Raw genomic sequence first — 60,948 nt, forward strand, 5'->3', positions numbered from 1 at the left:
ATCCATTAAATAAACCCTAAATAAAATATTATTTTAATATTTCTCAAGGTCATAAATTCCAAATAAATAGTTATACCCTCAAATATAGTCAATTCACCTAATTCCTCAAATCTCACTCTTGCTTTGGAGTGGGACCTAAAAAATCTCAATTGAAAATTTACCCACGCCAAAATGACGAAGATCACGACTAGGACCTCGTAGTGGTGCCTAATCGTCGATTTAATGGCAGATTTAAAGAGAAATTGAAAAATTAGGGAAAGGTTGTCTTACCCTAGGAATGGTGCCTACGCCACTCCCACGACAAATCCGCTCTAGTAAAAATGTCGGTGACGAAGTTAGGAATCCAACGGCACCTTCTGTTTCTCAATGAGCTGCAAATCCGTCGAGAAATTGAGAGAGAAAGAGAAAAAGAGAGAGAGAGAGAGAGAGAGAGAGAGAGAGAGAGAGAGAGACGGAAAGAGTGACGAAGAGAGAAGACCAAGAGAGTAGCGATCTTCCTGAAGAAGATTTCTTCTTTTGGAAGTTTACTTCCAATATAAATAATATATGTTATTATATTATTAAATCTTATATATATATACTTTAACTTATATAAATATATTATAATAAACTTATATATGTATATATATATATATATATATCTTTATTCCAATTTTGTTTTACTATTCTGTTTTTTTTTTTTAATTAATTAATAATTACTCTTAACTTTTTTTCTCATACTATTTTTTTTATTTGTTTATTTAATACATTAATTTATTAATGTTTAACTAATTAATTGATTAACAATTTTAATTAATTAAAAAAAAATTTCGGGTTATTACATTCTTTCCTCCTTTAAAAAATTTCGTCCTCGAAATTTTTACCAACTATTTAATCATTTCCTCATTTCAGGAATTCATAACTCAACACATCTCACATGTCCCAATATCTATTCAATGAATTCCTACATTATCCACAATGAAATAAAATCATCATATAAACTTCCCAATCATTCATAGCCAAATTAAATCACTATTACCTTAATCATAAACTCATACCTGCCCCCTTTGCAATATCTGCCTCAGTTGGGATCAACGAGTGCACTCATCCTGGTCCACCTTTACCTAAAGGTACTTGCTGGTTTCCCCCGATACCATAACCTCTGAAATCAACTAACCAACCTTATACCACACATTTCCTGTGACGCCCCGATTTCGTATAATTTTTTTTCTTTTATAAACAATAATAAATAAGTATTCACTCGTCATCCACAACATCCACAAATCGGCCACGTCAACCACCTTATTACCATTCATATGACCCGACCCGCATTGGGTACCGGGTTAAAAAATTATTTCATTATACAACCTAACAACGGAAGACAGTATATATATATCAGTCAGTATACAATACCCAGAGTATCAATATACATCTATATACATCACCATAACAGACTCAAAAATAACTCAACTATGGAGGAATTACACCTCCCCTAGTCTAGAAACTCACCCTGGGTGTCAGGGTCCCAGCTCCCTATGATCATGGAGCTCTATCACCTGGCATATCCCTGTTCCTTAAAAAATTTAGATAATTTAGGTGAGAGACATCCCAGTAAGAAGGAATAAATTATTTACAGTGTGTGCCCATATGAGTTCAGTTATAACATGGTTTACTTTTTTTCAAAACAACATTTCATCTGAGAAAATACACTTATATTCACATTTTCATAATCATATAATATACAACACAAGCTTTTATAAGCTTTAAAATCATTTCACAAGTTTATTCATTTCCAACACACATAATTACCTACGAAGTTCTTGAGAATAGGAAAGATTGCCTGCCCATACAGGTAGTTTCCCTCTGTCCTAACACGTTATGATGTCATGAATTGCCACATCTCATGCCTATCAGGGTACTCACCTAACTCAGTAAGCCCTCAAGCGGAGAGTTTCACTTCGCCTCAATTATTTATTTTATAAAAAACACACTCTTTCATTTTTCATAATCATTTCTCATTTTAACTCATTACATATCTATGTATACATAAATTCACACTTATGTACTTTACATAATACATTAGATCACATAATTCCAATTATCAACACATTCACGATTTTCATACTGAGCATAGCTCCCCAACGGCATCAGTAGGAATCTCACAACACAATTTTTATACTGAGCATACCTCCCCAACGGCATTAGTAGGAACTTCACCACACAATTTCCATACTAAGCATACCACCCCAACGGCATCAGTAGGAACTTCACACACACAATCTCCCTACTGAGCATACCTCCCCCATGGCATCAGTAGGAACTTCACACACACACACAAAGTCTCCATACTAAGCATACCACTCCATGGCATCAGTAGGAACTTCACACACACACACACACAGTCTCCATACTGAGCATACCTCCCCAACAGCATTAGTAGGAACTTCACACACACACACAGGCTCCATACTAAGCATACCTCCCCAATGGCATCAGTAGGAACTTCACACACACACACAGTCTCCATATTGAGCATACCTCCCCAACGGCATCAGTAAGAAAGGAATACCACCCACCCGCAATTATTTTGCGGTGTTGGCATATCATCAATCATATTTCAATATATCTCAATTCAATTTAATATAAATATTCTTATCATTTTCTGTGCACATTTCATCATCTCATAATAATATATATCATATTTCACATATTTCCACATTTCCCAAAATACTCATACCAGTAATTTGTACAAACTCATTTTTCATGCAAATAATCTCTACTCACGCATAAATATCACATTTCATTATTTTTCACTAATCACATCAATCATTCTCGTTTCAATATTTTCTCAGAAAATACACATCGTTGTATTCCACATTTTACAATATAAGTCACATACCACACAATTTTCATTTAATATTCACAATTTAATATTACTCACATCCCACGCAATTTATCTAATATTTATATCATAATCATTTTCAGGGAAAATACAGTATGCTCATTTTCACATATTAATTTAAACAGTAATTCTAAAAATGCTATTATAATTTATTCCCTTTACCTGACTTACTGAGAGTCTCGTTAGAGCCCCAAATCTCACACCCTTAGCGCCTAAAATTCAAAATTCTGCAATTTACATTTTCCTCAGATTAATTAACCTATTTCCTCAAAATAATACCCATCTAGCCTTCCCTAGGCCCCATGTACTCCAAATTAACATTTAAACCAATATTTGACTCCCCCACTTAATTTTTCTGAATTTTGCCTGCGGGTCCCAAAATTACACCTAGGGCGCTCACTCGGACCCTAAATTCTGAAAATTATACTTCAACTTCAAATGCTCAACATTTTAGTATTTCTAAATTAATCCTAATTAATTAAAAATAAGCCCCTTAATAACCCTTGTAACCCAAATTTGGGGTTTTGCCCACGACGACCCCATGAAAATTCCGTCCCACTAGACTTGTAGAGAATCATCCCTAGATTCTCATGGTGGTGTCCGTTCGTCAATCAGACTTATAATTTGCAAGAAAATAAAGAAAAAAAAAATAGGAAATGGGCTTACCCCAGGAGATATGTCTACGCCGCTCCTACCACCGATCCGCTCCTGTAGAAATGACGGCAGCGGAGAATGGAGTCCAGCGGTATCTTCCGATTTTCGATCGGGCAAAAATTTGCACTGAAATCGAGGAGAGTGGAAGAGAGAATGAGAGGAGAGAGAGAGAGTTCAGGGTCTGCGTAGGCCCCTGGATCTTCTTCTTCTTTTTTTAACTTTTGAAACCTCTTGAAGCTTCTGCTTCAGGAGGGATAATAATAATAATAATAATAATAATAATAATAAATTTAATTAATATTAATAATAATATATTTTATTAATAAAAATAAAAAATTATTTTAATTATTTTTTTCCTTTTTTTAAATTTGATTAATTAATTAATTATTTAATTATTTTTTATTTATTTTTTTGGAAATCACCCACTAATCTTGTATAACCCTTTTGAGGTTATTACATTTCCATATCCTCATCTTTAAATATCAAACACCCAATTTGACCACAAATCATTTAATCACATCACCTAAATTATTCTCCTTCAAAGATTTTTCTCCCTAAATCAACCAACCTAACATTCGAGTTCAAATTCCAAGTTCTAATTTCTCTCCTCGGAAACATCACCATTGATGGATTTACCATGATTTTCTGAAACTAGTTACTTCAATAGAAAAACATAAAAGACCATCAAGAGATTTCTACCTCCAAGCTTATGACACACAACTCAAAATTCTTAATGGTATCTTAATCTATCCATCTCTATCCTTATCGCAACTCAATCCTATACTCTAGTATAAATCATTCCTAACCTAACACTCTAATATTTTCATATCCAAGCGATGTGAAATTAATCACACTTCCGGCTGGACATTACTCTAATACTATCTGTAACCCCCCGACCCTCTACGTGGGCCCAGAGTGCTACTAATCCATTCATTTACTTGGAAATCTACATTTTAATATCATGTACGCAGTGAAAAACATAAATATAATCTCCACAAATATAATACTAGAGTTTACTATTTCTATCTATAATCCAAAATAACTATTCATCACCTGTATTCTCATATATACATGTATCTCCAAAAACATTCAGTATTCTCAAACACCAGTATTCACGACTAACCATTTCCTTAGAAGACTTAAAACATACGACATAAAACATAAAACATAAATTTTTACATCTCAAAATTAACATAAAAATATACCCTTTTCTCTTTCTATTTCCCAAAAATACTATAAAACCTCGAACTCTTTAAGCTCGATATCAAGGAAATCCTGAAAAGATAAATTCATATTCAGGTGAGACATATCTCAGTAAGGGAATAAACAATATATTAAAATAGTATGTGGCCAACATGAGTCTATATAATAACATTATATTTAACATTTGAAAATCGTTAACATAATTTATGAAATCATTCTCTGATCCTAACCAAACACATGGAAAAGATTTAACCCACGAGATTACCCAAGGATAGGGGTGATTACCCGCCCATACAAGTAGCACCCCTTTGCTCTGATACTTAGGCAACCTGAAGGTCACAGCTGAAGCATACCAGGGCACCCACCTTACTCAGTAAGCCCTCAAGTATTAGATTGATCTCGTGCTCACACAGTTCAAACAAAGGTTTACTAGCGAAGGCCCCAAGGACAAAGAAATTTACCCGCCCATACAAGTAGGTTCCCTCTACCCCAGTACGTTATGCAGCTACTGCCACATCTGAAGTTACTAGCGCACTCGCCTTTCTTAGTAAGCCCTCAGGCGAAGAGTACGCCCCGCCCAATCGTAACATGTTCTACAACCACAGATACTTCTAATATCATAATACATTATTCTTTCTATCATTATTCAACCATTCACCTATGTTCAAATTCATAACTTTAACATTTCATTTTAAGTGACTCCTTCCCATTTTACATTGTTCACATTTCACATTTCATTTTTGTATCATTCATTTCCTTTTTCATTTCATTTCATTACATACCCAGCATCTTTCAGCTGTTTTATCCAACATTTTTTAGCTGTTTTACTCACCATCTTTCAACTGTTTTACCTAACATTTTTCAGCAATTTTATCTAGCATCTTTCAGTTGTTTTACATGGTTGCATTAACATACACAAGAAGCATGGTTCATATCATATTCCATTCTTAATGCTTCACTTACTTACCCTGCATCTCATACATTTAACATATATTTGTACAGAACTTACATTTACTCATGCCACACAATTTAACAATAAAATTCATACATTGCCTGTAAAATAAGCCAACCAACATTTGACGTTTATATACGAAAAATTCATTTCATTTCTTACATAATTATCCTAAAAATATCTTTCACTTTCATCAGTTCATATTTGCATATACATATCTAATAAATAGACCTAAGTTCGGAAAACATAATTTAAATGGTTGGCATTTTAAACCCTTACCGAAACATATACACGTATATATAAAACAATTCATTTTTCATTAAATTCATAAAAATTTCAATTTAATATATATTTTTTCCCTTACCTGGTTTCTTGAACTACGCCAACAGGGACCTCGAAAATATGCATGTGGCGCTCACCCAGTCCCTAAAATAAAAATCCTAATTTCATTAAATCAATCCTAAATAAAATACTATTTTAATATTTCCTATGGTCATAAATTTCAAATAAATAGTTATACCCTCAAATATAGTCAATTCACCTAATTCCTCATATCACACTCTCACTTTGGAGTGGAGCTTAAAAAACCCCAATTGAAAATTTATCCACATCAAAATGACGATGATCACGACTAGGACCTCGTAGTGGTGTCTGATCGTCGATTTAACAGTAGATTTAAAAAAAAATTGAGAAATTGGGGAAAGGTTGCCTTACCCTAAAAATGGTGTCTATGCTACACCCACGACAAATTCGCTCCAGTAGAAATGTCGGTGGCGGAGTTAGGAATCTAACGGTACCTTCTATTTCCCAATCGGCCCCAAATCCATCAAGAAATTGTGAGAGAGAGAGAGAGAGAGAGAGAGAGAGAGAGAGAGAGATGAAGAGACTGACGAAGAGAGAAGACTGAGAGAGCAGCGATCTTCCTTAGGAAGATTTCTTCCTTAGGAAGTTTACTTCCATTATAAATAATATATATTATTATATTATTAAATCTTATATTTATATATATATATATATATATATATATACTTTAACTTTTATAAATATATTATAATAAACTTATATATATATATATATATATATCTTTATTCCAAATTTTTTTACTATTCTTATTTATTTATTTAATAATATTTAATTAATTAATAATTACTCTTAACTTTTTTTTTCATACTATTTCTTTTTATTTGTTTATTTAATACATTAATTTAATAATGTTTAACTAATTAATTGATTAATAATTTTAATTAATTAATTTTTTTTTTCAAGTTATTACAAAAATGACGACAATCGCGACTAGGACCAAATGGTGGTGCTCGATCGTCGATTTAGCGGCAGATTTAAAAATATATTGAGAAATTAGGGGAAAGTTGTCTTACATCAAGAATGGTGCCTGCGCCACTCCCACGACAAATCCACTACAGTAGAAATGTCAGTGGTGGAATTAGGAATCCAACGGCACCTTCTATTTCCCGGTCAGCCGCAAATCCGTTGTGAAATTGAGAGACAGAGACAGAGACAGAGGCAAGAATGGAGAATTCAGGGGTGGGCGGCCTTCTCTCTAAATCTTATCTCCTGAAGGTAATCCTTCTAGAGATTACATTGAGATATATATATATATATATATATATATATATATATATATATATATATTATATTATATTATATTAATATATTATATAATTTAATTAATAATTATTATTAATTATTTATTTATTTATTTTATTATTATTATTATTATTATTATTATTTGGATCATTACATTCTCCCCTCCTAAAAAGAATTTCGTCCTCGAAATTCGTTAACTAATCTTTCATTTCCATAATTTTACGATTTACTATATCTCATACAATTTAATAAATATATCTCCAAATACACTTTTGCATCATTTATAATTAAATAAAATCATTGTTATCTTAAACATGAATTCATACCTACCCCCTTGGCTTTATCTGCTTCATCCAGGACCCTGGTTCAAAAACCTTAGTTCAATTAATCTCGTACTCATTCAGTTCATACAAAAGTTTACCGGCGAAGGCTCCCAAGAATAGGAAAATCTACCCACCCCTACAAGTAGTTTCCCTTTGCCTTAGCACGTTATGCAGCCTACTGCTACACCTGATACAACCACGGCACTCGCCTTTCTCAACAAGCCCTCGGGCGAAGAGTTTGTCTCGCCCAAATGTAACATGTTCTACTAGCATAAATATTGATAATACCATAATCCACTATTTTGTTTGCCATTATTCTGCATTTCTCAACTGTCCATGTTTTCATCTTTTACTTTTCATTTTATTTCACTTTACATGACTCTTTCCTATTTTACATTGTTCACATTTCACATTTTATTTTCATTTCATTCATTTCATTTTCATTTCATTTCATTTCATACCTAGCATCTTTTAGTTGTTTTACCCAGCATCTTTCAGTTATTTTACCAAGCATCTGTTTTACCCAGCATTTTTTAGCTATTTTACCCAACATTTTTCAGCTATTTTATCCAGCATCTTTCAACTATTTTACCCAACATCTTTCAACTATTTTACCCAGAATTTTTCATCCGTTTGACATGGTTGCATTAACACTCACATGCAGCATATTTCATTTAACATTTTCATACTCAGTTCATTTCCTTTATATCTTGCATCTCATACATATAACATATCTCCACACATCATTCCTATTTACTCATGCCACACTATTTAGCATTAAAATTCATATATATTTCCTATAAAATAAGTCAACCCCCATTTAACATTCACATACTAGAAAAATACCTTTAACTTCTTACATAATTATTCTGAAAAATATTTCACTTTCATCAATTCAATTTCACATATAAGTATCTAATAAAATAGCCCTAGGCTCAGAAAGCATAATTTAAAGGGTTGGCATTTTAAACTGAAACCGAAACATATACACGTATATATAACACAATTTATTTTTCATTAAATTCATAAAAATTTTGGTTTAATATATATTTTTTCCCTTATCTGAATCCTTGAACTACACTGACAGGAATCCCACATAGATGCTCGCAGCGCCCACCCAGACACTGGTTCAAAAACCCTAGTTCAATTAAATCAACCTTAAATAAAATACTTTTAATATTTCCTAGGCCCTTAAACACCAAATAAATAATTATACCCTCATATATAACCAATTTACTTAATTCCCCAAAACGCACTCTTGCTTAGGAGTGGGGATTAGAAAACCCAAATTGAAAATTTATTTACACCAAAATGATGACAATCGCAACTACGACCACATGGTGGTGCTCGATTGTCGATTTAGCGGCAGATTTAAAGAGAAATTGAGAAATTAGGGAAAAGTTATCTTACCCCAAGAATGGTGCTTACGCCGCTCCTACGACAAATCTGCTCCAGTAGAAATGTCGGTGGCGGAGTTAGGAATCCAACGGTACCTTTTGTTTCCCCGATCCTTCAAGAGATTAGATTGATATATATATATTATATGATTTAATTAATAATTATTATTAATTAATTATTTATTTTTATTTATTTTATTATTATTATTATTATTATTATTATTATTATTTGGATCACTACACTTATCGTGTCTACGATCTTGAAAACAAAAAAATATTCATCTCCCATGATGTCACTTTTGAAGAAAATGTTTTTCCCTATCATCTCATCTTTCCAACTCCTACATCTTCTCTAGTCCTTCCTCTTCCTATTCCTGATATACATCCTTCCTACACTTTATCTCCTCCACCAACCATACCTAACCCTAGCCCCTCATCTCTCTCTCTTTCTCCCTTGGTCTCCTCCCCAACACCCCTACCCTCACCCCCTTCCCCTCCACCCCCCAACGCCCCCTCCACCCACCTCTTCACGACCCAAACAAGCTGTCACACGTCCCTCTTACTTGGTTGATTATATCTGCCCTGCTTTACCAAAGTCCTCCACGGCTCTACAAGTTTCAAGATGTCCCTCAGGTACAGTTCATTGTCTCCCCTCTTTTTTATCTTATCATCGTTTCTCTAATCAACATTTGGCTTTTCTTTCTATTCTGTCCCAATATCTCGAACCCACCTCATATTCTCAAGTTGTGCTACACTCCCATTGGTGGGATGTCATGGCTTCTGAAATCCAAGCCTTAGAAACCAATAATACATGGGTTCTTCAACACCTTCCACCTGGAAAAAAAGCAATTGGCTGTAAATGGGTGTTCAAAATAAAACTTTGGGCCGATGGATCCATAGAGCGACACAAAGCTCGCTTGGTGGCCAAGGGCTACACTTAGGTAGAAAGTTTGGATTATTATGATACTTTTGCTCATGTTGCTAAACTCGTTATTGTCAGGTGTGTTCTTATAGTGGCTGCAGCTCGAAATTGGTATCTCCTTCAATTGGACGTCAATAACGATTTTCTTCATGGTGACCTCAATGAGGAGGTTTATATGATCCCTCCCCTGGGTTATTACAAACAGGGGGAGACTCGTGTTTGTCGTCTTCAGAAATTCCTTTATGGCCTTAAGCAAGCTTCTCGCAATTGGTTGTCTAAATTATCTTCTGTTTTACTTACTGCGGGCTTCACTCAATCTCAGGCCAATCACTCTCTTTTCACCCGCTCTCAGGGTCAATCTTTTACTCTCATACTTTTTTATGTTGATGACATTCTCATGTCAGGCAATGATCTCTCCGATATTAGCACTTTCAAAGTTATGCTCGCTCAGAAATTCAAATTCAAGGATCTTGGCAAATTGAAATATTTCCTTGGCCTCGAAGTAGCTCACTCTCCCACTGACATCTTTCTTAACCAACGCAAATGTGCTCTTGACATCCTTACTGATAGCATTCATCTGGATGCTCGTCCTGCCCACTTTCCCATGGAACAAAATCTGAAGCTCAATAATACTAATGGTGATCTTCTCTTCGATCCAAGTTCGTTTCGGCGACTTGTTGGATGTTTGATCTATCTCACCATCACTCATCCTAACATTGTATTTTCAGTCAATATTCTCAATCAATTTACACACCATCCCATACAACCGCATTATGATGTTGTTGTATGTGTTCTTCGATACATTAAGGCATCTCTAGGTCAAGGCTTATTTTGTCCTATTGCCAACACTCTTCAAGTCTCAGCTTATTCTAATTTGGATTAAGCTAGTTGTCCACTCACTTTCCATTCCACCACTGGGTTTTTCATTCAATTAGGCACTAGTCCAATTTCCTAGCGCACTAAGAAACAAACTACAGTTTCTCACTCTTCCGCCGAAGCTAAGTACCGGGCACTTGCTTCAACTGCCTGTGAACTTACATAACTCAAAACTCTTTTAAATGATCTTGGCATACCGCATTCATAGCCTATGCTCTTATATTGTGACAACCACGCGGCTCTTCACATTGCCTAGAATCTTGTTTTCCACGAACGTACCAAACATATAGAAATCGATTGTCATATTGTTCGTGAAAAGTTACGGCTTCTTCACTAAGCATATTGCTACCCACAGTCAGCTTGCCGATATCTTCACCAAAACTTTGTGTCGTGAACATTTCCAAAACTTATCCGCAAGTTAGGCATTATGGATCTCCATGCTCCAACTTGAGGGGAAGTATTAGAGATATATACACTTTCCATTTAGCACAATATATACTTTCCATTTTTTCCAATTCTCTCATGTATATATACCCTTGTAATCCTTGTATCATGGGTGAATCAATAGAGAAAAATAAACTTCTCCCAATTTAACAGTTTCAAATGCCTAAGCTATTTTAGTCACCCCTCCCTTATCTTATCTTCTATTGGTGCTATGACTAACGTATTGTTAATATGTTCATTTCTTAATTTATCCGTCAATGTTATACCACTTATGCACGCATTTTGGCAACTTTTACTTTAGGACATGTTATTTCTTAGTTGCCCAACATTTTGATCCATATAGCATGATTGGTCATATAGCCATCTTGTAGAAATTTTCTTTTAATTTTAAAGGTATTTTACAAATCTACGATGACACAGCACGCCTGAAGCACTTCTCCATTTTATCCTACTTGCTTTAAATTATGTATTACATCGCTTTTAATTTCTTCCTTTTCTTACAAAGTAGATCAAAGGTATCAAAATCTTTTAATGCTATTTATTTCTTGATTAAAGTTAATCTTATCTACAATATTCGTCCTTACGTGGTTGTAATTATATTTCATGTCTTATTTCTACTTATCCTAAAAACTTTAGACTCTAAAGTTGTTCTCCATGGTTTTAACTTCAATTCTACTCCACTCCTACTTTCATTAATCAAAACAATATCATTTTCCAAAAACATAGGCCATGGGATCTCAGTTTGGATATTCCTAGTGAGTTCATCAATTATTAAAGCGAAAATATAAGGGCTCAAACTAGAATCTTGATATACACCTATTTGATTGGAAGTTTTCTAGACTCTCCTCCTATATTACTAACAATAGTCATTTCTCTATCATACATTTCCTTAATGGCATCAAATTACCAACTATATACTCTCTTCTTTTCTAAAACCTATCATAGAACTTTCCTAGGTACTCTATTATAGACTTTCTCTAGATCAATAAAATCATATGCAAGTTTCTCTTTTATTTTGAACACATTACATATATTATATATTATTATATAATAATATTTGTACTATGTTGTAAAGTTACAAAATAGTACCCATTACTATTTTTAAGAGTTTGGTTTATGCAAATAAAGTGTGATTGCACATGCTAAATCAAAATCTAAGTGAAATATTTAATTTAATTTTTAATTTTTTAAAAATTATGATGTTATAAGAATTTTTTCAAACTAAATCTAACTTTTGGTTAACTAGACTATTCAAACCGAACCATCGGTTAACCTTAATCAAATTTGGATAATTGTTCGTTCACAAAAACATTGAAGATACCTTCCGTTCTTTTTCAGTTTTTAGAATTTTGGTTTAACCAACCACGAACACCCCCAGTCACCACCAACTAAAACAATTGGGTGCAACTCCTCGACGCGACTTTGTTCTTCTTCAATATCTAAAATAACTTAACAACCAACAAGAGTGTTTTTGAGCTTATTATAGGCGAGAAACTATTGTTATCGCACACAATGGATGATGTAAAAGGATAGAGTGGAAGTGCATGCATCTTCATCGAAGAATGGAGATAGAATACAGAGTTTGCCTTAGATTTTAGGTGGGGAATGGAGACAACATTTATTTTTGGCATGATGTGTTGATCTACCTGATGGATTTCAGTGTCTCTTTTCCATCCATTTACAACATTGCTTGTGATAGATATGCTCGCATTAGCCAACATCTTCAAACATCGCTACAGGGATTTTTCTAGAATATATTTTTTCATAGAAATGTGGAAGATTAGGAACTTTATCAGCTCACTGATTTCTATAGTCATCTTTACAAAATCTAGCCTCAGAACACTCTTGACCTTGGTCCTGGAACAAGGAAGGGGTCTTCACTATTAGACCCTTTTACAAGAAATATTTTATTTGTGAACCAATCAACATTCAATCACCTTGGACTCAATTATGGAAGATAGTTGTCCCAAAAAAAGTTGCTTTTTGTTGGGTTATTTCCTTCCACGTGGAGAAAAGCCCAAGTGGGCTTTATTAAAAGCCCAAAGCCCAAACCTTTAGTGGGAAAAACCTAAAGGAAGTTATAAAAAGAGAGGGGAGAAAGGAGGAGCTGTCACTTCTCAAAAGAAAGAGAGAAAAAAATGATTTTTCTCATGCTGCCCAGTTTTCATCAAGACTCTGATTCCGCTTCGTCTATGGTCCTATCAAGCTAAAATTTGGAGGAGAGGTTCATGACTCAAGGGACTACAATCTGAACGGTGGAGATCGGATTTGGAGCTCGAGAGTTGGGATTTTTGCTCGTGAATAGTAACCGCGAATTTGGTATATTCTCTCCAATTCTCTTTGTATTTGTCAAGATTGTTGATATCTTGATGATATATATTTGTAGCCTCTAATTGAGATTAGATAAGACTTGGTGTACCCATTATTTGATTGATAGTGGAGATTTTTAACTGGACTAGGTCCCGTGGTTTTTCTTCCTCACACTAGGGAAGTTTTCCACGTAAAAAATCGATTGTGTTCTTGTGGCTTGGTGTGATTGATTATTTTTCTTATTATTTTCAACACGTATAAAAGTAGAGATACACTATATTTTCTTGCATATAGGAGAAGAATTATTCTAATGTGATTGTTTATTGATATCTCTCCCAACAAAGTGGTATCAAAGCCCGGTTAACATATTGTCAGGTTGGCAGTTTAAGTTATGGAAGCAAATGCTAGTAGAATGATTAATCTCAATGGTTCAAATTATCATATATGGAAAGGAAAAACTGAAGATCTTCTTTATGTAAAATATTATTACCTACCAGTGTTTAGTGCTGAAAAACCAGAAAAAAGGTCTGATGTGTAATGGACTTTGTTACATCGACAGGTGTGTTGGTATATCAGGCAATGGGTAAATGATAATGTTTTGAACCATATTAGTGGAAAAATAAATGCATGTTCTCTATGGAGTAAGCTTGAAGAGTTATATGCTAGAAAGACTAGAAATAATAAGTTGTTTCTGATTAAACAAATGATGGCTTTGAGGTACCAGGACGGGACTCCTTTATCTGATCACCTGAACACATTCCAGGGAATTATTAATCAGTTGGTTGGAATGGGTATTAAGTTTGATGATGAGATACAAGGGTTATGGTTACTTGGTTCATTACCGAACTCGTGGGAGATGCTCAAAACTTCATTTTCTAACTCCACTCCAGAAGGTGTAATCACGATGGATAGGGCCAAGAGATGTTTGCTAAATGAAGAGATGAGAAGAAAAACATAGGGATCCTCTTCACAGTCAGAGATCTTGGTTATAGAAAATAGGGAGAGAAGTAAGAGTAGAGGTTCGAAGAACAGAGATAATAGCAGAAGCAAGTCCAACAAGTTTGCAAATGTTGAGTGTCATCATTGCGGGAAAAAGGGACACATCAAGAAATATTGCAAGCAATTGAAGAAAGAAAACAAGAATGAGAAAGGGAAGGGAACAAAGAATGGAGATGACAAAGATGGTGATGATAGAGTTGCTACCACCACTCCTGCAGAATTCCTCATTGTTTATGATGATAAGATGATAAATGTTGCATACCATGAGACCAGTTGGGTGATTGACAGTGGTGCCTCCATTCATGCTACATTTCGGAAGGATCTTTTTACATCCTATAGATCTAGTGACTTTGGAACAATAAAGATGGGCAATGATGGCTTGGTTAAAGTCATTGGAATTAGGGATATGTATTTGAATACAAATAATGGCACAACTTTAATTCTTAGAGATATGAAGCATATTCCTGACATTAGTTTGAATTTGATCTCTGCAGATAAACTTGATGACGAAGGGTACTGCAGCACTTTCAGTGATGCCCAGTGGAAGCTCACTAGGGGTGCTTTGGTTATGGCTCGAGGCATGAAGCACTCTACATTGTACATTCTACAAGCAAAGATCTCCAACGACATTGTTAATGCGATGGAGGATAATGGTATAGCAGAGTTGTGGCACAAGAGACTAGCTCACATGAGTGAGAAAGGATTAGCTCTACTGGGGAAGAAAAGTCTACTATGTGGACTAAAAAGTACACTTCTAAAAAGGTGTACTCATTGTTTGTCAGGGAAGTAGAGCATAATTTCCTTCAAGAATTCCCCTCATTCGAGAAATTTAGAGATACTGGATTTGGTACATTCAGATGTGTCTGGCCCTATAAAGATGAGAACTTTTGGTGGGTCCAGATTGTAAGAACCTGAACCGTGAGATGTGGGTTTATTATGTAAAAGAGGGGTAAAAACGGGACTTCTGCAGACTTCATCGACGATGCCATAATTCATCGACGAGGCCATAATTCGTCAACGAAGGTAGAAGGCTTCTAGTCGATGAAATTCAGAGATTCCTCAACGAGGAAAATCCGAGCGGTGGAAGTTGGAAATATCAGGATTCGTCGACGAAATTCCCGTCTCTTCGACGAAATCCCTCGGTTCAAAGGTCTTTAAAAGGATATTTTTAGTTGCTTTGGGGCTAAGTTTCCCTAAATCCTCTCTCTCTCTCTTTCTCTCTCTCTCTCTCTAAGATTCGAAGCTCTCACTCTCTCTCCTCGATTGCTTCACCGTTTGTCTCCAGAATTGCAAATCCAAAGTTACTGCGATGATCAGTGAAGGATTCTCTACGTTTCTAGCAGATTAGAATTTCGTTTCGAAGGATTTCGGGTTTCGGGCTAAAATCGAGGTAAGGCTCGATTTTCATTTCTGATTCGGTAAATGTGTAGTGGTATGGATTGTAAGCATGTATTGTACTGTGGTTTGTAGGTTTCGGAGTCTCGGTTCATATTTTTGAGGACCGTAGGGTTCGTAGTTGGAATTCGGGTTAAGATAAAGGGATTTAGTTTATATCAGTCCATTTTCAAAATCAGGATCGGTAAGCTTATAGGCTACGATCGTATGTATGTTTTGGCTACTTATTTGGGGAAATCTATAGGGTAAAAATGCATAATTTTCGGGTTACAGTTTTCGAAAAAAATTGGGGATTTCAGGTATCATCTCTACTTTGTTTGGAAAACTGTTGGTTATGCTAAAACTGTATTATTGAGGTGACTGTAATCCATATTTGCATAAACTGTATACTTGAAATTGTAAATGATATGATTTGTCGTAAACCAAATAAGTGTGGTATGTATGGATGTATGTATTTGTTCCAGGTATTTGTAAAATAGTTATGTGGCAGCTAATTACCGTACACTGAAATGTATAGGGACGTGAGTTCCAAAATGATTCCAGGGATTTGTAAAACAGCCATGTATCGGTTAAATACCGTGGGCGAGAGTGCCCGGCTCTATATCCGGGGTGTGAAATATCACCAGTATGTTCCGGTTGGTCATCGAAGGGTGTGTTCAACACCGTATGTAACAATGTAATCATTGTGAGCCTGAGTCGACGCAGCATAGTTGTGCATATGGCAATGTAATCTTAGTGAGACTAGGTGACCTTGTGTAGTTGCGTATGTGGCAATGTAATCACTGTGGGCCTAGGTCGTCGCTTTATAGTTGCGTGTGTAGCAATGTAATCGTTGTGAGATTAGGTGACCTTGTGTAGTTGCGTATGTAGCAATGTAATCACTATTGGGCCTGAGTTGTCGCATTGTAGTTGCGTATGTAGCAATGTAATCGATGTGAGACTAGGTGACCTTGTGTAGTTGCGTACGGAGCAATGTAATCACTATTGGGCCTGTCGTCGCAGCGTAATTGTGTATATAACCCCTAGGCGGGACTTAACTCTGATTGGCCTACCAGGCAAGTCAATCTGAATCTCTATCAATCAACAATCTGACCCATTGTAGTCTCTCCAGGCACGCTACTACTCTACCTTGTCAAACCGACCACCTCAAACTAGCTTTCTAGGGAGACTGCAATCTCTTCTGGCACTGTAGACGGAATCCACACACTATCTGAGATATGTGGTTGCACTTTGATCTGAAATAGCAACAGTACCGTGTTCTGTTGTCTGAATCTAACTGAATATTTCCACAAGGTCTGATACTATTTAGTACTGATATATATAATTATCTTACTGTTTTTACCATGTTATTAAAATAACCATAACATTACAAAACTGATCTACATAATCTATATATCTGGCTGAATAACTGTGTTATGGTTCTATAGTCATGGCATTCTGAAAAATACTATAAATTATATTTTCTGGAAACTGCATATTAATATCTTCTGCTGGTATACTATAAAACATGATATTTGTAAAATTGTATTAATACTTTACTAAACTGTTATGAACTCATGCCACACAAACAAGCAATTAGGTTCTCATGCTCTAAAATCTGTAACTACTATGTAATAATAATAATAATAATAATAATAATAATAATAATAATAATAATATTCTGGAAAAAGTGAATAATAAGCTGATATATATATACACACACACACGCACACATAATCTTCTGATATACTTTCTAAAATCCCTAGCATAGCATATTTCCCTAACCTATCTGACTGTGAGGCTGGCCTCCACTTAACACTCCACTCTCGCACCCTCAGTGTACCAACCTCAAAAACCTGCATTTATATACACATATTCTCCAGTAAATCAATACACCCACAATTCTTGAAATTGCATGGTTCAATTTATAAAACACGTGTTCCTGATGTCAAGTACAAATAGATGGATGATGTTCATTTTCCATGTTGGGTACGATTTGATGTATGGTGCACCTGTTTCAATGTCAAGTACAATTCTATGTATGATACGCATGTTCTCGATGTCGGGTACAATTCTATGTATGATGCACCTGTTCTGATGTCGAGTACAACTAGATGTACGGTGCACGTGTTTCGATGTGGACAATGATTTGATGTATGATAAACACATTTCAATGTCAATTATTGGCCCACTTACAATGCATGCCTTCTAATGTTGGGTACAATTTGATGTACAATGGTATTGCTCCGATATCAAGTACTATTCCATATATGATTTATGTGTCTCGATGGCGATACGGTTCAATTTGCAATACACGTTTTTTTATACCAAGTATGATTTGACGTATACTACACTTTTTTTTATGTCAGGTGCGGTTTAATGTAGGGCACACATGTTTTGATGTCGGGTATAATTATATGCACGGTGCACATGTTTCCATGCGAGTATAGTTCTATGCATGATACACGTGCTCCCGACATTAGATACAGTTCGATGTACGATGCTCTCATTCTAATGTTGGGTACGATTTGATGTAAAATGCACATATTTCAATATCAGGTACGACTATATGGGTACACGTGTTTCAATGTTAGGTAAGATTTGTTTTACAACACTCGCATTCCCGATGTCGGGTATGGTTCCACATACTATTTATGTGTTTAAATGTCAGGTATAGTTTAATTTGCAATGCATGTTTTTTTATTATAGCTACGATTTAATGTATGGTTCATATTTATTTATGTCGAGTACGACTCAATGTAGGTTACACCTGTTCTGATGTCAGGTACAATTAGATGTGCGGTGCACATGTTTCGATTCCGATGCTGGGTATGATTCAATGTATGATGCATGTATTCTCAATGTTAGGTATGTTTCGATGTAGGTTACTTTTATTTCAATGTTGGGTATGATTTTATGTACGATGCACATATTTTGATGTTAGGTACGATTAGATGTAGGGTACACATGTTTCAATTTCGGGTACAATTCAATTTACAATACACGTGTTCCCAATGTCGGGTACGTTTCGATGGACGATGCTCATTTCCCATATTGGGTACGATTTGATGTATGGTGCGCCTATTTCAATGTTAGGAACAATTTGATTTACAATGTGCAGGTTCTCGGTGCCGGGTACGCTTCTATGTACAATGCACCTTTATCTGATGTCGGGTACGATTAGATGTGTGGTGCATATGTTTCGATGTGGATAATGATTAAATATACGATACACACATTTTCTATGTGGAGTACGTGTCCATGTATAATGCACACTTTCTAATGTCGGGTACGGTTCGATATACAATGGCACTTCTCATATATCAAGTACGGTTCTATGTATGATTTATGTCTTTCGATGTCGCGTACAGTTCAATTTACGATGCACGTTTTTTTATGTCGGGTATAATTTGAGGTACAGTACATGTTTTTTGATTTTAAGTATGGCTCAGTGTAGGGGTCACGTGTTCTAATGTCAAGTATGATTAGATGTACACACCGCACATGTTTTGATGCAGGTATGGTTGTCTATTGGTCAAACAATTTCATAGGCTCATTAGTGACGGTAAATTTTACAATACAAAAAAAAAATCATACAAAATTAATTTCCGAGCACAAAGATATAGAAATTGGAAGAAAAAAAAATTGGAAAACTACTCAAAAAAAAATGCTCAAAATGAGTGATTTTTCACAAAATACGATCAAATTTTCAAACAAATTGCCTTTGGCTCATTAAGGTTTAGGGTTTAATGTTTGTGTTCTAATTTTTTTTCTAAAAAAATATGTCCTGAAAGGTGAACCCAAAAAGTTAAACTACTATTACCTCACGATTCGTGCCCTAAAACATAAAATAAAATAAATCTTAAAAGGTGAACCTAAAAGGTTAAACTGCTATTACCTCGAGATTTGTGTCTTTAAACTTAAAAAGAAAAATACATCCTAAAAGATGAACCGAGAATGTTAAATTGGAGTTACGTCAAAATTTGTGCCCTAAAACTTTAAAATAAAATACACCCTAAAAGCTAAACCTAAAAGGTTAAAATGTTGTTACCTCGATATTTGTGCCCTAATTTTTTTTTTAATAAAAAAATACACCCTAAAGGGTGAACCCAAAATGTTAAACTCGAGTTACCTCAAAATATGTGCCTTGAACTAAAGAAAAATACACCTTAAAAGGTGAACCCAAAAAGTTAAACTGCTGTTATCTCGAGATTTATGCCCTGAAACTTAAAAGAAAATACACCCTAAAAGGTGAACCCAAAAGGTTAAACTGGAGTTACCTCAAAATTTGTGCCCAAAAACTTAAAATAAAATACACCCTAAAAGTTCAACCCAAAAGGTTAAACTGTTGTTACCTTGGGATTTGCGCTCTAAAACTTTGAAAAAATACACCCTAAAAGGTGAACCCAAAACATTAAACTATAGTTACCTCAAAATTTGTGTCTTAAAACTAAAGAAAAATACACCTTGAAAGGAGAACCCATAAAGTTCAACTACTCTTACCTCGAGATTTATGCCCTGAAACTTAAAAGAAAATACATCCTAAAAGGTGACCCAAAAGGTTAAATTGCCGTTACCTCCAAATTTGTGCCCTGAAACTTTAAAAAAAATACACTTTTGCACGTATTTCCATGTCACGTACAATTAGATGTAGGGCACACGCTCTTCAATGTCAGGTATGGTTCAATTTACAATACACGCATTTCCGATGTCAGGTACAATTCCGTGTATGATTTATGTGTTTTTGATGTCACATATGGTTCAATTTATGATGCACATTCTTCAATACTAAGTACAATTTGACATACGATGCACGTTTTTCAGTGTCAGTTATGGCTTAGTGCATATTTTAATGTCGGGTACGATTATATATATAGTGCACGTGTTTCGATGTGGGTACTGTTCGATGTATGATGCACGTATTTTGATGTCAGGTACAATTAGATGTAGGGTACACACTTTTAAATGTCAGGTACAATTAGATGTAGGGTACACACTTTTCAATGTCAAGTACAGTTCTGTGTATGATTTATGTGTTTCAATATTGATTACGGTTCAATTGGTGATGCATTTTTTCGATGTCAGGTACTGCTCAATGTAGGGTACACATGTTTTTATGTTGGGTATGATTAAATGTACAATGCACACGTTTCGATGCAACCGTTCAATGTACAATACACATGTTTTTGTTATCATATATGATTTGATGTATGATGCTTTATTCCAATGTTAGGTAAAGTTTGATGTACAATGCACGTAGATTAATGTTGGGTATGATTAGATGTAGGGTACACATGTTTCAATGTTAGGTACTATTTGATGTACGATACTCGTGTTTCCAATGTCGGGTAAGGTTCGATGGACGATGCTCTTGTTCTGATGTTGGTTGTGGTTCGATGTATGAGACACGTGTTTCAATATTGGGTATGATTTGATGGACGATGCTCCTGGTCCCGATATCGAGTACAATTTGATGTACGATGCACATGTTCTGATGTCGGGTATGCTGCTGCTCTTACTAATGCAAGTATTAGTACTACTACTACTTCTACTATTATTATAGTATTATTTGATGGTTTATAGCTAAATTAGAAAGTAGGACAAGTATGAGTTAAGAATGAAAAGGGATCAACGGTTCGAGATATTGTTGAAACTTGGACCCCATCTTTTGGCAATGAATTTTTGTTGAGCAAATAAGCGATTAAAGAAAAAGATTAGGTATGTAGGAGCATGGGGTTAGGAGATATAAGTCTCGTGTGGGAAAACTTTAAAAGCTTTGTCTTGAATGATTTGTTGGACTTGTCCTTTTACGGGCACATTCATCTCAAAAAGTTATGTGGAATGAAAAAAAAAATGCGCAAGATGGAGTCTTGAGGGCAAAGTTACAAAAAAAAAAAAAAAAAAAAGGACGAAAGAAAAAGGAAAAATGGCCCAAAATGTGTCCTAGATGATGAGCTTTTCCAAATTTTAGGCGCGATTTCAACCATTGCATTCGTCTCATCGAGTGCCTTCTGATGATATGTAATTTGACCCAAATGGACACCTAGTGTGAAAGCTATGGCCTTTCAAAGTTTTTTTTGTCGATACTTTGTTTCGAAAGCTCCTTACCCAATTTCACACATTTCTTTTTTTTGAGTCTGCATATCATATGGAGAGGAAAAAGCCTCTAAAAGGCCACGTCCGTCTGAACTATGTAAAAAGAGATATGTGATATAAAAATTTTAGCAATTTTGGCAATTTCCTAAAATTGAACTTTTGCTCTGATTTATGCTTCAGACTCCGTTTTGTGCATTTCTTTTTTTGATTATATGTAACTTTTTTAAGATAAACATGCCCATTAAATAGTGTGTCAAACAAAGCACGGTCGAACAAGTTAATTTTACTAAAATTTTGAAAGAACATAACCTTTCCACTACGGTACATGTGTCCTTGATGTTGGGTACGGTTCAATGTACGATGCTTTTATTCCAATGTTGGGTACATTTGGTGTACGATACTTTTATTTCGATGTACAATGCACGTATTTCGATGTCAAGTATAATTAGATGTAGGGTAGACATGTTTCAATGTCGTATGACTCGATACACGACGCTCTTTTCCCATGTTGGGTATGTTTTGATGTATGCTTTGCTTGTTTCGATGTCAAGTATAATTCAATGTACAATACACATGTTCACAATGTTCGAAGCACGTATTTTTCGATGCGACTAATGATTTAATGTACAATACATGCATTTCAATGTCGGGTATGGTTCAATGTACGATAGTACTACTTTGATATCGAGTACGGTTCTATGTATGATTTATGTGTTTTGATTTCCTATATGGTTCAATTTATGATTCACGTTCTTCAATGTTGGGTACAATTTGACATACAGTGCACATTTTTCGATGCCAGGTACGACTTAGTGTATGGTACATGTGTTCTAATGTTGGGTACAATTAGATGTACGATGCACATGTTTCAATGTGGGTACGATTTGGTGTACGATACAAGTGTTCTCGATGTCAGATACATTTCGATGTGTGATGCTCTTATTTGGATATTGGGTACAATTCAATGTATGATGCACATATTTCAATGTCAAGTATGATTAGATGTAGGGTACACGCATTTCAATGTAATGTACGATTTGATTTACGATACATGCGTTCCCAATGTAAGGTATGGTTCCATGTGAAATTTATGTGTTTTGATGTTGGGTAATGTTCAATGTGCAATGCACGTAGTTTAATGTTGAATATGATTAGATGTAGGGTACAAGTATTTCAATGTCGGTACAGTTTGATGTGTGATACTTGTGTTTTCGATGTCGGGTAAGGTTTGATGGACGATGTTCTTGTTCCGATGTTGACTACAGTTCAATGTTTGGTGCACGGGTTCGATGTTAGGTACGATTTGATGGATGATGCTCCTTTGTTGGGTATAGTTTGGTGTACGATACACGTGTTCTGATGTCAAGTACGATTCCATGTACATGCACGCCTTTGAATGTCAGGTACATTTTGATGTATGATGCTCCTACTTCGATTTCGAGTTCGATTTATGCATCTCAATGTTGGGCACAGTTCAATGTAGGATACACGTGTTTTTTATATCAGGTACGATTTGATGCACGATGCTCCTATTCCGATGTTAGTTAAAGCCCAATGTATGATGCACATAATTTGATGATGATATGATTAAATATATAGTACACATGTTTCAATGTCAGGTTTTGATATTCAAGTTCAAGTTTTGATGTTTGGGTTTAGGTTTGAATTTGGGCTTGGTTCGAGCTCAAGTTCGAGATTTGAATTCGAGTTGTGCTGTTCGGATTTGAATTTGGAATATGATGTTTGGGTCCATATTTGGTACTATGGTGCTATTAATGCTACTGCTGCTCCTACTACTACTAGCATTAGTACTACTAATACTACTAGTATTATTATAATATTATTTGATGGTTTATAACTAAATTAGAAAGTATTATGCCCATGATGGAGAAAATAGTCATTTTAATTGAAGACGATGCTGTTAGTGACACCAACAACGATAACGAGGCCAAACACACAAGAAGGATTTAGATTTCCAAAGAGAGAGAGAGAGAGAGAGAGAGAGATATGTGTGTTGTGTTGCTCAAAGATGTGGTGTGCTGCTGGAACAGCAAATTCTTTGTTGAATTGAATATAGGAATGTGTGGTCTCTCTCTCTCTCTCTCTCTCTCTCTCTCTCTCTCTCTCTACTCCCCTCCCAAAAACCTTCTTCGTCTTAACTATCATGAGCTTGGTATAAAATATGTAAAAAATATAAATAAAGATGAGACAAAAATTTACATTGTTCGGCTATACCTACCATACGGGCGGATGAAATCAAAAACTTCAATATTTCAGAAGAAATTATAAAATAATTTAAAGTCAATCTTGTACAAAATATCTCTTCTCTCTTTATCCTTTATACAAAATATCTCTCTTTTCTTTATCTCTTCTCTTCTCTTATCTTCACTATATATATGTACTTACATGAAAGCATGCAAAATATGTATGCTTCAAATGAGAAGAGAGGGTGTCCTTTTATAAGACAATATAGATGGGAATAAATTTATGGTGGTGGGAAAATGGAAGGGTGACAACTGATATGAATCTAAATCATTCATTAGCAAGATCGGAACTTGTGGGAACAAAAAATAAATAAAAAATATAAATAAATAGAGGTGGGGATATAGCAAAAAAATTGACTCCTTTTCTATTTCTTTGTATCAAGCATTTATAAGGACATATGGATTATATTATCTTATGATGGATTGGCAAATTATTGGACCGAGCTGGATTTGAACAAGCGTAGACATATTGCCAACGAATTTATAGTCTATCCCCATTAACCACTCGAGCATCCACCTAAGAAAAATAAAATTTAGGCTTATTGATAATCCATGATCAACTTCCTTTCATAGTACCAAGAGAAGTCGAATCCCTACTGCCTCCTTGAAAGAGATGTCCTAAACCACTAGACATTGGGGCATGCTTGTCCGACTACCATCATACTAGACTCAAAGTATGAACAGTTTTTTTTAAATTGTCAATATAATGTAATAGTATGATTAGGTCCAAAAAATCTTTCATGATTCTATAAAATTTTTTGAATTCATGAATCATTCATTCTAATAGTCTTTTATACATTCTATTTTAGTTACATACAATCGATCAATCTAAATATAAATATAAAAAATAATAGCAAGGAAAGTCCAAATTTGATGAAAAACTAATAAAGAAAAAAGATATCTATCATAATAAAAGCTGCTACATTAAATGCTTCTTAACCAGACAATTCCAAATTTCAATATAAAAATATGACAATGTACACACATTTATGGAGCACCTATAAATCTCGTCTGTTGTGGTTGATAAAAAACTACCTTAAAATTTAAATCATTAGCAACATACAGAGACACACTATATATAGAAACATGAGTGAAAAGGAACATTGACTTAACTACAACAATCAACAAAAAAAGAGATGGAATGACAACTTTGATTTTCCATGCCAAAAAAATAAATAAAAATTAGTACTACTAACACTACTAGTATTATTATAATATTATTTGATGGTTTGTAGCAAAATTAGAAAATTATTATACCCATGATGAAAAATAGTCGTTATAATTGAAGACGATGTTGTTAGCGACACCAACAACATAACGAGGCCAAACACACAAGAAGGATTTAGATTTCAGAGAGAGAGAGAGAGAGAGAGAGATGTGTGTGTTGCTCAGATATGTTGTGCTGCTGCTGGAACAGCGAATTCTTTGTTGAATTGAATATAGGAATGGGCAAACAGTGGAGACGATGGGATGGGTAAATTGAGATGTAAAAGAAAATTGATTTGGAGTGTCGTTGAGAGAGATTGGAATTGGATGACGAATATAGTGATATTTTTTATATTAAGTTTTTTTATCTCCCAAAAAATAAAAATAAAAATATCCTCTCCCTTCCCCTTTTCTCATTACAGTTGTTCAAAACTTTTAAAATAGTTTAAAATGTATTTTTTAATAAATAGTAAATATGTTATGTTTATTAATTGATCCTCTTCACAATTACTAATTAATTTTTAAAAAAAATAATAATATTTTCATTAAGACATACAACCAAAATTAATAATTTTTAAAACAAGATAATTATATTACCACTACTTGTTTTTGTTATTGTATAGTTTTAATACTGTAATAATATGTTAATACAAATACCTTAATATGTAACAGAATGTCAGATTTTGAATTACAAACAAATGCAGTACTATATTTCCCAAAATTTATTTTTCTTTATTTTTAGTGGAGACGAGCTGCTTTTTTTATTTTAAAACATTCACCGTATATTTATTGTGTAGAAATGAACTAAAATTGTGAGGAATGACATTTTATTCATCCCTCAAATATTATTCATTTTAACCTTTAATTAAAAAAAATATTTATTAATATGCCTTTTAATATGGAAATTTTTCATTTGTAAAATTAAAATTTTGAAATTTATGAACATTGATATACAAACAAATTTCTCAAAAGCCACAAAACACACATCACGCATGCATATAGCTAGTTATCATAAAATAAATGACAAACTAAAATATTTTATGAATCATACAACATAAAAACTATTTTCAAATGTCACTTTAAAAGTATGTATTCTTCTCTTATTCTATAGTAAGTGAAATAATAAGTAGATAAAGAAGAAATAACTAATACCTCCACTCACGTCTCTTGTATTCTCGATTTGAACCAGATGAACCATAGATTCTCTGCGTGGAAGAAAAGCATAAGACCGCATGATGCCGTTGATTTGATTTAGGCTCGGCAGCAGTCAATGGCCAGGTGTGATTTTTTGACCATGGGTGTGAATTCTGAGCAGCGATTCCATTGTAAACAACTCCCGCTCTCTGGCACATGCGTTGGTGTGTGTTTTTCCGAGTGCCAACATTTTTTTTTATAATTATATAACCAATACCCCCAAAAAGTCGACATCTCAGAAGAACAAAAAAGAAAAGTTTAATTATAGGCATCCACTAGGGTCACTTTGTGCTGATCACTAAGCCTAGGAGCTTTGCTAAAAAAAAAATTCTTATATTCACACCATTTGAAATTGAAAATAGGAAACATAATGGAAAACTGTTTCACCAGAACAAGGGATGAGACATCTGCATGCTGGAACAATGAAGCAATAGAGACTGTCAATTCCGCAGTCCACAATGGGAGAATGGTAGTCGCCATGAAAGGAGGACCAGGAAATGGTGAAAAGCATAAGCAAATTGAATTCCACTGGAATACAAAAGATCATCAGAAAAGGACCCGAACACAGGCAATGAACTTTTCAATCAAAGATTTTAAACAGCTCCCCACCCCCCTCCCCCCCAAACAGTGACTTCCATTTTTAAGAAACAGTGGTAGTTCCATCTATGCACCATTCATCGCTGTGTCAACTTGCACCATGTTGCCCTCATCCAGAATCTTGCCATTGATTTGGGTTCTCAGCCTCTGGCCAAAGGGGGCAGTAAAGAATGTTAAATGTCATGGTAGATCAAATGATAAAGACATGTTGACTTAGCTAAAGGTAAAAATGGGAGAGAGGAATCAGAGATGATGCTCCATACCCAATCCCCAGGGTCTCCAGTATTCCCGTTCAAGAGTTTGTGATTCTCTTCTTTAGTCCTGCTGTCCTTATCTTTAGTACTTACTGGTAGCATGAGAATCCCAGTTCCTGTTGCTCGGTCAGGCAGTTCTGCATTGTAAAATCTTAAAAATCACGAAAACAGTACAAACTGCACGGCTGGATAAGACAAATATTCAGGAGTTTATATAAGCAAGCAGTATAAAATTGAATGAGATCAAATGAAAAGCATGCTCACCAGGCAACGACTTGTGAACAAAGAATACCACCAAATTAACCGTGTACCTGCATGGAAATCATGTCAACACCATGCCTAAATTGAATAAAAATTGGTATATTTTTCTAAAGCAAAACTGACTACTGGGAAAACAAATGTCCTACCATGCAACGATGACATCAACTGTGTAATGTTTGCGGGATGCTACAATCAACAAGCTTTGAATCACAGCAATTAACCAACCAAGTTGCTTTATACACCTGAAAGGATACATTGGAGTTGAGGGGGAAAAAAAACCTGTTGGATGTAACGTCTCACTATCCTGTTCTTAACTGCGTCAAACCATGTTATTTCAAGAATATGCATCAAGTAAAAAACCCAATGCACCAGGAATCCTACTATATTGGGAGTTTGGGGTGGGCATGATGTACACAACCTTGCTTTCACATTTGAAGATGCTGTTTCTATTATGTGAACCTATGACCACACCACCCTTACCAGACCAAGGCTTGCCTCCAAAAAAATAAATAAATAAACAAGCAAAGTTAAAATTCACACGAGAAGTGAGCTACAAACATAAGGAAGAGGCTAGAATGATAAAAACTAGATCTCAAAATTTATGACTTTCTTTGATCAGTGTTGTAAATTTTCTCCATCTTTTAATAACTCTTCAATTTACAACCAGTGTAGTTTGGCCTTGGGACTAATTGCACATAATTACATTAGCACGAAAAAATATACCCCAATGTCAACCAAAAAGCTAGACGTTCAGCTTGTAGTTGGACCATAAGTGTCCAAGTATCAGATATGGGTTGAGGAAACCAAAACAAATAAAAAAGCAAGTTGTGCAGTTGGTATGGTCAACAAGGGAATGTCACCAACATATATCCCATTTACACATGCATATCTCCTTTTTACTAAGATATCTAACAGATGCAGAGATGCACCCACATATCTATCCCCTTATAATAAGCATCAAAAGAGTATTATATGCAGAAGTATTTTTTCTAATAAACACCAATTTGTGACAACTGAAACAGGGACAAACAAGTTAAGTTTTACCTCCGCGTGCCATACTTCTGATATGTGAGCACAAAGACAAGGGTAAAGATCATGTGGGAAGAAAATATCAAATCACCACAGCCATATATTACACCCCGAGGGACTGCACAATGAAAATTCCATATAAGCAAAATAAAAGAAGGTACTATTTCAAGCAGTGAGCACAGGAGTAAGGGAAACAGGCCACTCACAATTAATTAAGAGAACTTCAATCACACTATCTGGGTGAGGCAGTCTAGCTAATTTTGAACCCTGCATAACAAAACAAAAAGTGCCTAATGATAATATGTTCTCTATTTTTGTTTATTTAATATTTCGAAGTCTTTGTTTCCCTGGCTTGTGTGTGTGTGTTGTGGGGAAGGGTCTAGGGAATAGATCACATATGGGACAAAAAAAACAAGTCGAGTAGAATAGAATGTATACGAAATAAAAATGATTAAAAATACAATATCATGGGTAAAAACAACAAAATTGTGTACTTTCATTAATTTTTTTACCTCACGACAATGATAGTTTGGACCAGGGAGCTGAGTAGAATAGAATGTCACAATCCGGAGCAATTGAGAAGCCTGCAGAAATTGAAGTTAAAAAAAATCTATGTTATGGTGATGGTCTTTACAGCGGCAGAAAAATGAACCAATAAGGTTTTAGATGCATAAAAATTGCGTTGCAATTTTCCATTTCCCGATAATAGAAATTTTGATGGTCATCTGTTCTTCACATTTGTTTACAATATGATCATTTTCAGATTTCAGTCTATCACCCCATTTCAATGATATTTAGCAACTAAGGTGATATCTGCTCGCTAGGTTTGCTGACTTGCCAGCTTACGGAAACATAAATGGACTCATCAAATGTTTTCCTGAATCATCATTCAAACACCTCTTGAGTACCCTTAGGAACAAATTGTGGCAACATTAATTAGGTTTGAAAAAAAAAAATGGTCTAAATCATGACTCTGATAAACCTAGTTAAAAATGAAAGAGCATTGTTCCTAAACTTCTTACCAGAAGAAAGGAGACAAAACATTTGGCACATATTTTACATATTTAATTTATCATGCCCAGATTTCAAAGTTAATATAACTATGTAAAAGAACATCAAATCATAAACGACCCTCCAGTCGTAAAATAATCTTAAACAAGTCTAATATCAAATCCATTGAAGCCCAAAGTAATACCTATTACCAGAAAAATATTTTAGATGAAAACAAAAATTAAAACAAAATCTACACTTACAACTAAGAATGCCAGAACCCTGCACCACACTAGAACTGTGTAGATTCTTTTGCTCTTGAAAACAAAAGGATGAAAAGTCCACTGCAACAGAATATAGACTCATATTAGGGAAAAAAGTGGGGAGAGAGAGAGAGAGAGAGGAAAGAACCTATTATTGCAATCAAGCACAAGAGAAAGTAAAAGAGAATATTATCCCCCTTAAAAACAAAGAGAAAAAAACACAAAAATAGAAACATAAAAATAGGGCAACGTCAATATAACATAAACAATATAATTCTCTGATCTGCAGCAAAAATATTATGAACATCTAGCAAAAAGGGCTTCGCAGGTTTGAATTAAACAATCCCAACTTCAATCACAATTATTAGAAAAAGCAGTGAAATTTTGCAAGAAGAACATGGCAAGTTCCACAAAAAACCAGCAATTTAATCACAATTATTACGGGAAAAAAATAGATAAAACCCATAGTTAACTTATTTCTAGCATTCGGGATCACATCATGGAGCAGCTTGAAAAATAAGCATTTGCCACAATCACATAATTTATGGAATAAAATATGAGTACATTTAGTTAGATTGCTTAATGGAACTCCAATGCATATCCTACTTCACTAGACTCCGCAAATCTAAATATTTTTTGAATAGAAATTTAAAACAAATCGTTTATTACAGTTACTTCCGCAATCTACACAATTGCAAGGTCCACAGGCACACCCTTGCGTCATATAAATATTTGGCCTCAAAAACCTATTTTCACAGTTAACTTTATTTCAGAATGTGATCTCAAATGCCTAACACACATGCCACACATTGACCCATGCCAAACACTTTGTTGCATAGTTTTCTCAGTTCCTTCTTTTATAGAAAAACTACAAATTTTTAAGTTTGACCTACACAAGAGATAAAACTCCAGCTTTTAGGCAAGGATTTTCATCATACATGCAACAATAATTGTGCGGAAATTGTCATATTCACCGTAGAGTTTCCGTGTAAAATAAAAATTTTATATAATAATGATAAGGATCTAAACTATGCAACAGTAGAGTAACAGAAACAGCTCTAGTACCATGCCCTAAGTACATGTGGATGGAAGCAATGGAACCTATAACAAAGGAAGAACCTTACCAAGAAGAAGGATACAAAGATAACGGTGAATACAGTCTCACTGATGTATGCTTTATCCTGTCCAAGCTCCTATAACAACAATGCATTTTACTTATAGAAAATAAATGCCGCAATAAATAGGCATTAAATGGACAAAGAAATAGAGAAGATTTGATATTAACTGGAAGAAGAAAAAATCCAAAATCCTGAAGTGTTGGTCCTGGACGGTGTAAATAGTGAACTCCTCGAGCAGCCAGTCCATGAATGTACTTCAAAGGAGAAAAATGAGATTTTAGATATCAAACAACAAAAATACCAATATACATATCAAATTTTACACAGGTAAAAAAATATATATCATGAAGGACAGCCAAATATCAAAAACACAAAGAAACAGGACCTTAAAAGCCTTAACCAGCTATATATGACTCATTTACGTGAACCAAAAATATTTATTTGATTTAATAGCACTTATGCTTTATATTAGCAAAGAAAAGGTACATATACTAAACAGACCCTATGAATGAAGAAGAAATGCATAGATGCTGCATGAAATGGGGAAAAAAATGAATCCAGTGATTTTTCCTGCATAGAAATGCAGTTTAATCACTGTGTTCAACTTAAGGAAACCTATTATAAATAACTAATTTATTGAACATGCTTAATACAATATGGCAATGCACAAGCTATACACATCGCTAGATACTAAAAGTCCTAGGCCATCACATTTTGTATTATTAATAATGCGAGTGCAAGAAACAAAAATTGTACATTCAAGTTGCTCATTCTGCCTGACAATGCATTTAAAAATAATCTAAACCATAGATTTTTGTTCAAATGAAGAAAATATATTAAAAAAAAATATACAATAACATGATGCAAATGACCATGCAATACACATGGATAGACTCTAGGTTCCCCAATTCACTATATTGTGCATTCAACAAACACATTACATTTCATTAAAAGAATGAGGAATCCAAAAATGGGTTTAAAAGAAAAAACATTAAAACTTCTTCCAAATTCACAACGCTTATAAATAAATAAGTGTAACCGCCATTTTTACCGTCCACAACATTTCTTTACTGTCTGTTAAAAACATCACAAACCAGTTCATAACATCAATACTCATCAAGGGCAAAACATCTAAACAGATTAAACCTGAAATTCCTCACCACCAATTATCTTTCAATTTAGTTTGGTTCAGAAAAAAGTAATAAGTTCAGCCAAAAATACAAAAGAAAAAACAACTTGAATTTTTTTTACAGCAGATGGCGGAGGGTTAGGAAAGAAAGACAACTTATGGAAAGAGATCAATAGAGGACACATAGAAAACCTGGAAAATGAGGCCCCCAAGAAGGTACTTCCAATTTTCGGCTAAAAGGTGGATCTCCGTTGAAGTCTCTGAACAAATTCTCTTCCATAGCTTTACAACAGAACAGGAAAAAAGCATCAATCAAACGCCTCAAATGCAAAATTAAAGCGCAACAGATGAGGAAAAGTTACAAAAACGTAATTGAAACTAAATCCAAAAAAAAAAACAGAGTACAGTAGAGGATGAAATGAATTAAACGAACCTTTGAAGCCTCGCGACCAATGTAAAGCGTCATCTTCTTGGCGTGTAACAACCACTGCCATATTACTTCATGAACCAAAGATAAAGGTCAGCATCATTCCCCAAACTCTCAACAGAAAACCATCAAAATCGTGCTCTCATGTATTTCCCCTCCTTAAAACAAGGGCAAAACATCTAAACGGATAAAACCTAAAATTCATCACCACCAATTATCTTTCAATTTAGTTTAGTTCAGAAAAAGTAATAAATTCAGCCAAAAAAACCAACTAGAAGTTTTCACAACGGATGGGGGAGGGTTAGGAAAGAAAAACAACTGATGGAAAGAGATCAATAGAGGACACATAGAAGACTGGGAAAATGAGGCCCGTGAGAAGGTACTTCCAATTTTCGGCTAAAAGGTGAACTTCTATTGACATCTCTAAACAAATTCTCTTCCATAGCTTCACAACAGAATAGGAAAAGAGCATCAATCAAAAGCCTCAAATGCAAAATCAAGTAGAACAAAAATAAGAAAAGTTACAAATATGTAATTGAAAACTAAATCTTGGGGGGGGGGGGAGGGGAAGCATAGTAAAGGAGAGGATGGAATGAATTAAATGAACCTTTGAAGCCTCGCAACCAATGTAAAGCGTCATCTTCTTGGCGTGTAACAACCGCTCCATATTACTTCACGAACGAAAGGTAAAGGTTAACGTCATTCCCCAAACTCTCAACGGAAACCCATCAAAACCTTCCTCTTATGGATTTCCCTTCCATAAGATCAAATTACTCAACCAAAACTCAAGCCTCAAATCTCCAAAACAACTACACTCATAACACTTGGCAGGAACAAAAATCAAACTAGAATCGAAGCAAAATTGCGACAAAACCTAACAATGCAGATCACAAAAATCGCACGGCTAATAGTTGCAAGCTCGAAAACTAGAGATTACACTGTGATCTACGACGAAAATCGCATTCCAATGTCACAGAAGAAATCCACGTTACAAGAAAATAATCAAAATCAAAATCAATCCGCTCTTAGTTCCCTCTCCTTCCATGTATCTTTTTGGATGTCAAATGATTCTTTCTCCCTTTGTGTGCTAAAACAGGAGTTCCACACAGAGAGACAATTGAAAAAAAGGGAAAAAGAAGACTTAAATAGAAGAAAGATCACCACTATGCAACCCCTCAAGAAATAAAAGAGAGAGAGCCCCCCCCCTCCTCATAAGATATGAAATCGACTAAATACACGATTTACCTTTAATTTTTAAATTTCAAATAAAAGATAATTTTAATATTTATTTTTAAAAAATGCCAAAAAATTTATTGGTAATCATTCTTGTTTCAACATACAAGTATTCAAATTTTCTAATTAATTATTATGTATTGGCTAAAAAAACATGTTGTGTTAAAGATTAATTTAAAATTATTAGTCTAGTTTAACATCATTTCAAATTTATTTTTTAAAAAACGAAAAAAAAGAAAGTCAAAATGTTTTTTTTTAAATTTCTATTGGATTAATAAATTTTATTTAGAGAAAAAAAATTTTATTACATTTTTTCTCTATATTAAAAATAAAAAATTATTCTATAATAATTAAAATTAAGAAAATCAATACTTATAAATTAAATATTTTTTATTAACTTGAAAATTTTACTTTTAAATAATTAAACATGAAAAAATAAATTATTTTATTCTTTTCATACTTCTACACTATTAATAAATGAAAAGTTGTCTTGTGAATTTGAATAATAATGATAATATATGACTTTGTATCATTAATGAATAAATAAATAAATTGGATGATATTCACGTGTTGTAAATGTTCACATAAAAAATAGTCATTTAAAAAAGCTTATAGAAATTTGGCATTGATATTCAAGGTATTAGTTAGCTTTTATAGTTTGCTTCAATTTAATTTGAAACTTATTTCTAGCCATAGGCACGCCAGACTCTCTATTTTTTAAAACTTCAAAAAATTATAAGAAAAAAAAACAAAAAATTAAATAGTAGAAGGACATTTTGGGATAGTTGTAGATAGTTATAGGGGTATTTTGGAAAAATTATTCATTGACCTACAAGGTGATAGGGAGTGTGTGTTTGATTTCTACTTCTATTTAATTTTTTTATTATTTTTTATAATTTTTAAAAAGTTTTCTCTAGTTTTCTCTAATCTCTTCTCTAATATTATTAAAAGGATCCTCCCTTTAGTGTCATCTTTCAAAAATACTAAATTTATCCTTATAACTACTAATGATTATTCCAAAATACTCCTTTAACTGCCCACAACTATCCCAAAATATCTTTATAATTATGTCAAATTTATCCCTATAACTACTCATAATTAATTCAAAATACCATTATAACCATCTACAACTATCCCAAAATGTCCTTATACTATTTATTTTTTATTTTCTTTATAATTTTTTAAAAAATTTAAAAAATTGAGAGTCTAACGTGCCCACGGCTAGAAATAAGTCTCAAATTAAATTGAAGCAAACTATAAAAGCTAACTAATACCTTAAATATCAATGTCAAATTTCAATAAGCTTTTTTAAATAACTAATTTTTTATGTAAACATTTTACAACATATGAATATCACCCAATTTATTTATCCATTAATTACACAAAATCATATATTATCATTACTATTCAACTTCACAAGACAACTTTTCATTTATTAATAGTATAAAAGTATGGAAAAAACAAATTCATGTTTAATTATTAAAAAGTAAAATTATTAAATTAAGAAAAAATATTTAATTTTATAAATATTTGATTTTCTTCATTTTAATTATAATAAAATATTTTTATTTTTAATATTATTTTATATAAAGAAAAACTATAATAAAAAATAATTTTTTTTCTCCAAATAAAATTTATTAATCCAACAGAATTTATAGAAAAATTTTGACTTTTTATTTTTTTTACTTCATTTTTTAAAAAATAAATTTGAAATGATCTTAAACTAGACTAATAATTTTAAATTAATCTTTAGCACATGATTTTTTTTTTAACCAACATATAATAATTAATGAGAAAATTTTAATATTTATATGTTGAAACAAGAATGATTATCAATACATATATTTTTTGGCATTTTTTAAAACTAAATCTTAAAATTATCTTTAATTTTAGTCGATTTCATATCTTAGGAGGAGGGCTCTTTCTCCCTGATTTCTTGAGGGGTCGCATAGCAGCAATTTTTCTTCTATTAAAGCCCTCTTTTTCCCTTTTTCTCAACTATCTCTCCGTGTGGGAGAGGGAGAGGGAGAGAGGAAACTAAGAGCGGACTGATTTTGATTTTGATTATTTCTCATAACGTGGATTTCTTCTGTGACATTGGAATGCAATTTTTGTCGTAGATCATAGCGTAATCTCTAATTTCCGAGCTTGCAAACATTACTCATGCAATTTTTGTGATCTGCATCGTTAGGTTTTGTTGCGATCTTATTTCGATCCTTGTTTGACTTTTGTTCCTGCCAAGTGTTTTGAATGTAGTTGTTTTAGAGATTTGAGACTTCAGTTTTGGTTGGGTGATTTAATCTTAAGGAGGCGAAATCCATGAGAGGACGGTTTTTATGGGTTTCTATTGAGAGTTTGGGGAATGATGTTGACCCTTTGGCTCGTGAAGAAATATGGCAGTGGTTGTTACACGTCAAAGATGACGCTTTACATTGCTTGTGAGGCTTTGAAGGTTCACTTAACTCATTTCATCGTCTCCTTTACTCTGGGCTTTTTTTTCCCCCTAGATTTAATCTTCAATTATGTTTTTGTAACTTTTTCCTGTTTTGTTGCGCTTGATTTTGCATTTGACGCTTTTGATTTATGTTTTTTTCCCAATCCGTTGTGAAGCTATGGAAGAGAGTGAAGCTAGGGAAGAGAATTTGTTCAGAGACATCAACAGAGATTCACCTTTTATTCGAAAATTGGAGTTAGCTTCTTGGGGGTCTCATTTTCTAGGTCTTCTATGTGTCCTCTATTGATATCTTTCCATAAGTTGTTTTTCTTTCCTAACCCTCCCCCATCCGTTGTGAACAAATTCAAGTTGTTTTTTTATCATTTTTTTTTTTGGCCGAATTTATTACTTTTTTTCTAAACTAAACTACATTGAACAATAATTGGTGGTGAGGAATTTCAGGTTTCATCCGTTTAGATGTTTTGCCCTTGATGAGTATTGATGTTATGAACTAGTTTGTAATGTTTTTAACAAACGGTAAAGAAATGTTGTGGACAGCAAAAATGGCAGCTACACTTATTTATTTATACGCATTGTGAATTTGGAAGAAGTTTTAATGTTTTTTTTTTAAACAAATTTTTGGATTCCTCATTCTTTTACCAATGAAATGTAATGTGCTTGTTGAATGCACAATGTAGTGAATAGGAACCTAGAGTCAATCCATGTGTATTGCATGGTCATTTGCATCATGTGACCATTTTTTTTTTTTAATTTATTTTCTTCATTTGAACAAAAATCTATGGTTTAGATTATTTTTAAATGCATTGTCAGACAGATTGAGCAACTTGAATGTATAATTTTTTATTCTTGCACTCGCATTACTGATAATACAAAATGTGATGGCTTAGGATTTTTAGTATCTAGAGACGTGCATAGCATGTGCATTGCCATCTTGTATTAAGCATGTTCAACAAATTAGTTATTTATGATAAATTTCCTCAAGTTGAACACAGTGATTAAACTGCATTTCTACGCAGGAAAAATTACTGGATTCATTTTTTTCCCCCATTTCATGCAGCACCTATGCATTTCTTCTTCATTCATAGGATCTCTTTAGTATATGTACCTCTTCATTGTTAATATAAAACATAAGTACTATTAAATCACATACATAAATCTTTCTGGTTCATGTAAATGTGTCATATATAGCTGGTTAAGGCTTTTAAGGTCCTGTTTCTTAGTGGTTTTTATTCTTGGCTTTTTTTACCTGTCTAAAATTTGATATGTACATTGGTATTTTTGTTGTTTGATATCTAAAATCTGATATTTTTTTCTCCTTTGCAGTACATTCATAGACTAGCTGCTAGAGCGGTTCACTATTTACACCATCCAAGACCAACGCTTCAGGATTTTGGATTTTTTCTTCCAGTTAATATTGATTCTTCTCTATTTCTTTGTCCATTTAATGCCTATTTATCGTGACATTTATTTTCTATAAGTAAAATGCGTTGTTGTTATAGGAGCTTGGGCAGGTTAAAAAATACATCAGTGGGACTGTATTCACTGTTGTCTTTGTGTCCTTCTTGGTAAGGTTCTTCCTTTGTTATAGGTTCCATTGCTTTCATCCATGTGTACTTATGGCACGGTACTAGAGCTGTTTCTGGTACTCTACTGTTGCATAGTTTAGATCCTTGTTATTATTATTATATAAAGCTTTTATTTTACATGAAAGCTCTACTGTGAATATGACAATTTCCGCACAATTATTGTTGCATGTATGATGAAAATCCATGCCTAAAAGCTGGAGTTTAATCTCTTGTGTAGGTCAAACTGGAAAATTTATAGTTTTGCTATAAAAGAAGAAACTGAGAAAACTATGCGACAAAGTGTTTGGCATGGGTCGATGTGTGGCATGTGTGTTAGAAAAAAATATAACAACGAATCAAAGTTCCAGATTTAGAAACAAGCAAGCCACGAACAAAATTCTCAAGCATATTGTTTTATATCGCCCTCTTAGGTTTTCCAAAAAAAGAAGCTGACGGACCCCAATGCGAATAATCATAAAATCAACAACAAAACTTCAATTCAAGCATAAACAGTAGGAGAAAAGTCATATCGAAGGCATACCTTGGTGGCAAGCTGCTTCCTCGGAGCCTTTCCTCCGGTACGAGCCATTTCAATTCAGAGGTCTGGAATCGAAAATCGAAAAAATGATCGACTAGATCTACAAAACAAACAACACTACAGAAATTAAAACATCATGATTAATCGAGTCATACCTGGAAGAAAATCGGAGAGAGGTACTCGAAATTAGGGTTTTGATCTTTCGAGAGATACGAAAGTCGGAGACGATAGAAAAGGGAAGAGTGGGAACGTTTGGAATTTTATAAGGAGTCTACGTAAAGTCTGTTAAGAGCCCAGATGAGAGAGAAGGTGAGGATTTAGGGTCTACTTTAACGGCATTTTAGCGACTGTGATGGACTCTGATTGGCTGCTTCTTGTGGTGTTCTTGTCTTTGATTGGCTGAATTGAGAAAACGCGGATTCCTGAAAGTTTGTATAACTTTTGTGTGTGGGATTCACGTCGAGTTGAGATTTGCTAACTCTGCCACGTCAGCGCCCATGGAGATGCGTACACGTAGCGCCTGATTAAGAGGATTGTCATCTCTAATTTCTAAATTCTAATATCATCTCTTATCTTTATGTTTTATTTTTCAAAAAATATGAGATTTACATTTGAGGTGATGAGTTTCTAAATTTAAATTTTGAATTTGTATACATTTAAAAAAAATACTTAATAGAAAACTAGCCATAGGTGCGTGCTCTACAGCTTTCTATTTTTTAAAAACATTTAAAAATTATAAAGAAAATAGTAAAAAATTAAATAGTATAAGAATATTTTGTAATAAATGAGCATAGTTATAGGGGTCTTTTAAAATAATTATGAATATTTATAGAGATAAATTTGATATAATTATAAAGGTATTTTGAAATAATAATCGGCAGTTATAGGAATAAATTTGATATTTTTTGAAAAATGACACTAAAAGGGGAATCCCCTTTATAATAGAAAAGGTCATATTATATGATAAAATACAAGAAAATCAAGTTTGACTTTCAAATGTCCAATATGTAATGAATTGACTTTTAAGACAAACATGAATTGATGAGCAAATTAATGTATACTAACATCATTAGCATGTTTCAAAGTCATATCATGTGATAAATTGTAAGGTAACCAAGTTAAACACAAAAATAATATGCAAAAATACTAAAAATCTAAAACATTTTTTTCACTAAATCAGTCAAACAATGAGATAATGTAATGACCAAATGATTAGTAACAACCTAATATATAATAAAAGACATAATCATAAATCATCTGCTTGCATTTTGGCAGGGTCGAAGATTATGCCCCTCTACTTCACATGCATTTCCACAAGAACTCCATTATTTAAGATAGTGCATTATTTGAATAAAGGAATATTTTCTTTTAATTGTTTTATCTTTTTAAACCATTCTAATTTAATCTGTTCTCTTTCCTCACGATTAAATTTTTTGAGAAATAATTTTCTATTTTTCTCGTTAAGTTCATGATAATAATCTCTTTTAATCATTTCCATGTTTGGTATAAATTCCTTACTAATTACCATAATGTTAACAGAAGAACAAAAAGAAAATTTTTATGAAGAAAATCAAAGAAAAAACATTATGGTAATTAGTAAGGAATTTATACCAAACATGGAAATGACTAAAAGAGATTATTATCATGAACCTTAACAAGAAAAATAGAAAATTATTTCTCAAAAAATTTAATCGTGAGGAAAGAGAACAGATTAAATCAAAATGGTTTAAAAAGATGGAACAATTAAAAGAAAATATTCCTTCCTTCAAATTTGTCAAAGAAAGAAGAACGGTTAATGTTATTCAAGACCCTTCTAAAAACTGGAAAACTACTGACAATTATTTTGTCAAATCAGTTCATCATTCAGAAAATTCAATAAAGTTTAATTACAAAGGAACAGAAATTTTAGCTTCTCCCTTCAAAGAATCAAAAGGAAAAACAGATATTGATCAATTAATTAGCCAAAATAATTATACATATCAAATGTTAAGATCAATAGCCACTCAATCAACAAGGATTGAAGAACAACTTGAAAATCTTCTTGAAGTAAAAAAGAACAGTACTTATGAGAAAGGTGAATCAAGCAAATCTAAAGAAAGACTTGAAGAACCTATTAAATTTAACATATTAGATCATAACTTAAAGAATTTTAATATTGACAAACAAAATGAATTACTCATTAAGAAAATTGATGAACTAGTTAATCAAACTTCAAATCTCAAAATTAACACAATAACAAAAGAAGCCATTAATACCCTTGAGTCAAACTTTACAAAAGAAAGCTTTGACATTAACAAAATTAAAGATTGGAAGAGTCAAAGTCAAAGAACTTATTACAAAAAACCCACACCTCTAAGCCTTTTATCAAAAGAATCAAATGATCCACTTTCACAAAGAAATTTTCAAGGTAATGAAATTCATGAATGGAGAATTGATGGTTTAACCAAACACCAACTTCATTCATTTTTACATCAAATGGCTATGGCAGCAACCGCCTATAGACTTCATTCAAACTAAGTTAGTGAAGAACAGATTATCTCTCTTCTTATTCATGGATTTACTGGAACTCTGAGGGAATGGTGGGATCATTACCTCACTTCCTTTGAAAAAAGACAAATTTATGAATCCAAAAAAGTTAAAGAAGAAAATGGAATTCCTACCCAAGAAAGTGATGCTGTTGCAACACTTATTTGGTCAATTTTTAGACAATTTATTGGAGAATAAAGTAGTCAATATGAGAAAAATAGTGTTATCCTTCTTAACCTTACTTGTCCAAAATTATCAGATTTTCAATAGTATAAAGAAGTTTTTATTACTAAAGTGATGAGTAGACCAGATGGAAGATCTGGCTTTTGGAAAGAAAAATTTACAAGTGGATTACCAAAACTCTTTGCTCAAAGAGTCAGAAATCGTGTCAAATAAACTTTAGGAACAAATTACGAATCTATTACATATGGTCAAATTGTTTGTACAATTAATCATGAAGGACTTAAATTGTGCAATGAACTTAAAATTCAATTTCAAAGGAAAACTGAGTTTAAAAGAAACAAAGGCGAGCTTGGTGATTTTTGTGCTCAATATGGTTATGAAAAAGTTCAAACACCTTCAAGCAAACATCAAAAGAAAGTTTATAAAAAATATAAACCTTCAAAAGGTTACAACAAGAAATATGACAAAAAATATTATAAAAAGAAGAAGAAACCTGAAGAAACTTCAAAATCCCAAAGAAAAGAAAATTATAAAAACAAGAATCAAAAAACTTGTTTCAAATGTGGAAAGAAAGGACATTATGCAAGAGATTGACGAGTAAAGCAAGAAATTAAAGAACTTAGTATTGGAAAGAAATTAAAAAGGCAAATGCTTAATTTAATTAAAAATAATGAATCAGAAGAATCTGAAACCACTAGTTCAAGCTTATCATCATCCTATGATAAAGAATTTATCAATGAAATTGATTCAAACTCTGAATCTTCAGAACAAATTATTTCTTCTGAAGAATCCTGCCAAGAAGACTTAGGATTTTGCTCATGCAATAAATGTTCAAAATCTATTAATGTTATTTCGAAAGAAAATGAAATTATTTTTTAAATGATTGAACATATCCAAGAACCATAAATAAAAAATAAATATTTACAAAAATTAAAGAAAAGACTAGAAAAACAAAAAATCCCCAAAATACAAGAAGGATACAAACTTGAAGAAATTATTAACAAATTCAAAGATAAAGAATCATTACCAAAAGAATAATTAAGCATTCAAGATCTACAAAGAGAAGTTAATCAAACTAAAGAAGAAATCAAAAAATTAAAGGAACAAAGTGAAGAATTTAAGCAAGAAATGTTTCACTTAAATTCAAAGATTGATAAAATTAATTATAAAGGAAAAGAGAAGATCAATTCTGATAATAAAGATGATTTTCAAATCAATCAAGGATTTCTTCATTATTTGTCCAAAGTCAATATTCATAAATGGTACTCAGAAATCAAGATAGTTATTAATAAAAATTTTGTTCTCAAAGCTTGTGCCCTCCTTGACACAGAAGCAGACTTAAATTGTATCCAAAAAGGTCTTATACCCTCCTGTTATTTTGAAAAGACCAAAGTACAATTGTTTAGTGCAACAAATTCTACGCTCAAAATACAATACAAAATTTCAAATGCTCATATTTGTAAACAACATATCTGTTTTAAAACTACTTTTGTACTTGTCAAAAATATGCAACAAGAAATCATACTTGGAACACCCTTTACAATGATCTACCCTTTCTCAGTTAATGAAAGTGGTATTCATACTTCGATTGGTAGTCAAGATATTATGTTTGAATTTATTGATAAAATGCAAGAAAAGGAAATCAATTTACTTAAAAATCTTGGAATAAGTAAAATAAATCTTATCCAAAATAAACAAAAACATGTTAAATCTTTATCAAGGGAAATTTATCATAAGGAAATAGAAGAATAGATTCAAACTCCAGAAATCAAAAAACAAATTAATTTATTCAAAGAAAAACTTGAAAAAGAAGTATGCTCAGACTTACCAAATGCTTTTTGGGAAAGAAAAAGACATTCTGTCAAATTACCTTATACAAAAGATTTTAATGAAGAAAAAATACCTACAAAAGCAAAACCAATACAAATGAACAAAGAATTACTTGAATACTGTAAAAAAGAAATTCAAGAATTACTCAATAAAAAATTAATTAGGAAAAGTAAGTCTCCATGGAGTTGTGCTGCCTTTTATGTTCATAATCAAACTGAAATTAAAAGAGGAACCCCAAGACTTGTCATTAATTACAAACCTTTGAATAAACTCTGCAATGGATTAGGTATCCAATACCTAATAAAAGAGATTTACTCAACAGACTCAATACTACTTCAATATACTCAAAATTTGACATGAAATCAGGATTCTAGCAAATACAAATTGCTGAAGAGGATAAGTACAAAACTGCATTTACAATGCCATTTGGTCACTACGAATGGATTGTAATGTCTTTTAGACTCAAAAATACCCCTTCAGAATTTCAAAATATTATGAATGAAATTTTTAACAATTATACAAACTTTACCATTGTATACATCGATGATGTCCTTGTATACTCTGAATCAATAAGTCAACATTTTAAACATCTCAATATTTTCTACAATATTGTAAAAAGAAATGGTTTAGTTGTTTTTAAACCAAAAATTAAATTATTCCAAACTAATGTTAGATTTCTTGGTCGTCAAATTTATCAAAACAAGATTACCCCAATTCAAATATCTTTAGAATTTGCCAATAAATTCCCAGAAAAAATTACTAATAAAAATCAATTACAAATATTTTTAGGATGTCTCAATTATGTTGTAGATTTTATCCCAAACATCAGAATCTTAGTCAAACCATTATTTAAAAGACTTAGAAAGAATCCTCCAACTTGGGATGATGAATGTACTCAAATTGTCATTAAAATCAAAGCTTTAGTCAAAACTCTTCCTTGCCTTAGTCTTTCAGATCCTAAAGCCTTTGTGATAGTAGATGCTTCTGATATTGGATTTGGAGGCATCCTCAAGCAAAGAATTGATTCAAAAGAAACCCTGATTAGGTTTCATTCAGGAGCATGGTCTAGTCCTCAAATTAATTATTCAACCATTAAAAAACAAATGCTTTCAATTGTTTTATGCATTCAAAAATTTCAAGATGATTTAATTAATAAAGAATTTTTACTTCGAATTGATTGTGCAAGTGCAAAAAATATTATTGAAAAAAATGTTAAAAATCTTGTTTCAAAATAGATTTTTGCAAGATGGCAAGCAATCCTTTCAATTTTCAATTTTCAAATTGAATTTATTAAAGGAGCATCAAATTCAATCCCATATTTTTTAACAAGAGAATTCTTACAGGGATACCATGGCCAAAAGACAAACCACCAGTAACTTTTATTCAAAAGCCTCTTCTTCAAAACCTTCAGAAGGAATTCCTATTTCGAACAGGTATTCTCCCCTTACTAGACCTTCAAGACCTCAAACCCCTAGTTTCAGAGAGATTATGTAAGGACAAGTTTCCTCCCCTCATCCTACAAAATCTACATCAAAAGAATACTTTACTAAAAATCTATATGAAGATTTGTTTACCGTCGAACCCGAATGGGATGCATCTCAACCTTTTGAAATTATCAAAAAATGTTTTTTCAGGGGATGTCATTATGATACTCCTCAAACCTATGATTATCAAGATTATCAAAAGGCCTGGTTTTACGCCTTGTTTGTAAGAAACTTTACCCACTCATGGTTTATTCACTTTGATCAAAAAATTATCAAACATTTTCCAAAATGGTTTCTTACATGGTTTAATTTCTTCGGTCCTGAAGTTGATTTATTCCCAGAACAAATTCGAAATGATTTTGATTTATTCAAAAAGAATTTCAAGCTTCCTCCTGGTTTTTCAAAAGGAGTAGAAGATTCAACCAGTCTTCTCTTCTTCTGTTCAATTTTTATGATTACTTGGATCTTTTATTGGGACTATGTTCTAGTTTCTCCACCTAAAAGTTCATTCAGACACTCGAAGATATTATGAAGAATTTTTAAAGTTTGATGCTGGGATAAATTCTCCATGCCCGAAGGAAAGGTCCGTGCATGGCTGTCACAGTCCATTAGTCCAGATGTTCCTTGTCAAAAGGATAAGAAGAAAATTGAAGAAGATGATACTATGTCAACAGTATCATCAAGAAAGTCAAAATCTTCAACAAAATCAAAATTACTCAAGATAATTGCTCAGCTCAACTCGGATGATTCTGGTTCCGAGCCCGACTCACCAGTCGCCCCAAAGTTCAATCTACTGGGTTCAGATATTGACGCCTAGTATAAATTTATTCCTGATCCAGCTGACAATCAAGTTTGACTTTCAAATGTCCAATATGCAATGAATTGACTTTTAAAACAAACATGAATTGATGAGCAAATTAATGTATACTAACATCATTAGCATGTTTCAAAGTCATATCATGCGATAAATTGTAAGGTAACCAAGTTAAACACAAAAACAATATGCAAAAATATTAAAAATTTAAAACATTTTTTTTACTAAATCAGTCAAACAATGAGATAATGTAATGACCAAATGATTAGTAACAACCTAATATATAATAAAAGACATAATCATAAATCATCTGCTTGCATTTTGGCAGGGTCGAAGATTATGCCCCTCTACTCCACATGCATTTCCATAAGAACTCCATTATTTAAGGTAGTGCATTATTTGAGTGACTTCAAAATTATGTAATATCATTATCATCCAATTTCAAGTGACATTTTTTCATTTGGAAAAGCAAGATTTTGAAACTTATGAATATCATATTATAATCCAAAACCCCTAAAAAGTCACAGAGCAAGTGCAATTCAGTAGTATTACATATTGATTTTAAATTAACATTAAAAAAATTAATATTTATAATTACTAATGTTATTTTTATCATAATTTCATATGATAGCAATATGTTAGAAATATACATTAGTAATAAATATTATTAATTAAAAATAGTAATCTCATATTATTTTTTAATAGTAATACATTTAAATTTTTATTATAAATAATAAAAATAGTTATTAGTGAAATTGTTAATTAAAAAATTTTAATATTTTCAATTTAAAATATATTTAAAAGTAAGTATTAAAATATCACTTAAACACAATCAAACACCACTTCTAATTTTAAACACATTTCCATTTCATCACTTATTAAATTTAACATTTTTTTCTAAACATTTTGGGTAAGTAAGATTAAAAAGAATAACACTTTTCTTCTCATGTTGACTACTTTGTTCTCCAATAAACTACCTGAAGATTGACCAAATAAGTGCTACAACAGCATCACTTTCTTGAGTAGGTATTCCATTTTCTTCTTTGACTTTCTTTGATTCATAGATTTGCTTTTTTTCAAAGGCAGTGAGATAGTGATCCCACCATTCTCTAAAGGTTCCAGTGAAACCATGAGTAAGAAGAGAAACAATTTGTTCCTCACTAGCTTTATTTGAATGAAGCTTGTAGGCAGTTGCTGCCATGGCCATTTGATGTAAAAAGGAATGGAGTTGGTGTTCAGTTAATCCATCAATTCTCCATTCGTGAATTTCATTTCCTTGAAAGTTTCTTTGATGAAGAAGGTCATTTGACTCTTCTGACAAAAGACTTGGGGGTTAGGTTTTTTGTAATAAGTTCTTTGACTTTGACTCTTCCAGTCTTTAATTTTATTTATGTCAAAACTTTCTTCCGTAAAGTTTGATTCAAGAGTGTTAATGGCTTCTTTTGTTATTGTATTTATTTTTAAATTTGAAGTTTGATTAACAAGTTCATCAATTCTTTTTATAAGTAATTCATTTTGCTTATCGAAGTTAAAGTTCTTTAGGTTTTGGTCTAGTATGTTAAATTTGATTGGTTCTATTATTTTTTATTTACTTGATTCTCCTTTTTCATAAGTACTATTGGTTTTTACCTCAAGGAGATTTTCGATTTGCTCCTCAATTCTTGTTGATTGAGTAGATATTGATCTTAACATTTGATTTGTATAATTATTTTGGCTAATTATCTTATCAACTTTTGAATTTCCTTCGGTTTCTTTGAAAGGAGAAGGTAGAATTTCTAATCCTTTATAATAAAATTTGATCGAGTTTTCTGGTGGATGAACGGATTTGATAAAAAGGTTATCAGTGGTTCTCCAATTTTTTATTGGATTTTGTATAACATTAATGGTTTGCCTATCTTTGACAAAATTAAAGAAAGGAATATTTTCTTCCTTTTCTTCCATTTTCTTAAACCATTCTGACCTAATTTGTTCTCTTTCTTCTTTATTAAATTTTTTATTAAATAGCTTTCTGTTATTCTTATTAAGTTCATGATTAAAATCTCTTTCAATTAGTTTCACGTCTGGAATAAAATTTTTATTAATAATCATAACATTTCTTCGTTGGTTTTCTTCGTAAAGTTTCTCTCTTTGTTCTTCTATTAAAATTTGAGATTCTGTCGGAGAGTTTGATTCAGGGATCTCTTGATAATAACCCTGAGGTATTTCTGGACCGAAATCAACTCCCTTTAACTTAAGATTTGTTTGATTTGGTTCAACATAAGTATAAAGACTTGAGATACTTTTTCTTCCTAAGTCAATTGCTTGTTTTGAGGTTTGTCCTAAGTTTTGACTTCTTATGAGTAAAGGTTGAAAGTTGATTTTAACATTTGCTTCTTGATCTTGAGTGATTCTTGTGGCAACTGTTTTTTGTGTTTCTGGAATAATTTGGTGATCAGTTTCATTTAAATTCGTAAATTCCCAATCTCCCCCTGCCTGAATCTCATTCTATAGAAGTTTCTTGGGATGAGAGACATAGGATTTTCTATTATAATTGGCTTGCAACATAAGTGTTTCTCCTTTTTCACTTGTTTGAAGTGAATTTGGTAATATGGTTGAAGTTGTGGCTTTATAATAGATTTGATAAATAAGTTCAAGATTTGAACTTCTTGAATCCATACTGTATCCTTTAGTTTGAATGTCAAGTGTTAACAATTTGTATAATGATTCACCTTTAAGGTTTGCCCTAATGTTTGGATAACATTCAAAATAAATTGGCCCTTCTGCAATATTTGATTCAAGCATTCCTAACAGGGAATCATTAAATTCATGATGTCTAGCATCACGAAGAACAATACAAACTGGTTTGTTTAGTCCTGCTCTTGTTAAAGGAAATAGTCCTACTTGGACCATCCCAATATGAAGTCTATCATATTTTGAACTAAGGGATTTTAAATCTTCAAAACTAAAAAGTCTCTTTTGCTGTCTTGCTTCATTAGTTGTTAATGGGACTGATTTATTAATAATTTTGATAAAATATTCTTCGTCTTTTTCAAGTGAACCTTTATGTTTAATTATTTGACTTTCAAATTTGCTCATTTTCCAAATTTATTTGAGTCTTGACTTGGTAAACTCTTACCATTCCAATTTGATAATCTTCTTTCAATTTTGCCAAGTGATATTTGTAATTCTTTTTTATCGGATCTCTTGCTTGTTTCACCTTGTTTATTCTTTTCTTCTTTTAAGAATTTTCCTTTGTTTATGATACTTTGAACTAGTTTATCCATCTTCTTTCTAGGTTTTCTGTAACAATATGTTTTTAGATTTTCCTAATCGGGAACGGCAATACGCACTCCTAGCTTCCTGCGGGCTGACCAACGGATTTTCACTGCCTTACCAACGCTTAGCGAAAATCAAAACATAAAATTTAAGAAAACTTTCAAAAGAGCAATAAATAACTTGGCTCTGATACCATTCGTGCATATCTTTCTTAAAATCAGCAAAGTTAAACAGAAACAAGCATGAGAGACATAAGCATCGTAAAAGTATGATCAAAATTGAAAGTCTTCTTCAGATTTAAGGGATGACTAAGAGTCCGCTCGGGGGACTGGCTATTACGTCTGAATAACTGGTCGTGCCAGGCTTGACAGACAACCCTTGAGCAATCTTGAAGAATGAATAATTATATGCAAAACAGTTTTTATGATGCACAAGATCGAACAGAGTCGCAAGTGCAAAGCATACTTAAAATTGATAATGGAGTAATGATATAAACTTCTTAAAACTTTTTATTAATAAGAAGAGACTTACAGAAGTTAGGAGAGATGGAAGAAGAGAGAAATTGAGTGGAGCTCTAGGATTCAGGCTTTCTCTAAGAGAAATTAAACCCTCAACTTGGTGCGAGTTGGGAATGAACCTCAACTCTTTATTTATAGACAGACCATGGCTCGGACTTCAGATGCATTGAAATTCGGGGTGAGATAGTGTGGGTGCTCATTGGGCCCCATCGACCACTAAAAAACCCTTGGATTCCATACAGGATAAGAGAGCTGACGCAATAGGACAAATTAAAGGTGACAGCACATGGACGGCTACATTTGTGTGGGAACCCACCACCTTTAGAAAAGTAGACAAGAAAATACAGCCCTGGCCCCAAGTGGTGGACAGGTGTAAAAACACTCCCTAAAACACTCATAATTTACAATAAATAAAAGCAAAGCTGGATCAAGTGGTAAACTAGCTGGAAAGTCTTGATAGGATGGCCTGTCGCTGCTTGATAAGGTTTGGATCTTGATAAGGTGCTGAAATGGCCTGCTGAGCAGATTATTTCGAGGAAGTTTCCTCGGGGTCTTGAATAAAATTGTACCATGCATCAATGTCTGACCCAAGAAGCTTGAATTTCGGGCCGGATGGTGAATTGGGTTCGGATCCTAAATCATCTGAATTGAGCTGGGCAATAATCTTGAGTAATTTTGATTTTGTCGAAGATTTTGACTTTCTTGATGATACTGTCGACATAGTATCATCGTCTTTAGAGGATTTCTTCTTTTCATCTTGATAAGGGTTATCTGAAAAGCGAGATTTTGAAAGCCATGCTAGAACTTTTCCTTCTGGCATGGTGAATTTATCCCACCATCTGATTTTGTAAATTCTTCGTAAAGTTTTGGTATAATTGAGTGAACTATCTTCAGGAGAGACTAGAACATAATCCCAGCAGAAGATCCAAGTAATCATAAAAATTGAACAAAAGAAGAGCATGTAGGGAATTTCTTCAAAACGTCCTTTTGAATAATTTGAAGGTAATTTGAATTTTTTCTTGAATAAATCGAAATCCTTTTGAATTGATTTTGGGAAAATTCCATTTTCTGGACGACAATAAGAAAACCATGTAAGAAACCATTTTGGAAAGTGTTTAATAATTTTTTGATCAAAATGTAAAAACTAAAAATGTGTAAAGTTTCTTACAAAAAGGACGAAGAACCAAGCATTTTGATAATCTTGATAATCATAAGATTGAGGGATATAAAATCCTTTAAATTCTTTTGATGAACAAGGAAGTTGTCCCCATTCAGAGGGGGAAATGACCTTTAAAATCTTGATTTTTGAGAAATTAATTTTTTGAGGTTCTTGAATATCAAAAGTATGATCAATAGTGACAGAATTGGTCTCAATAAGTATTAACTCGTAAAATCTTCTGTCTTTGAGAATATTTGGTGTGTTAAAATGACTACCTTTGAAGAAAACCTTTTTAATAATCTCAAAGGGTTGGGAGGCCTCCCATTCTGGCTCAACCGGGAATAAGTCTTCATAAATTACCTTAGTAAAGTAACCTTTTGAAGAAGCCTTTTGAGCAGATGGAAGAGGGTTTGAAGATCTTCCTTCCAAAATTTCTTTGAAGCTAGAGGATTGGGGATTTGTTAAGGGGGAAAACCTATTCGAAATAGGAATTCCTTCTGAGGTTTTTGAAGAGGGCTTTGAATAAAAATCAATTTGGAAGTCAAAAACTGAAAGAATTGCTTGTCATCTTGCAAAAATTTGTTTTGAAACCAGGTTTTTAACATCCTTTTCAATAATATTTTTTGCACTAACAAAATCAATTCGTAGTAAAAATTCTTTGTTAATTAAATCATCTTGAAATTTTTGAATACATAAAACAATTGAAAAGCATTTCTTTCTTAATAGTTGAGTAATTAACTTGAGGACCTGACCAGGCTCCTGAGTGGAATCTTACTAAGGTTTCTTTTGAATCAATTCTTTGCTTAAGAATTCCTCCAAATCCTTCATTAGAGGCATCAGTTTCAACAATCATGAAAGCTTTAGGATCAGGTTGGTTAAGACATGGTAAGGTTTTAACTAAGGTTTTAACTTTGATAATAATCTGAGTACATTCCTCGTCCCAGATTGGGGGGTTCTTCTTGAGTCTCTTAAATAAGGGTTTTACTAAAATTCTGATGTTTGGAATAAAGTCTGCAACGTAATTTAAACATCCTAAAAATCTTTGTAACTAATTTTTATTAGTAATTTCATTTCGGAACTTATCAGCAAATTCTAACGATCTTTGTATTGGAGTGACTTTATTTTGATAAATTTGATGACCAAGGAACCTAATGTTAGTTTGGAATAATTTGATCTTTGGTTTAGAGATGACAAGACCATTTCTTTTGACAATATTGTAAAAAATATTAAGGTGTTTGAAGTGTTGGCTGATTGATTCGGAGTATACAAGGACATCATCAATGTATACAATTGTGAAGTTTGTGTATTTGTTAAAAATTTCATTCATAATGTTTTGAAATTATGAAGGAGCATTTTTAAGTCCAAAAGGCATTACATTCCATTCGTAGTGTCCGAATGGTACTGTAAATGCAGTTTTGTACTTGTCTTCTTCAGCGATTTGTATTTGCCAAAATCCTGACTTCATATCAAATTTTGAGTATATTGAAGCAGTGTTTAGTCTATTTAGTAAATCTCTCTTATTAGGTATTGGATACCTAATCCATTGTAGGGCTTTATTTAAAGGTTTGTAATTGATAACAAGTCTTGGGGCTCCTCTTTCTATTTCAGTTTGATTCTGAACATAAAAGGCTGCACAGCTCCAAGGGGATTTACTTTTCCTAATAATTTTTTTGTTTAGTAATTCATGAATCTCTTTTTTACAATATTCAAGTAATTCTTTATTCATTTGGATTGGCCTTACTTTTGTTGGTATTTTTTCATCATTAAAGTCTTTTGTATAAGGTAGTTTAACAGAACGTTTCTTCCTGTTCCAAAAAGCATTTGGTAAATCTGAGCATACTTCTTTTTCAAGTTTTTCTTTAAATAAATCAATTTGTTTCTTAACTTCTTGATTTTTGATTTGTTCTTCAATTCTTTTATGATAGATTTCTCTTGATAATGATTTAATATGCTTTTGTTTATTTTGAATAAGATTTACTCTACTTATTCCTAAGTCCTTAAGAGTGTTAATCTCTTTTTCATGCATTTTGTCAATAAATTCAAATGTAATATCTTGATTACTAATTGAGGTAAAAATACCGTTTTCATTTACTATGAATGGATAAATCATTGTAAAGAATGGTGTTCCAAGGATGATTTCTTGTTGCATATTTTTAACAAGGACAAAAGTAGTTTTGAGGCAAATATCATTTTTACAAATATGAGCTTTGGAGATTTTATTTTGTATTTTGACAGTAGAATTTGTTGCACTAAAGAGTTGAACTTTTGTTTTTTCACAATAACAAGAAGGTACAAGTCCTTCTTGAAGACAGTTTAAGTCTGCTCCAGTATCAAGTAATGTGCATCCTTTGAGAATAAAATCTTTGTTAATAACAATTTTGACTTCTGAGTACCATTTATGAATATTTACTTTTGACAAGTAATTAAGAAATCCTTGATTAATTTGAAACTCATCTTCATCATCTGAATTGATTTTCTCTTTACCTTTATAATTTATTTTATCAATCTTTAAATTTAATTTTAGCATTTCCTGCTCAAATTCTTTATTTTGTTCCTTTAATTTTTTAATTTCTTCTTTAGTTTGATTAATTTCTCTTTGTAGATCTTGAATGGATAGGTCTTCTTTTGGTAAAGATTTTTCTTTACTTTGGAATCTGTTAAATATTTCTTCAAGATTGTAACCTTCTTCGACTTTTGGTAATCTATCCTTTTCTAAGTTTCTTTTTAATTTTTGGAAATACCTATTTCTAACTTCTGAATCTTGAATGTGTTCAATCATTTCAAGAATTATTTCATTTGATTTTGAAATAACATTGACAGATTTTGAGCATTTATTGCAAGAGCAAAATCCTAAATCTTCTTGACAAGATTCTTCTGAAAGTATAGTTTGATTCGAAGATTCTGTACTTGAATTAACTTCATTAATAAATTCTCTATCTGAGGATGATGTGTAGTAACCGGAAAAAAAAATTAAAAATTAAAAAATAATAAAATAAAATTAATTAATTAAATTAACAAGTAAAATGAATAGTATGATAAGGAACAAATATATATATATATATATATAAATATTAAAGCATGTATATATATATATATGTGTGTGTGTGTGTGTGTGTGTGTGTATATATATATATATAAAGTATGAAAGCTTCTTAAAGAAGCTTTACTTTATTTAAGGTTTATTATTATATATAGGAAATGGAAAGCTTCTTCAAGAAGCTTACTTTGATATTTTTTTTTTTTTGGAAGTGCTCTCTCTCTCTGGCTGAGAGTAGCAGAGGGTGACTCCAATAGCTATGACATGGGACCGGTTTAAAGATCTGTTCTTTGACAGATATTTTCTAGCTACTATGAGGGAGGCTAAGGTAGAAGAGTTCCTGAGTCTGAAGCAGGGACAGCTATCCGTCCAGCAGTATGCAGCACGTTTTATCGAGCTCTCTCGATTCGCCCCATACATTGTTCCTGATGAGGTGAAGAAGGCGAGGCAGTTTGAGAGAGGCTTGAGGCGGAGTATATTTAGGCAGGTGGTGGTGCTGCGGATCCAGGACTTCGCTGAGTTGGTCGACAGGGCGGCCTTGGCAGAGATTGGTGAGCGTCTTGATGCGGATGAGCAGGGACAGAGGAAGAGATCTGCATCTACGAGCTACCAGCAGGGTCACAGGCCGGGTCAGTGGAGGAGAGGTAATCATGGTAGAGGGCGGAGACAAGAGACAGGAGGACGCCAGGTGCAAACAGGGCAGGGTCCTCCAGTTTGTCAGACTTGTGGTAGGAGGCACTGAGGAGAGTGTCGAGCTTGTAGTGTTGTGTGCTACCGCTGCGGTAGATCGGGACATATAGTGCGAGATTGTCCTACCCCGCCAGATGCAGCTCCGGTGTGCTATCGTTGCGGTAGATCGGGGCACATGGTACGAGACTGCCCTACTCCACCAGATGCAGTTCCAGCTCCTAGACCATACCGGGGAGGTTATCAGGCACCACGGGGGGGCCAGCAGAGGAATACGGCTCCAGCCAGGGTGTTTACTCTGACGCCGGGTGAGGCTGAGGCGTCAGGTGACGTGGTGACAGGTATGGTCATTATGCTTTCTTTTAAAGTTATTGCATTATTTGATTCAGGAGCTACACACTCGTTTGTGTCCTTGGGGTGTATTAAATTATTTGAGGCTGAAACACAATCATTAGATGTTGAATTGTTGGTATCTACACCGACTGGGTCGATAGTGAGGTGTGGTAGGGTACTCCGCAACTGCCCAGTAGAGATTCAGGGGAAAACATTGTCTGTTGATTTGATAGTGTTAGACATGCATGGGTTTGACGTTATATTTGGCATGGATTGGCTAGCAGCTAATTTTGCCAGCATAGATTGTCGTGCACGAGAGGTGATATTTAGACCCCCGGGGGAAGCAGAATTCAAGTTTGTAGGGTCACATGTACAATCCCCGCCTCAGCTAGTTTCAGCTATCCAGGCCAGGAGACTACTGCTGAGTGGTTGTCATGGGTTTGTGGCGGTTGTGAAAGAGATGTCAGAGAATGAGTCGAAACTTGCTAGCACGCTTGTAGTGAAGGAGTTTGTGGATGTTTTTCCAGATGAGTTACCAGGCTTGCCACCCGACCGTGAGGTGGATTTCTTTATTGATCTACCTCCCGGTACAGCGCCGATTTCTAAAGTACCTTATCGAATGGCTCCAGTGGAGTTAGCAGAATTGAAGAATCAGTTGCAAGATCTGCTAGATAAGGGCTTCATACGGCCCAGTGTATCTCCGTGGGGAGCTCCAGTTTTATTTGTGAAAAAGAAAGACGGGACTATGAGGATGTGTATAGACTATAGGGAGATAAATAAAGTGACAATCAAGAATAAGTATCCTCTACCCCGTATCGATGATTTGTTTGACCAGCTCCAGGGTACACGGGTGTATTCTAAGATTGACCTCAGATCTGGCTACCATCAGGTGAAGGTGAAAGCAGAAGACGTCTCAAAGACGGCCTTCAGGACTAGATATGGGCATTACGAGTTTCTAGTGATGCCGTTTGGTTTGACAAATGCTCCTGCGGTATTTATGGACTTGATGAATAGAGTCTTCCACCAATACCTAGACCAGTTTGTTGTTGTTTTTATTGATGATGTACTGGTCTATTCTAGGAACTATAAGGAGCATGAGACGCACTTGAGGCAGGTTTTGCAGACACTTCGGGAAAAGAAGTTGTACGCCAAGTTCAGTAAATGTGAATTTTGGCTGGAGAAGGTCGTGTTCTTGGGGCATGTTGTATCTGGAGGCAGTATTTCTGTGGATCCTAGCAAGATTGAGGCTGTAGTGAATTGGGCTAGACTGAGAAATGTCCAGGAGATCAGGAGTTTCTTGGGGCTAGCAGGCTATTACCGTCGTTTTGTTGAGGGATTCTCAGCTTTGTCAGGACCCTTGACACGACTGACGAGGAAGAATGTTAGATTTGAGTGGGACGATAGTGCAAGAGCTACGTAACAGGACGATTCCTCAAGTAAAAGTCTTGTGGAGGAATCATGCAGTAGAAGAGGCTTCTTGGGAGTCTGAGGAGCAGATGAAGCAGAGGTATCCACATTTATTTCAAGAAGTCTGAGTGAATAAATGTAAATAGTTAAGTAGTTTTCTGTTGTAGGTACATGTAATGGTTGAATAGTGTAGTACTTTAGTTTTGGGAGAATGGTTTTTCTTTTGTATATGTAATCTTCCAAGACCCAAAATGTAACCACGGTATTCCTCCGCCATAAGTGAGGGTAGGTAATAAAATGAGTAGACCCTTTTTCCTGATTAAAGGATGGCGAGTTACGGAAACAGTAAATTTCGAGGACGAAATTCTTTTAAGGGGGGAGGAATGTAGTAACCGGAAAAAAAAATTAAAAATTAAAAAATAATAAAATAAAATTAATTAATTAAATTAACAAGTAAAATGAATAGTATGATAAGGAACAAATATATATATATATATATAAATATTAAAGCATGTATATATATATATATGTGTGTGTGTGTGTGTGTGTGTGTGTGTGTGTGTGTATATATATATATATATAAAGTATGAAAGCTTCTTAAAGAAGCTTTACTTTATTTAAGGTTTATTATTATATATAGGAAATGGAAAGCTTCTTCAAGAAGCTTACTTTGATATTTTTTTTTTTTTGGAAGTGCTCTCTCTCTCTCTCCTACGACTCTCTCTCTCTTCGATTCCGGGCTAGTTTTACGCCGGATCGACAAACCGAAGCCACCACGACGCTCCTGGCGAAGTTCTCTACAAGTCTGCCGGAGTGGATCGTCAAGGAAACAAAGTTGGATTTCATCCCAAATCCAAGGTAAGGTTTTATATTCAATATTTGGAATTTTGACAGTTGAAGAAAGTGATATACGCATAAAAATACAGAACTTTAATACTGAAAATTTTCAGTTCCAGGGTATTGATTGGGATCGTTGGGAATCATCCCTAAGTTGAGGTAAGACTTTTTAAGTCGAATTTGACTTAGTGGTAGTTATAAAAAATATTGTACGTACGAAAATACTAAACTTTAATTCTACGAGTTTTCATTTTCAGAGTGTTGAGTTGAGAATCTTGTGGGTACGGGGAAGATTTTCTTAGGGGCTTTTCAGGAATCAGGTAAGGGGATAAACTAAGCTAGTTTTGTTTTGAGAAAATGTATGTATATATATATAGCATCTAGTTTCAGGAAAAATAAATATATTTATATATATGATTTATATTTAGAAAATACTGTTTAAATGATTATATGTTGAATACGTAGAAAATTTGTTTAGTGTGGCATGAGTATAAAAATGTTGTGAAATACTGTTTTTTTTTTGAATGGAGACGATATGGATTTCTATGATGGAAAACCGGCGTACGGGCCGAGATATTTTTATATGTATATGTGATTTGCCGGCGTATGGGCCGTGCTATGTGGATGAGATTTGCCGGCGTATGGGCCGTGCTATGTGATTTGCCAGCGTACGGGCTGTGCTATGTGATTTGTCGGCATACGGGCCGTGCTATGTGGTTTGCCAGCGTATGGGCTGTGCTATGTGATTTGCCGGCGTACGGGCCGTGCTATGTTAAAATGTGTAATACCGGCGTACGGGCCGATGATTTTCATGATACACGTATATATGTGAAATGATATGATTGATGTGAAAATAAATGATATGAGATATTTATGTATCACGGTTTTAGTATATGTATATGATATCAGAACCTGGTTGGCTTGGTCTTGGCTAGCACTTGCACGGTACCATTGCTATGTGTCCATGGTCCTCGTGATCATGATATCTGTGTTAACGCCGCTGTACGGAGTGGTGTGAGATTGGATGGTCGATGTGGTTATTTTCAAGAAGTGTGCTGTTATCGCCCCTGGTGTACGGACCAGTCTGGGTAGACCCATCGGACCTACAGACTACTGTTTGACTTGGCAGTGGTCGGCTAACCATTGTCAGGTCCCGCCTTCGGGCCACACAACCCAGTCATGTGGGGGTAATACATGACAACAGCCAGCTAACCTACCAGGATTGTTTTTATGTTATTATTATTATGATGTGAGATGAGAAATGTTTATGAAAATGCAGTATGTTCTGCCATGTTTTGATATGCATATGTTTTCCCAGATTTGATAAACAGTATTAAATATGTTATGTATGGTATATGTAGAACATAGAATACTCATGTTGCCACACACTGGTATTAGTTTATTTCCCTTACTGAGAGGTGTCTCACCCCTAAATCTTATACATTTTTCAGGAGCCCCTAATAGGAGAGCGGGAAAAGCCCCGCTGATCTAGATCAGTTGTTTGCCCTCTTTGGAAGGGTAAGTTTTTGGTAGGGACAGTTAGGTTTTGTGGGAGATTGTCCCTAGATTTCATTTTTGAGATGTATATACTGTGAGATAGTAATTGTAGTGACTCTAGTATGTGTTATGCACAATATGATGAGATGTATATGATTTTATACTTTCTGCTGCGTAGGCTTCTGCTGTATGTTTTGTTATATCCCTGGTGCCCACGGGCCCAGGTGGATTGTGACCTGCTGAGCTGGGATGTATAATGTGATGATAATTTATATATATATAAAAAAAAATATATGTGAAAAAGGAGCAAGTCGTTACATGATGAGTAAGAGTCTAAAGTGTTATTATCTTCAGATTCAGATTCATTGTCTATGATTAAATTTAGCATTTGTTTTTTTAATTTTTTCCCAATGTTAAGTTCTTTAATTGCTTGCTTAACTCTACAATCTCTTGCATAATGTCCCTTTTTCCCACATTTGAAACAAGTTTTTTGATTCTTAAATTTTTGATGTCTTTCTGTTTTATTAGGAGGTTTTGAAGTTTCTGCAAAATTTTTCTTTTTTCTTTTGTAGTGTCTTTTATCATAATTTTTATAATGTTTTGATGGTTTATGCTTCTTATAAATTTTCTTTAGGTGTTTTCTTGAAGGTGCTTGAATTTTTTCGTACCCATACTGAGCACAGAAATCTCCAAGTTCACCTTTGTTTCTTTTAAACTCATTCTTCATTTGCGATTGAATTTTAAGTTCATTGTATAATTTAAGACCTTCATGATTAATTGTACACACAATTTGGCCATAAGTCATTGATTCGTAATTCGTTCCTAAAGTTTCTTTGACTCTGTCTCTTACTCTTTGAGCGAAAAGTTTTGGTAATCCGCTTATAAATTTTTCTTTCCAAAAACCGGATCTCCCATCTGGTCTACTCATAACTTTGGCAATAAAAACATCTTTATACCATTGGAAGTCTGATAATTTTGGGCAAGTAAGATTAAGAAGAATAACACTATTCTTTTCATGTGGACTACTTTGTTTTCCAATAAACTGTCTGAAGATTGACCAAATAAGTGCTACAACAGCATCACTTTCTTGAGTAGGTATTCCTTTTTCTTCTTTGACTTTCTTTGATTCATAGATTTGCTTTTTTTCAAAGGCAGTGAGATAGTGATCCCACCATTCTCTAAGGGTTCCAGTGAAACCATGAGTAAGAAGAGAAACAATTTGTTCCTCACTAGCTTTATTTGAATGAAGCTTGTAGTCAGTTGCTGCCATGGCCATTTGATGTAAAAAGGAATGGAGTTGGTGTTCAGTTAATCCATCAATTCTCCATTCATGAATTTCATTTCCTTGAAAGTTTCTTTGATTTTAAATTAACACTAAAAAAAATTAATATTTATAATTACTTATGTTATTTTTATCATAATTTCATATGATAGCAATATGTTAGAAATATACATTAGTAATAAATTGTTATTAATTAAAAATAGTAATCTTATATTATTTTTTAATAGTAATACATTTAAATTTTTATTATAAATAAAAATTATAGTTATTAGTGAAATTGTTAATTAAAAAATTTTAATATTTTCAATTTAAAATATATTTAAAAGTAAGTATTAAAATATCACTTAAACACAATCAAACACCACTTCAAATTTTAAACACATTTCCATTTCAGCACTTATTAAATTTAACATTTTTTTTCTAAAAAACGCTTCTGCATAAGTCGTTGCTTATGATCTTTAAGTAGTTCAAAAATTTATACTACTATAGAGGGATTCCCCTATTTGGTGTCATTTTTCTAAAACCTAAAATTAACCTTATATAAAATTTTTTTTGTTAAAAAAATAAACATATGTTGTGTTTTGTGACTCTTATACTTGGTGGAGTTTATAAACAAAGGAAGAAAGACATATATGTTGAAGTCTTTGGTGCTCTACCACAGACATTCGTCGACGAATAGAGATATTGAGAGCAAATGAAAGTTCAGACTTTGAATGTGAACGTTGGGACGGTAGGGTATTTGGAGGAAAGCCTCCGAGGGGTTGTTAAATATGTCATTCTGAGCATATTGTGGATGAGAAGAGATCATTGTAGCCATTGTATTGTGTACTTAGATTTTTCATAGTGAAACCTTTGTCGATTGCTCCCGTGGATGCAGGCTTTGTTGAACCACGTATATCTTCGTGTTGATTCTTGTTCCTTTTAGATATACTGCGCGTGTGAATTATATTTTGGGGCTTCATTGTTTGCTACGTTTATAAATTCCGCTGTGCAATCCCATACTCTTTTCACAACAATTGGTATCAGAGTATTGTTGTCATGGCATTAGGTTCTTCTTCTACAAGGTTTGACATTGTCAAATTTGATGGAACCGAAAACTTCTGTTCGTGACAGAGGAGAGTGAAGGATTTGCTTGTGCAGTAATGGGTGGTGAAAGCCTTGTATGGTGTTCAACCAGAAGGTATGGATGAGGCAACTTGGAAAGAATTGCAGGCAAAGGGCATTTCCACAATACGTTTACGTTTGGTCGATGAAATGCTCTATCATGTGATGGAGGGGGATTCTCCAGTGGCTGTGTGGCAAGAGCTTGAAATTTGGTACATGTCCAAATCACTTTCTAATAAACTATTTCTTAAGCAACGTCTTTATTGGCTTAAGATGGTTGATGGTAAATCAACACATCAATGCATTTAATCAAATCATAAGTGATTTAATGTGTGTTGATGTTAAGTTTGAAGAAGATGATAAGACTTTGATGTTACTAAATTCCTTGCTAGCAACACATACTTATGAAAATTTGGTTACCACTCTTATATGAGGG

The 60,948-nt window shown here is 33.4% G+C and overlaps 1 protein-coding gene across 2 annotated transcripts; it reads right to left on the bottom strand.

The window, feature by feature from the left end:
• Positions 1–26,517: 26,517 nt before the first annotated feature.
• Positions 26,518–38,973, bottom strand: LOC131149264 (phosphatidylinositol:ceramide inositolphosphotransferase 1-like). Of its 2 annotated transcripts, XM_058099567.1 has the most exons (14): positions 38,715–38,973; positions 38,563–38,624; positions 32,775–32,839; positions 32,534–32,623; positions 31,380–31,466; positions 31,219–31,287; positions 30,095–30,175; positions 29,354–29,425; positions 29,048–29,108; positions 28,857–28,959; positions 27,959–28,054; positions 27,816–27,862; positions 27,561–27,688; positions 26,518–27,444 (listed from the first exon to the last, which is right to left on the bottom strand). In XM_058099567.1, the coding sequence occupies exons 3-14, from the start codon at positions 32,805–32,807 to the stop codon at positions 27,364–27,366; spliced, it is 948 nt and encodes a 315-aa protein (XP_057955550.1). In that variant the 5' UTR covers positions 32,808–32,839; positions 38,563–38,624; positions 38,715–38,973; the 3' UTR covers positions 26,518–27,363. The 2 variants fall into 2 exon arrangements, with proteins under 2 accessions (XP_057955550.1, XP_057955549.1); XM_058099566.1 differs by having other exon boundaries at positions 26,518–27,688; positions 38,715–38,965.
• Between the last annotated feature and the right edge of the window lie 21,975 nt (positions 38,974–60,948).

The sequence above is a fragment of the Malania oleifera genome, chromosome 2, assembly GCF_029873635.1.
Source record: "Malania oleifera isolate guangnan ecotype guangnan chromosome 2, ASM2987363v1, whole genome shotgun sequence".
NCBI classification, from domain to species: Eukaryota; Viridiplantae; Streptophyta; class Magnoliopsida; order Santalales; family Ximeniaceae; genus Malania; species Malania oleifera.

Coding starts and splice junctions, on each gene's coding strand:
- LOC131149264 (XM_058099566.1), bottom strand. CDS start 32,807: ATGACGCTTTACATTGGTCGCGAGGCTTCAAAG. Junction 29,109..29,353: donor CAAACTATCATTGTCGTGAG/GTAAAAAAATTA, acceptor TTTGTTATGCAG/GGTTCAAAATTAGCTAGACT. Junction 28,960..29,047: donor TGAAGTTCTCTTAATTAATT/GTGAGTGGCCTG, acceptor TTCATTGTGCAG/TCCCTCGGGGTGTAATATAT.